At 33.8% G+C, this 72,089-nt stretch overlaps 3 protein-coding genes and 2 pseudogenes across 3 annotated transcripts; 2 read left to right on the top strand and 3 right to left on the bottom strand.

The window, feature by feature from the left end:
• Positions 1-23,942: 23,942 nt before the first annotated feature.
• On the top strand, positions 23,943-28,583 carry LOC115962091 (probable LRR receptor-like serine/threonine-protein kinase At3g47570). Its single transcript, XM_031080963.1, has 3 exons — positions 23,943-26,750; positions 27,422-27,898; positions 28,307-28,583. The coding sequence occupies exons 1-2, from the start codon at positions 24,059-24,061 to the stop codon at positions 27,895-27,897; spliced, it is 3,168 nt and encodes a 1,055-aa protein (XP_030936823.1). The 5' UTR covers positions 23,943-24,058; the 3' UTR covers position 27,898; positions 28,307-28,583.
• Positions 28,584-31,113: 2,530 nt separating this feature from the next.
• LOC115958969 lies at positions 31,114-47,359 on the bottom strand (annotated as a pseudogene).
• On the bottom strand, positions 46,076-51,006 carry LOC115961923 (annotated as a pseudogene).
• Positions 50,695-52,517, bottom strand: LOC115958970 (F-box/kelch-repeat protein SKIP6-like). The gene is made up of 3 exons (XM_031077254.1): positions 51,189-52,517; positions 50,845-50,986; positions 50,695-50,739 (listed from the first exon to the last, which is right to left on the bottom strand). The coding sequence occupies exon 1, from the start codon at positions 52,395-52,397 to the stop codon at positions 51,345-51,347; it is 1,053 nt and encodes a 350-aa protein (XP_030933114.1). The 5' UTR covers positions 52,398-52,517; the 3' UTR covers positions 50,695-50,739; positions 50,845-50,986; positions 51,189-51,344.
• A 7,288-nt stretch (positions 52,518-59,805) lies between these two features.
• Positions 59,806-70,883, top strand: LOC115960050 (probable xyloglucan glycosyltransferase 6). The gene is made up of 5 exons (XM_031078744.1): positions 59,806-60,792; positions 66,967-67,275; positions 69,001-69,291; positions 69,375-69,488; positions 69,826-70,883. Exons 1-5 carry the CDS (start codon positions 60,064-60,066, stop codon positions 70,459-70,461), a joined length of 2,079 nt encoding a protein of 692 aa, XP_030934604.1. The 5' UTR covers positions 59,806-60,063; the 3' UTR covers positions 70,462-70,883.
• The last annotated feature ends 1,206 nt before the right edge of the window (positions 70,884-72,089 follow it).

Here is a 72,089-nt window from a genome sequence, read left to right as displayed (position 1 = left end):
AAAGTCGAGTTTATGGCCAAAAAAAAAAAAAATGCCCAAAATTTTGAAACTTTGACAGAGTCAAGAGATTGAGGGGGAAAAGATTAGCAGAGGGATTGAGACGTTGTGGATTATTTTTGTGTGTTGTTTTGAATAAATTTAAAATATGTGACCCACTACTTTGAGTTAAAGTGTAGTGAGAAATATGCATTTTATATAAACTTTGAAATGTTGTGATATGGAAAAATTGAATTTTAATTATTGTAAAAACCACACGCGTCCTAAGTCAAATTTTAAGTTCTCTTATTTATCTATATCTATTCTATTATTTAAGGGGCTTCTCCTATTTGGAATCCTCATTTTTTTTTTGTTCAAAAATGTCCCTACATCCATATGTTTAAGTATAGACAAAACTAAAGGACAATCCGGTAAAAATACAACTTCAACTCCCACTAAAACATTGCCTAAAAAATAAGACTACTCTTCTATAGATTTTCAAATTTCTTTATCCACTTAGAAATTAAATTCTTAAAATAAAAATTATATACATAAAATAAAAACGTAGATTTTTTTTTTTTTTTTTTTTGCTACAAAATAGGACCACTTGAAAAAAAAAAAAAAAAAAAAAAAAAAAAAAACCTTCATCGCATGCACGAAGCTCGTGTGATGGGGCTAGTTACTATTTAAAGGAATTCCCCTGTTTGGGATCTTCATTTTTTTTTTTTTTCAATAATACTCCTAGACTCCTATGTTTTAGCAGAGATAAAACTAAAAGACAATGAGAAAAAAAATACAATTTTAACTCTCACTAAAACATTGCCTACAAAATAGAGTCACTTTCCTAAAGATTTTCAAATTTCTTTATTCATGTATAAATTAGATTCTCAAACAAAATATATATATATATATATAAAGCAACAGTTTTTTTTTTTTTTTTTTTTTGGCTACAAAATAGGACCACTAAGCCCAATGTTTTTTTTTTTTTTTTTCATTCTCTTTTTTACCCCTTTATCAAGACTTAAACATTTTTATTTTTATTTTTGGGTTTCCTTTCTTCTAAATTCCAATCTCATGTTTTTTTTTTTTTTTTTCTCAAAGCTTTTATTCTTTATTTTGAATTAAAAAAAAAAAAAAAACACTCCTACTAAAACTTCTCATCCATATCTATAAATTTGGGAATATGCTTATTTTTTATGAATGGCAAACCAATTGCAAAAATAAAACAAAAATAAAAACATAAATACAGTAAATATTTAAACTAAAAGACAATTTGATAAAAATACAACTCCAACTCCTAAACAACCCCAATAGAGAATAACTTCCAGCTTACTGTTTATCAAAAAAAAAATGCTACAATTGCTTGCTCATATTAAAACACGGTAACTTACTTTTTTTTTTTTTTTTTCCCTTTAAATCTCTTTTACAAGATAGAGACCTACTTAAAATTTTTTTTCTCAACTTCTTAAGAAAAAAAAAATTAACGTTAAACTTTTTTTTTTTTTTTTTTCTAGAATCAAAAACCACGTTAACTTAGATTTTAAGAATGACTTAGAGTTTAAAAAAAAAATAAAAAGCCCTTATCCTTATCCCATCATCCCATGTATTTTTTTATTTTATTTTTAATGAGATTATCCCATATAGGTAAAAGAAGATCCAGTTATTCACCTATCTTTTTCATTTATCTAAGCAAAGACAAAATTGGATGCCAGTAAAATACATGCCTACAAAATTGGACTACTCTCTTACTAACCCACCCATATATTCAACACAATCTAGTTATATATCAAAAGCCAAGCCACCATTTACTACTATAAAAGATAAAATTCTTTGGTAATTTGAACACACTCAAGACAGAAAAGAAGAGAAGCTTTAAAAGTTGCAGCACAACCCGGCTTGAAAAGCTCCTCTCTTGCCATCTATTTTGTTAACAAATTTTTTTTTTTTAATTTTTTTGAGAACAACAAAAATTTTAAATTATGTATATATTTTCAATGGCCCTTTCATATAATTCATCAACTTTTTGAGCATCTAAAGCATATTTTATTTTTTCTAACCATTCATTTTAACTAATCTTGCAAATCTTTCATTACCATCAGTTTTGGTTGTTAGGATTGTTAACATTGAGGAATCGAGTTTGTACATTGATTTGATTACTCCCTTTATCTAACTGAAATTAAATGAGAAGTGTATGTTTTTCAATGTCCAACTTATATTCTTATGTCTTTCAATTCTCTTTAAATTTAGGTATCTTTTTACCATTAATATTTATTTATTTATTTTTTTGAGATGAAAGATACATACCATCAATAGTTTTGAAAGTTAAGGTTTATGTGGTGCCTTATTAAAAAAAAAGGCTCATTGCACGTGCAAAGCACGTGTGATAAGGCTACTTATGTTATACTTATCTCTCTCTCTCTCTCTCTCTCTCTCTCTGAGAATTGGATTCCACGACATGAATTGAGAAAAAGTGAGTTACAATCTAAGATATGTTGTCAATACTATACTCAATACTCCATTATTTTACAATGTCTTATTAGGTGTTTATTTTATTTTATTTTATTTTTCTAAGTTGGTCACAAGACGAGAGTGAATTACCGTTCTTTTTTTTTTTTTTCTAGAAAATAAGTCATTTTCTAAAAAAATATTTCTATAAAACTATCTAATTTTCCTATGTTTGGTAGCAACCTTAGATGAGTTAAAAAAAAATTTTCTTAACTTCCCTTATTTAGCGTACTATGAGATAAAATTGTTTTCCAAAAGTTTTAGTGGAAAACAATCTTTAAAAATAAGCCATACTTTTTATGTTGATCAAAAATATTTTTCTTTTGACTCATTTTTTCTGATACTACCATATACTTAAAAACATGAAAACTATCTTTATACAAGGTTTTCTATTGAAAAAAAAAAAAAAAAAAAAAAAAAAAAAACTGTGTATGTATATTGAGATACTATACCTAGGGGCGGAGCTAGGGGGGTTGAGGGCCCAAGGCCCCCCCCCCCCCCCCCTAAAAAAAAAACCTTTAGTTATTATACCTAATACTTATTAAATACTTTTGGCTACTTTTTGTTTTTGGGTTTATTAAATGTCACTCTGTTTCTTTGGTCATGAAATAGAGCACAGGTTCTAAACGAACGATTAAGGAACCTTAAGTCCTCCACTAGCATGCTTTGTACTGAATATTTTAGTTTGTCTCTACCATATTATAATTTGAACTTTTTATGGGTTCACATTGACCAAAATAATAGAAATTCACATATATTACACTCAATATTTATCTAACAACTAATATTTTCATTCATAACTTGAGTTTTGGCTCTAAAAAAAAAATTAATAATAGATCATTCATGTGAAAAATATCTCAATAGATAAATATTATAAATAAGCATTTTTTTTTGTAGATTTTTTTTTTGGGTATAATTACATTAAATATCACTTAGTATTTAAATGAATAGTTTTTAATTTTTCAAATTGGTCTCAAATATTATATATTCACATAATGTGTGTAAGTGACTGTATCATATATAAAATCCCCCCCCCCCTCCCCTCAACTCAAATCTTAGCTTCGCCACTGACTATACCTCCTCCTAAGATAGGAGGGTATCATTACACTTATGACTTATCTTTAGAGGCAAATTAGTCTAAAGTATCCGACAAGGCTAACTAATCTACATTTTATCCTATTTTATGGGAGTTTTTGGTGAGGTCAGAGGGGCAATTGGCCCCCTCACTCCCCCTTGGCTTGACCTCTGTCTAATGGAACTGTTAGTTGGTCTTAATTACCAATAAATTACTATTTTCTTAAAAAAATATAAAGAATAATAATAGAGGGGAAGAAAATAAATATTAGGCAAAGAACAAAGTTTGGAAACATGTTTGCACCAATGAATTAAATTTTCTTCTTGATCCTTCATGTTTGAAAATTTTTCAAAAAATCAAAGATTAATAATTATATCATTAATCAAATATTTAAATTTAAGTTTTTGTAATCTAAAATTATACATAAAAAATAAGTTTATAGATTGAATGGTAAATTACATCCGATTGCAATTCATTTTAATTTTTTTAGTGAGAGTTGTAGCATTAGGCTACAACTTGTTCTTAGGCAAATTCTCTCTCTCTCTCTCTCTCTCTCTCTCTCTCTCTCTCTCTCTCTCTCTCTCAATAATCTAATGCAAGACTACAACTAGGGGTCCTATCTATTCCTACATATCTTATTAGTTGTGATAGTATTACTATTTACCAGGCAAGCATCTTTATACGAATTGCGAAAAGTAAAAAAGAGAAAAGAAAAAAGAAAATAAAAGAAAGAAAGAGACGCCAACTGCATTGGTAATTTGGTATGCTTCTCAGTTTTCAATGACATTGGCATCTTCCTTCAATGCTATGGTGTGAGGTGTGACAATGTCTCTACTCTGGAAATTGCCTGATCAAATCCAGTCTTTCACACTCGCACTAAGCGTACTAAAGTTGATTATCATTTTATTCGCGAGCTTGACCTTTAAATTCAGCTCACAAATATTTTTACAAAACCTATCATCCCCTCGAATTTTGGAGCTTCAATCCAAACTCATGGGGCTGCTCCCTATTACTTTGTAAGAGAGAAGGGTGGTGGCGTTAATAGTGGAGAACAAGATTCAACCAAGCCAAAAGCATTGTCTGCAACAAGTTATTTAAGCTCAAGAGTGAAAGAACCTGTTGCTAAATGACACACCGTTTTGGAAATGATTTTCTCAATTGAATGTCGTTTTTATGTTGAGGCAATAATGATTGTGTCGTCCACAACTTGCTATGTATTGGTTTAATTTTCCTTATAAAATAACCCAAGTTTAAGATAGAAAAAATAAATAAATAAAATCAAATACCATGATTAGTAAAGTATAAATTAGAACACAAAAGTGAGACATAAGATTTGTATTTCTTAGGGACATGGCAATCTAAGATTCAGCACTAGAGATTACATTTTCTCCCTCTCCCTCTATTCCTAATCTACCCAAAACCTTGCCATCCAAATGCCTTAACTGCTTTCATCACAACAACGGCATGACTACCACCATCCACAACTCCAACCACCATATAGGCAACCCAAAAAATAAAATAAAAAACACTGAAGCAAGAGCAAAAACAATGAAAGGAAAGGCAAAAGAAAGGGAAAAAGACAAAATCAGAGAGCCAAAGGGTAAGATCCAAACCATTTTCCTATCTTTAAGTAATGTACCTTGAACACAAATGACACACTCCCAGGTACGAAGATAAGTACACTACACACAGGTGAGACCCAAAAACCAAAACCAGCATTAGCAAACCCATCTCAACGACCAAGTGAGGCCGTGGGCCGTGAGGGGGTCGAATGAACAAAATTATATTGGGAAAATAGAACAAAATAAATAAAGAGATTCTTAATTTGAATACAATCTCGGGTTGAGTCTAACCTGATCTGGTTCACTAAACCCATTAAAACAAGAGACAATGCCCTACTAAAATCCAGCAAGCTAATTTTAAATAGTCAATAATCATTTTCATTTGAACCCAATCTATATCCACTATTAAGTCCATTGTAGACCAAGTAATTGTTTCCCTCAAAAAAAAGAAAAAGTCCACTGTAAATACATGATTTTTTAGTGAAGTTTATGGTATACTTTTGTGTTAAAACATCTTTTTCTCCCTCTTGTGTGTATTTGTTTCTTAATTTTTTTTTTTAAAAAGTCCACTATAAAATAAAATCCCAAACATAACATATAGTTCATCATTTCCACACTTTCTAAAATTTCACTTGAATTTCACACGAAACGTAAATTACACATTGATCTCTCAATTAACATAATTTTCGCTTGGCCCCCATCCTAGGCACAAATTATACTTTGATCCTACATTTTGCATAATTTATAAGTTTGCTCCCATACTTTCGCATAATTACAATTGTAATCTCACAACAAAAAAAAACCCTCTAAGAGACACACTTTAAGGCGAGTTTGGTTCAGCTTTTTCAAACTATGTTTTTTGAAAAAGTGGTAATTTTCAAAAGTGTGGTATAAAGTTGAGCTTTTTGAAAAAGTAGAGCTTTCGGTAAAAGCTGTCAAAAATTGTTTTTTGAAAAAACTGTGTTTGGCTAGCACTTATAAAAACTATAGTTTGAGTTATAAATTACCAAAAAGTATACACACACACGGAGTATTAGTATTAATAAAAGGATTCTTTTTTCAAGTTTCATTATTTTGCGTAGTAAAATATTCTCATACAAATTATTAAATTCTAAAAAATAACCCTATTTTTTAGTTAAACAATTTTAAATTTAAAAACACAAACCGGTTAAAAGAGTAATTTACTTTTTTCTTTTCTTTTTAGTTCCTAAATTTTAGGCTTTCAAACTTTTATCAACTCAAATATCTTAAAAATTAGGACACTATTTTTATCTCACTTTTAAATATTATTTCACTAAACCCAGAATAAAAAATAAAAAATAGTTTCACTGCACGTGCAAAGCGTGTGTGATGAGTCTAGTATATCTATATCTATATTATATATAAGACGATTCTCCTCTTTCAACTGGACCTTTTTTGTGGTTAAAAAATACCCTCATTAATGAAGGGTGACTTCATTTAGAAATAGGGTCATAAATATTAAATAATAAATTTCATTTTGAATTCAAAAGGAGAACTCCTAAAATTTGGGATTTTTTTTTCTCTTCATGTACAAAAAAGAAATTACAGTTACTACTTATGTCTAAAGTTTATCTTTTTTAAATAAAAAAATTCTAAATTATAATAGATCCAAATTATTAACCTTTACCTCAAAAAAATATAAAAGTCTCTGAGCACGCATGTTTGGAGACTAGTTATATACAAGAGGATTCCTTTCTTTCAACTGGACTTTTATGTGGTTCAAAAATACCCTCACTAAGGAAGGGAAACTTCATTTAGAAATAGAGTCATAAATGTTAAATAACAAATTTTATTTTGAATTAAAAAAAAACCTCCTAAAATTTAGGATTTTTTTTCCCTTCACTTTCAAAAAAGAAATTACAATTACTATTTATCTCTAAGTTTATCCTTGCTATTTGTTTGAAAAATAAAAATATATATTTCTAAATTATAATATATGCAAATTATTAACCTTTACTAAAAAATATAAGAGCCTCTAAGCACGCGCTCATATATATCATTTTTTGTTCAGATTGCCTTAATAATAATAATAATAATAATTATTATTATTATTATTATTGACTTCTCAATAGTAAATGACTCCTTTAATTTTTGTTAAAATGGAATACACTATCATTATCTTAAAACTTAATAATTTTAGTTGTATAAATCCTTTTTTTTTTTTGGGAGAAAAAGATGTACAAATCCTTGCAATAAGTTTTTGTTGAGACTTATATTTTTCTTTTTGTAATTATTATACTCATTAATTATTAATAGTAATGACTATTTTCAAATTATTTTTTCTCTTAATATATAAATTGATAGGCCAAGAATGTAGTGACTCCTTGTGATGAATTAATCAATTAATTAGCCAAATTAATTAATTAATCTGATTAACATACAATACGCGTGGTAGTATAAACAAATCACTAACTAAACTAATATGCAACGGAAAATAAAGTTGACACGGTGATTTGTTTACAAATGGGGAAAACCTCCAAGGTAAACACCTCACTGGGTGATTTTAAGATCACCACTCCTAAGAATCCACTATTATCACAATAAGCGGTTACAAGTAAAGAAATCTCAGTACCTTATACCAATCTACAATTGAACTCTTACCCTAATACCCAATTGGACTTGTTCTGTAGTGACAATCTCTCATTTTCAATGCATGGCTCCCGGTACATGACTAACCAATCGATGCACGACTCTCAGTATGTGACTAACCACCAACTTGAGAAGAATGTTGGCTGTAAAGTTCTTCAGTTCATCAACATGATAAAGATCACGAAACTCCTTGGTTACAAAACCCTACAGAGTATAAACACAACAACTTCTTCAAAAGAAAGATGAACTAGGGCAAATTGTCTCCGGTCACAATATACTTGTGAAAAACCTTTGCGTCAAGTTACACTCACTTGCATCATCTGTGACGGCCCTTAAAATAATCTTTATATATGTTTAGGGTTGTGAGAAAAGAAAGCCTAAATAACTATACACGGATTTGTGTGAAATTAGATTTGAAAAACTGATTTTTGTAAATCTCTATAGATAGGTCATCTATTGAGCAACTATCGAGCATCGGGCTAAGTTTGCCTTTTAAACCTCGATAGATGCTATCTGTCGAACTTTAAAATGCAGCACTTCTTCACTTGATTCTTGGACAGGTTTGCATGGCTTTAACACTTGGACTTGAACTCTTGTTCCTTAAAGCATTAAACTCATCCTAGATCTACCCAATTACAAATAAAGTGTGTTTTGTTAAAAGATTAGCCAATTCTAGATTGACATATATTCCTAACACACACACACATACACAGATATATATATATATATATATAGCCAAAACTCAAAGAAAATCAAATTAGATTTTCAATTTTGTGCCACGTGTCCCATTTAATTTTTAATTTTGTGCTAATTAAATTATTGAGTGTAAAAATTGAAGAGTCTAAATTCAATTAGATTCTAAATTGAATTTCAATTGGAGTCCAATTTTCCACCATGTGTCCATTTTTTTTTTTTAATTTTTGTGGCAAGTGAATTATTGGGTGAAAAAACCGAAGAGTATAAATCTAATTAAATTTTAAATTATATATATAATGAGAAACCATTATATATTCTAGAAATGTATGATTTTTTTAAAAAAATGTAAGCTAATACTATGTATAATTTGAATCTCTTCTTAAAAAAAAGTATAATTGTGATTATTTTAAATTGTAATCGTGCATATGCACAAGGCTACACACTAGTCTATATATCTATATATATAAATTAATAGGTGAAGCTGAAAGAATTAGAGTTTTAATTTTGCGCCATATGTCTTAAATTATTTATTCTTAAAGAGTTTTGTTTCTTAATTTTAGAATCAAATGTGGGATCACATCATAAATATTCATCAAAATGAGTTATTAAGTACAAAAACCAAAGAGTCTATAATAAATGAACCGTAAAAAATAAAAAAGTGTTTCACAATAATTAAAAAAAATTGATAATTTACATTTTATACCTAATAATATCCTTATAAATTTTTTTAAAGAGTTAATAAAATATAAAAATGATTATCTGTAGTATTTAAATTATATATATTAGAGGTATCCACGGGTTGGTTTGGGTTGGGTTTGTGCCGTTGACCGCAAAAACCAACGGGTCAGGTTGGATCGGATTTGTTTGATCGATGGTTGGATCGGTTGAAGTCATCGAAGATGCAGCTAGAGGTTCTTTTCGGCGGCAATCTGTATTTTTCACCGGATCTTTGTTGAATTTGTGCAAAACTCACTAGATCTCAGCAAAAAAACACCAAATCGTCACCAGATTTGTCCAAAACTCACGAGATCTAAGCAAAAAAAAATCAAATTGTCGCTGGATTTGAGCAAAACCCATTGGAGTTTCACCCGATTTGAGCAAAACCCATTAGATTTTCAGCGGATCTAAACCATATTTGAGCAAAACCCACTAGATTGTAACTGGATCTAAGCGAAAACGACGAGATCTCGCCAAATCTAGTGGAGATTTCATGGATCTAGCTGAGATCTCGTGGGATCTAAAAAATCTCGCTAGAAAATGCTATGTATCTTGGTCGGTTCGGGTTTCTTCAGGTTTTGGGGAGAAGATTCGAGACCGAACTGGCCAAATCGGATTCTGGAGAAAAAGACCTGCCATCGACCGCTGGAGTAGTTGGGTCGGCCGGCGGTCGGCCCAAGTCCGGTCGGGTTTATCAGGTGGGTTGGGCCACCGATTGAGTTGAATACCCCTAATATATATAGAATTATATTATGCATCTTGTTGTATATCTTTAAATGTATCCATGCGTGTGCATGGGGTTACAAGCTAGTATATATTAATAGTCAAAACTGAGAGAAAATCCAATTATATTTCAAATTGGAATTCAATTAAAGTCTAATTTTGCGTCATATGTCTCATCTAGTCTAAGCTTTTAAATTTTTGTGGCAAGTGAGTTTATTTAGTATAAAAATTGGATTTCAATTAGTTTAATTTTTCGCCATATGTCCCATTTAATCTAAATTTTTAAAATTTTTGTGCCGAGTAAGTTAATTCAGTGTGAAAAATGAGGTATACAATATAAATAAACCTAAATAATATATATAGGTTGGGTTCAAGTTACACCTAGTTTAACTTTAAGTAATGTTAAACTACTCAATATTTTGTAATTAAATGCGAATCTTAACAAATCAACCTTTGGATTATATTATTTTCGTGCATTCTCCATGCTTGCAAAATTTTAAGATGATTAAATATTAATAGTCATGTCATCAATCAATTATTTAAATTCAAGTTTTTGTAGTTTAAAATAATGCATAAAAAATAAATTTATGGATTGAATAGTAAATAACAACTGATTAGCATGAATATCATAATATTGATATATATGTTAAAAACATATTGAACATGTAATCCATTGATAGAATTTTTAAAATATGAATTCAACAACAAGTTATTAGATGGTGTATATATATATATATATATATATATATGTATAACCAAAGCTTTGAGAAACTTTGATTAGAATCAAAATTACATTTTGCATTTGTTAGCTTTTCCTACAAATTAAATTGTTTAGATTTTTGTTGTTATTTTTTAAAAAAAACTAATGAGTATATATTTTTTATATTGTTTCAACTGATTAGCATGAATATCAGAATATTGGTATACATGTTTAAAATATATTGAACATGTAATCCATTGATAGAATTTTAAAATATGAATTCAACAACAAGTTATTGGATGGTGTGTGTGTATATATATATATATATATATATATATAAAACCAAAGCTTTGAGAAACTTTGATTAGAATCAAAATTATATTTTGCCTATGTTAGCTTTTCGTACAAATTAAATTGTTTAGATTTTTGTTCTTATTTTTTTTTTTTTGAACTAATGAGTATATATTTTTTATGCTGTTTCTGTTTAGATATTTCGTATATGAAGATTTTGAATGTAATAAACTATAATTGAGCTAAACAATTCCATGCATTTATTCCCATTCAATTTAGGAAATACTATTGAACCAATTTATTCTTTTATTTTTTGTTGTATTTAGTAGAATTTCATGAACAATGATAGTGAATTGATATAGTATATGTAGTGTCTAATAGTGATTTTCAAAATTATATAGATAACAACAGTATAATAAGAAATTTGGCGTAACCAATATCATTAAAATTATAAGGAAAAATCATTTTAGTACCTCCAAATTTCCTGGCCGAACTATTGTTCTATATATTTAATAACCCAAATTAACATCAATAATATGACTACAATTTGTCATTCATGTGCATAAGCACTGGTTATATACTAGTGAAAGTTATGAACACAACAGTTTCACAAAAATCACAATAGAGAGTGACAAGTTGTTTTTGATATATATGTGACAAATTGTTAAGGGTAATGCTACAGTCACAAACTATTTTATAACATTCTTACAAATTATTAATATAGCTAACTTCTTATTGATTTTCACCGACCCACCTTCAATATCACCTTTTCAATTACTTTATTTTGATAGCCATGACTTAAGGGATATCTTGCTTGTTTAACACGCAAAACAAGGCGGTCAAAACAGGGTATCAACGTATGAATTAAGGATTACCTTGTCGCCATATTTATTCATGTTGTGTGCTGAGGGATTCACTGCATTGCTGGACCAAGCAGAATCAGAAGGAAGGATCAAAGGAGTATCCATTTGTAGAGGGGCACCTAAAGTCACTAATCTCATGTTTGTAGATGATTCCTTGTTTTTTTGCTAGGCAACTCAGGCTGAGTGTGAGACTATAGCACAAATCCTCCAAACTTATGAAAGAGCTTCAGGGCAAAGTATAAATTTAGAAAAGTCTTTAGCTTACTTTAGTAGCAATACTTCAGATAGCCAAAAACAACTGATTTTGGGGATTTTGGGAGTTAGGGAGGTGAATAGAATTGAAAATTATCTTGGCTTACCAGCCTTGGTAAGGTGGGCCAAGTATCACACATTTTCTTATTTGAAGGACAGAATATGGAAGAAGCTTCAAGGGTGGAAGGGCTTGGTTTTGTCAAAAGCTAGTAAAGAAATTCTAATCAAGGCTGTGGCACAATCCATACCCACATATACGATGAGTGTGTTTCAACTCCCATTGAAATTATGTGATGAACTGGATGCTTTGTGTGCAAAGTATTGGTGGGGTCAGGTGGGGTGTGAACGAAAGATTCATTGGCAGAGTTGGAATAAACTGACAGCTTCAAAGAAGGAGGGAGGAATGGGCTTTTGAGATCTAAGAGCTTTTAACCTTGCCATGTTAGCTAAGCAGGAATGGAGACTGATTCAATGTAATGATTCTTTGCTTTATCAATACTTCAAAGCAAGGTATTTTCCCCGGTCTTCTTTCCTTGAAGCTAAAGTTTCGCCAAACTGCTCATATGTTTGGAGAAGTTTGATGGTTGCACAACCCATACTATTATTTGGACATTGTTGGTGGGTAGGAAATGGCCTTTCAATTAATGTTCTCAAAGATAGGTGGATTCCTACGTATCCATCTAATGGCATATTACATCCGGTTCATGAAGACATGGAGGGTATGAGGGTGGCTGATTTGATTAATCCAGATTTGCATATTTGGAGGAATGAAGAAATCATGGCTAAGTTTCACAGGGAGGAGGCAGAAGCTATTTGTCAAATTCCACTGAGCTGTAGAAACGTTAATGATACTATCATTTGGCTGCACAATTCTAAGGGAGAGTTCAGTGTTAAATCCACATATCATGTGGCTAGGAATCTGGGGGATTGGACAGGAACTTCAGGAGGCTGTGCTGAATGGAAGGTATGGGCTGCGATTTGGAAACTAAAACTTCCAAAAAAAATTAAAATCTTCGGATGGCAGGCTTGTAATGAAATATTACCGACAACTGGGAATTTATTCAGGAGGAAAGTTGTTCAGGAAAATAAATGCCATTTATATACAAGGGAGGCGGAAACAACAGTCCATGCCTTATGGGACTGTGTAGCGGTCCAGGATATTTGGTATGGCAGCATCCAAAAGTTGCAAAAGACCAGACACGGGCAGCAAGACATGAAGCAACTGATGGTGGATTTATTGGAGCGATTAATGTCGGATGAGATGGACTTGTTCTGGGCACAGACATGGTTTATCTAGAATCAAAGGAATTGTGTAGTTCATGGAGGTAGAATGAAGGATCCGAGTAGCCTGAACAAAAGAGCTGAGGAGTATGTTGCTGAAGTTATACAGGTCTGAAATAATCTCTCTATTCTGACTCAGCAGCAACAGAGTGAAGACGTTTGGCAACGTCCCTCACATTCGGAGCACAAACTGAACTTTGATGCAGCGATCTTTTCAGGCTTGGACAGATCAGGTTTTGGTGCTATAATTAGGAACGACAAGGGTGAAGTGATGGCTGCTATGTCTGTGAGTGGTACAAGGGTAAGTACAAGTGATGAGGCTGAATTACTTGCTTGTCGATGAGCTATTGAGTTTGCTATGGATGCTGGGTTCTCTAGGTTGATTATTGGGGGAGATAATAGTAATGTGATCCAATCTATCTCTTCTTCTTCAGAAAACTTTTCACTGCTTGGGAATGTTGTTAGTGATATCAGACACTTGTTGAGGGGACTACAGTGGGCTAGAGTTTGTTATATTAGGAGAGGAGCAAATAAGGTAGCTTATGCATTAGCTCAATATGCTAGAAATTCTTTAGATGCGGATTTGTATTGGATGGAGGATTCTCCCCCACCAGCCTTAGAAGCTTTGTATCATGACTCTTTATCATTATAATTGAATGAACACTTCCCCTTCAAAAAAAAAAAAAAAAGTGGAAATAGGTAAAAAGCAAAGCGACAAACAGAGCGGAAAAATAGAAAAATCTTGGAAGTGTCAAACACGAAAATTTATCATGCTCCAAAAAAAGTTCATCCAAAGTGGAAAACTGGGCAGGAAAATTTTAATATCAAGTCTAGTGTCAAACACGGTGGTAAAAATTATCTAGTCCAAACATCCATTGTGGAAGTGGAAGTACCATCAATCACAGTCCAAGCATCCAAGTTGGAATGTGAAATTATTAATATCATTAACTAAGAGCCCACTCATTTTCTTCTAATTGATAATCATAAATTGAGTAGTTAATAGACTACTATATTAAAACATATATCTTTTTTTCTTTTTCTTTTTTGGCATTTATTTTTTAAACACTAGAGGCATGTTATTGTGATGATAGCTTGTAATCACCTCACCTGTATCAAATATGGTATAAATGGCCTTAAAACAAAGCTGTGCTGTTAGTTTCAGTTAGATTAATTGGTAGTCTTTTGTCAATCAAATAATGAATGATAAAAAAGTAATCAGCATATAGTAGATTGTAAGGACACGATTCGTGGCGGACCGTAACAGTGTTGGGTTCGCACATAAAAATGCCCAAACAACATCATTTGTAGAGCGTGGGTTTGAAAGGTTAGGCCTTAGTCGCCAAACGGTGGGTTTTACGTGATATGCATACATGGTTAGGTCGTCTTCGCCTTAGGAGTCTTTCTCCTGGAGGCGGGCTGGGAGGCTCTGGTTTTTGGCCATTTTTCCCAGCCAGCCTTCTAGATTACTCACCTTTCCTTTTATACTAGCCTGCGTTCACTGTCCTTCGTCCACGGCTCTGTCAGGTGCAGAGTATTGAATGGCAGTAAGGGCAACTTTCCCTGGATATTTTAGATTTTCTTTCAAATTTAGTCCTATACCGTTTTTGCCCCTCTTTCTGGTGGGACTTTGGGTCTGCCGAGGACTGAACTGTTCTCGGCTGTATCCCAAGGCTATCTTGTGCTTTATATTGTTGAGCTTGGGCCATAGCCCTCCTCGGCTTGGGCTTTTAGACTCCCCATGAGTAAATGGGCCTGGCCCGTTAACTATTGGGCCCCACATAGATAATATAGGTTTTTAATCCTATTATATTTATCCAAATTTAAAATAATAAAAAAAAAAAAAGACCCGTGGTATAATTTTGTATTTTTTATGTGTCTGATACTAAATAAGTTACAGTACATAATACTTATAAAACCCTCCAAATCTAGTAGTATTTATGTACTCAAGCTCTCCAAATTTCTGCTTGCAACCGACCTTGCTAGTTCTTTCTCTAATCTAACGTCCAGATCTGCAATTGTGCTCTAATCGCAACTTCAAGCCACTATGGACTGTTGTTTGAAGGGAATTTAATGACTCATAAATTAATCTTGATTTTATCCCTATTGGACGATTTGATTTCAATTTATTTTGAACCAAGTCTGGGTTGACCAGAGTAAACTTTGGTTAAATTTAAGAAAATAAACTTTCCAAATTATGGATATTGATGGAAAATAATAAGATTTGATGAAAATTCTAACTTTACTTGACTTCAAGTCAACTCAGACTAATTTTGTCTCAAAATGGTATTTTTTTTTTGGTCATTTCACATCGAGATTGCGAAATTGGGTATATGGTCATCCAATTGAAATAAAATAAATGAGATCCCTTTCATCATTCTCATAGTCTTTTGGTGAAAAATGTGGATTTTAATATTTAGAGATAAAATTGATATTTTGCACATAAAACGAGGGTCAACAAAATATGGTATCAACAAATAAGATATCTTTGTTGCATATGGTCGTTGTTGGAGTCTAAAGACTCTAAACAACATTTTTTAGATATAGTAAAAGGGGAAAATGGGCAAATGCCCTTTTCACGCAAATTATGTAGCATTTTTCCCTCTTTCCCAAACTAATTAGGGAAATGCCTCTCTTTTGAAACTCGATTTGAGATAAATTGAGTTAGACCCTATAGTAGCGTTTTCAAAGAGTCTATAGTGACGTTTTAAGGACCTATAGTGGAGTTTTGTAACTCGACCTCCATGAACTCGAGTTATAGGTAAAAAAAAATTAAAAAAATTGTTTATAACTCGAGTTCATGGAGGTCGAGTTACAAAACGCCACTATAGGCTCCATAAAACGCCACTATAGGGCTCCAGAAATTTTTTTTTTTTTTTAAATTCGATTTATCTCAAATCAAGTTACAAAAGAGAGATATTTTCCTAATTAGTTTGGGAAATGGGGCAAAACACTACAATTTTTTCCTATAATAAAAGGATTAAACCTATTGCACACAAAGCGTTTTACACTGTTTTACACAACCCCAATAAACAACTCAAATCATGATTTCAAGTCATGATTTTTGAATGGAAATCATGATTTCAATTGCTTTTGAAGGTGTGTAAAATAGTTTGCATGCAATAAAAACTACTCATAATAGAATATATTGATAGTGACTTAGTGACATGGTGCAACAGGATATATTGTATAGATGTTCTTTTCCGGAAATAAATCAATCTGTTGTTTGTGAGTGAACAACATCTTAATGAAAAAATAGTTTCAGTGTAGACATGAATTAAGGATATGGCTCATACATTCAATGTGGATATAGGCGGAAAAAATTCGCCTTTGCCTTTTAAAAAAAAACAATCCAGCATTTTGCCCCATTTCCCAAACTAATTAGGGAAATGCCCTCTTTTAAAACTTGATTTTCTCAAAATCGAGTTAAGCTCTATAGTGGCGTTTTTAAGGAGCCTATAGTGACGTTTAAAGGACATATAGTGGCGTTTTGAAACTCGAGCTCCTTGAACTCGAGTTATAGGTAAAAAAAAGAAAAAAATTTGCATGTAACTCGACTTCATGGAGATCAAGTTACAAAACGCCACTATAGGTCCTTAAAACGTCACTATAGGCTCCTTAAAATGCCACTATAGAACTCCAGAATTTTTTTTTTTTATAACTCAAGTTCAAGGAGCTCGAGTTTTAAGGAATATATTAATAGTCATAACTGAGAGAAAATCCAATTAGATTTCAAATTGGAATTCAATTATAGTCTAATTTTGCATCATATGTCTCATCTAACTTAAGCTTTTAAATTTTTGTGCCAAGTAAGTTTATTTAGTATAAAAATTGAATTTCAATTAGAGTTTAATTTTATGCCATGTGTCCCATCTAATCTAAATTTTTTAAATTTTTATGCCAAGTGAGTTAATTCAGTGTAAAAAACGAGGTATATAATATAAATAAACCTAAATAATATATACAGGTTGGGTTCAAGTTACACTTGATGTAACTTTAAGCAACATTACACTACTCAATATTTTGTAATTAAATGCGAATTTTAACAAATCAACCATTGGATTATATTACTTTCATGCATTCTCCATGCTTGCAAAATTTTAAGATAATTAAATATTAATAGTCATATCATCAATCAATTATTTAAATTCAAGTTTTGTAATTTAAAATAATGCATAAAAAATAAATTTATGGATTGAATAGTAAATAACAACTGATATGCATGAATATCATAATATTGATATATATGTTAAAAATATATTGAACATGTAATCCATTGGTAGAATTTTTAAAATATGAATTCAACAACAAGTTATTGGATGGTGTATATATATATATATATATATATATAAATAAGCAAAGTTTTGAGAAACTTTGATTAGAATCAAAATTATATTTTGCCTTTGTTAGCTTTTCATACAAATTAAATTGTTTAGATTTTTGTTGTTATTATTATTTTTTTTTTAACTAATAAGTATATATTTTTTATATTGTTTCTATTTAGATATTTTGTATATGAAGATCTTGAACATAATAAACTATAATTGAGCTAAACAATTCCATGCATTTATTCATTTAATTTAGGAAATACTATTGAACCAATTTATTCTTTTATTTTGTGTTGTATTTAGTAGAATTTCATGAACAATGATAGTGAATTGATATAGTATATGTAGTGTCTAATAATGATTTTCAAAATTATATAGATAACAACAGTATAATGAGAAATTTGGCGTAACCAATATTATTAAAATTACAAGGAAAAATCATTTTAGTACCTCCAAATTTCCTAATCGAACTAATGTTCTATATATTTAATAACCCAAATTAACATCAATAGTATGACTACAATTTATCATTCCTGTGCATAAGCACTAGTTACATAGTAGTGAAAGTTATGAACACAACAGTTTCACAAAAATCACATTAGAGTCTATGTGACAAGTTGTTAAGAGTAATGCTACAGTCACAAATTATTTTATAATATTCTTACAAATTATTAATATAACTAACTTTTTATTGGTTTTCACCGACCTACCTTTAATATTACTTTTTCATTTCCGCAATTCTGACAGCCATGACTTAAAGGGATATCTTGCTTGTTTAGCACGTAAAACAAGGCGATCAAAACAGGGTATCAACGTATGAATTAAGGATATGACCCGTACATTCAATGTGGAAATAGGTAAAAAGCATAGTGACAAACAGAGCGGAAAAATAGAAAAATCTTTGAGTGTCAAACACGATGGAAATTTATCATGCTCCAAAAAAGGTTCATCCAAAGTGGAAAACCAGGAAAGTGGAAAACTGGGCAGGAAAATTTTGATATCAAGTGAAGTGTCAAACACGGTGGAAAAAATTATCTGGTCCAAACATCCAATGTGGAAGTGGAAGTACCATCAATCACAGTCCAAGCATCCAAGTTGGAATGTGAAATTATTAATATCATTAACTAATGTGGAAGTGGAATTATTAGTATCATTTACTGTAAGAGCCCTCCCGTGAAAGAGTGATACACAGACACCCATTTTCTATTAATTGACTAATTCAAAGCAAACTGAACCATTTAACACGATTGAAGCCCAAACTAATCATAAATTGAGTAGTTGATAGACTAATATATTGAAACACTATATCTTTTTCTTTTCTTTTTTTTTGGCATTTATTTTCTAAATACTGGAGCCTGGAGGCATGTTTGTGATGATATCTTGTAATCACTTGTATCAAATATGGTAAAGGTGGCCTTAAAACAAAGTTGTGTTGTAGGTTTTAGTTAGATTAATTGCTAAAGTATTTTGTCTATCAAATAATGAATGATAATAAATAATCATTGTAGTAGATAACATAGGTTTAAAATCCTATTATATTTATCCAAATTTAAAAGAAGAAAAACACCAGTGGTTTAATTTTGTATTTCTTATGTGTGTAAACACAAGTTACATTTTAGTGAAAGTTATGAACACAATAGTTTCACAAAAATCACAATAAAGTCTATGTGAAAAGTTGTTAAGAGTAATGCTACAGTTACAAACTATTTTATAACATTTTTATAAATTGTTGATATAACTAACTTTTTATTGATTTTCATCGGTTTACCTTTAATATCACTTTTCCATTTACCCTATTTGACAGCCATGACTTAAGGGATATCTTGCTTGCTTGTTTTAACACGTATAACAAGACGGTCAGAAAATAGGGTATCAACGTATGAATTAAGGATATGACCCGTACATTCAATGTGGAAATAGGTAAAAAGCAAAGTGACAAACAGAGCGGAAAAATAGAAAAATCTTGCAGTGTCAAACACGATGGAAATTTATCATGCTCCAAAAAAAGTTCATCCAATGTGGAAAACCAGGAAAGTGGAAAACTGGATATGACCCGTACATTCAATGTGGAAATAGGTAAAAAGCAAAGTGACAAACAGAGCGCAAAAATAGAAAAATCTTGCAGTGTCAAACACGATGGAAATTTATCATGCTCCAAAAAAAGTTCAACCAATGTGGAAAACCAGGAAAGTGGAAAACTGGGTAGGAAAATTTTAATATGAAGTGAAGTGTCAAACACGGTGGAAAAAATTATCTGGTCCAAACATCCAATGTGGAAGTGGAAGTACCATCAATCACAGTCCAAGCATCCAAGTTGGAATGTGAAATTACTAATATCATTAACTAAGAGCCCACTCATTTTCTTCTAATTGATAATCATAAATTGAGTAGTTGATAGACTACTATATTAAAACACTATATCTTTTTCTTTTTTCTTTTTGGCATTTATTTTTTAAACACTAGAGGCATGTTATTGTGATGATAGCTTGTAATCACCTCCCATGCATCAAATATGATATAAATGGCCTTAAAACAAAGCTGTGCTTTAAGTTTCAGTTAGATTAATCGGTAGTCTTTTGTCAATCAAATAATGAATAATAAAAAATAATCAGCATGTAGTAGATAATATGGGTTTTAAATCCTATTATACTTATCCAAATTTGAAATTTTACTACATAAAACATACAAAAACTAATGTAGCAATGAATGTGATTGGTTTAAAATTTTGGTTTATAACAAAATTCTAGAGTTTGAATCTGAAATTTCAAGAGAGAGAGAGAGAGAGAGAGAGAGGGAAAAAAAAGACATTGGAAGCTTTAGGGTTTTAGTACCATTCAAGGACATTACGAAGGTTTTTATTATTATTTTTAAATAACAGTAATTTGTGTAAAAAATATAAAACCCATCAATTGAATGTTGTGACTATAAATAAAAAATGGAGTGAAAAAATATAAAAGAAGAAACACAAAAGTGCCGTGAGCGTGACTTTGTTTCTTTTTTAAACAGGTGACTAGAACTAAAAAGAAGGCATGATTCCGTGAATAGCGTGAAAAAGATAAAACACAAGGCTTTTGACTCTAGTGTTGCGTTTTACTGTGTTAGGAAATCTTTTTTTTTTTTCCCTATTATTCGGTGTCAAGAAAGTCTTATACAGATAGAGAAGGTTTTTTCGTTTTTTAGTTCTTACCATGGCAGGGGGGCAAAACGTTTATGGTTCCTAAATATTAGCAACTATAAGGTCTTTTAGGAGGAGTTAGGGGGGCAATTGCCCCCTCTCAACCCCCTGGCTCCACCCGAGTTAGATTAATTGGTAGCCTTTTGTAAATTAAATAATGAATGATAAAAATAGTCAGCATGTAGTAGATAATATGGGTTTTAAATCCTATTTTATATATATATATATATATATATATATCCAAATTTGAAATTAAAAAAAAAAAAAAAAAAAACTGTGTTATAATTTTGTATTTTTCGTGCGTCCTGTACTAAATAAGTTACAGCACAGAATACTTATAAAACCCTCCAAATCTAGTAGTATTTATGTACTCAAGCCCTCCAAGTTAGAGTACTCCACCAGTTCTTTCTCTAATCTAACATCCGGATCTGCAATTGTGCTCTAATTGCAACTTCAAGCCACCATGGATTGTTGTTTGAAGGGAATTTAATGACTCATAAATTAATCTCGATTTTATTCCTATCGGAGGTTTGATTTCAATTTATTTTGAACCAAGTCTAGGTTGACCAGAGTAAAATTTGGTTAAATTTAAGAAAAAACTTTCGAAATTATGGATATTGATGGAACCTAATAAAATTTGATGAAAATTCTAACTTTACTTGACTTCAATTCAACTCAGACTAATCTTGTCTCAAAATGGTATTTTTTTTGGTCATTTCACATTGAGATTGCGAAATTGGGTATTTGGTCATCCAATCTATATATATAATAATAGGTAAAACAGAAAGAAAATCCAATTAAATTTCAAATTGAAATTTAATTAGAGTCTAATTTTACGTCACGTGTCTCATCTAATCTAAATTTTAGAATTTTTTGCCAAGAAAGTTAATTTAGTGTAAGAATTGAATTTTAATTAAAGTTTAATTTTGAGCCACTTGTCTCATCTAATCTAAATTTTTAAATTTTTGTGCCAAATTAGTTGATTTAGGTGCGGTTTGGATAGAACTGAAATGGTGTTTGCGTTTTAAGTCTGCGTTTTCTCCCTTTTTTTCTTTTTTTCTTTTTTTTTTTTTTTGCTTCAGCCGCAGTTGTTGACCAAGTCAGTAGTGAACAGTGCATCTGTGCACTGTTCACGGGTCCCACAAACATCAATTTTCAACAATTTTTTCATTAAAAATGGATCCCACGATACTATTCACACATTTAAAAATTATTTTGCTACAGTGTTTTCAGTTTTCAATTTTCAGTTTCAGCAAAATAAGTTCTATCTAAACAGACCCTTAGTGTAGAAAACAAGAAGTCCAATATAATAAATCATAAAAAACATAATCATTAACTAAAAAAAAATTCAAATTTATAAGTCATCTATATATATATATATATATTAATAGGTAAAATTTAGAGAAAGTTGAATTAGAATTTGAAATTATAATCTAATTTTGCACGTGTCTAAATTTATATAGAGACTACACCATAATTATCATTTAAGCATGTGCCATGTGTCTACTTAAGTTTTTTAATTTTTGTGTCAAGTGAGTTAATGAGTGCAAAATACTAAGAATATAATATTAATGAACTATAAAAAATTTTAAAAAAAATTACATATATTCAATAAAAATCACCACATGTTTCTCAAAAAATAAATAAAATAAAAATCATCACACGTTCTATCTTATTAAAAATTAGAAAAAAATTATCATAAGTAGTATTAAATTTAGATAAGAATTTTAATATATGACTAATTATATTTACTTTAAAAAAATAGTTTGACTAATTATCTATATTTTATGATAAAAATTGTGTTTAATTTTAAATGTATCTACACGTATGCATGAATACATGTGTTACATGTTTTTTTTTAAAATAATAATTTGACTAATTATTTATATTTTTATAATAAAAATTTTGTTTAATTTTCAATGTATTCATGTGTTTGCATGGAGTTACATGCTAATTGAAATAAAATAAACTAAATGAGATCACATTCATCATTCTCATAGCCTTTTGGTGACAAATGTGGATTTTGATATTTAGAGATAAAATTGATATTTTGCACATAAAACGTGGGTGAACAAAATACGGTATTAACAAATAGGATATCTTTGTTGGATATGGTCATTGTAGGAATCTAATCAACGTTTCAGATATGATAGAAGGATTAAACCTGTTACACACAAAGTGATTTACACTGTTTTACACAACCCCAAAAAAAAACTCAAATCATGATTTCAAGTAATGATTTCTGCATGAAAATCTTGATTTCGATTGCTTTTGGGGGTGTGTAAAATAGTTTTTGTGCAATAAAAAACTTGACATGGTGAAACATGATATATTGTATAGATGTTCTTTGCTGGAAATAAATCAATCCGGTGTTTGTAAGTGACCAACATCTTAAAGAAAAAATAGTTTCATTGTAGACATGAGTTAAGGATATGGCTTGTACATTCAACGTGGAATAGGCAAAAAGCAAATTGACAAACAGAGCGGAAGAATAAAAGAATCTTTCTGAGTGTCACAGTTCATCCAATGTGGAAAACCAGGAAAAGGCAAAGTGCGAAACGGGGCTGGAAAAAAGAAAAATATTATACGAAGTGTCAAACACGGTGGAATAACCTTACTATAGAACTTGATGCTTTAAAATAACCTTACTATAGAACTTGATGCTTTAAGTGTTGTTACTCTCATGAACAATGACTGAAAATTTGTTGATGGAACCCCTTCTAACTGATTGCAGGAACCTATTGAAGGCAATCTCAAATAAACGGATAACTCACACCTACCGCGAAGCCAACCAATATGCAAACGCGTCGGCAAAGCTAGGAGCTAACTCATTATCATCTTTTGTTGTCTTTTGTAATCCACCGCCTGTGGTGGAGAGTATTCTGGCTTTTGATAAAGCAAATATGCATTGTAATGGACTTGTTAATTCCTAGTGTATGAATATATCTTGTTTTACCAAAAAAAAAAGAAAAAAAAAACACGGTGGAAAGAATTATCTGGTCCAAACAGCCAATGTGTATCACTCTTTCACGGGCTGATTGGAACTTTGGACCACTTCCACTTCCACATTAGCCACAGAAAATGGAAACTCATCCAACTTGTCATGCTGATATATGAATAGGGATATATTGGTGACTGCCATTTGTTGATGTGTGTGTATATATATCCCCATCAAGTTTGCTTGTGTAGCAAATACATCATGTTTGATCACTTGTGAACTCACCAACCACTCCCAAGTCCAAGGGTGAGTGAGCCAACATTCCACACACAACACCTAATATTTCACCAGCTTCCTATTCCAAACCAAATGCCGCCTCACCAAACGAATTTGTGTGCATCATCTTGTTCTATATACCTTCATGTGATTCTTCTCTTTTCCATATGGCTACTTTGCTTGCAACCCACCATTACCACCACTGCTCCAACAAACGAGACTGATCATTTGGCTTTGCTCAAATTCAAAGAATCAGTAACTCATGATCCATATAAAATATTGAGCTCATGGAATAATTCTATGCACTTCTGTAATTGGCTTGGAATCACATGTGGCCGCAGGCATCAAAGAGTCACTCGCTTGGATCTACAAAGCTACAACTTACATGGATCCATATCACCTTATATTGGAAACCTCACCTTTTTAAGGTTCATCCAACTCTATAATAACAGCTTCTATGGTGAAATTCCACAGAAAATCAGTCATTTGTTCCGATTGCAACAACTGCGTCTTAGCAGTAACATGTTGGAAGGGGAAATACCATCTAGCTTGTTCTACTGCTCCAACCTTATGGTCATAAAAATGGCTTCAAATAAGCTTAAAGGGAGGATTCCATCGGAGCTAGGCTATTTGATGAAACTGGAAGAGCTTGTGCTTCACGGAAACAATTTGACAGGAGGGATCCCACCATCTCTAGGAAATCTTTCGTCGGTCACATATCTTGCTATTGGGCAAAATAATTTGGGGGGAAATATTCCAGATGCCATAGGCCAATTAAAAAGCTTAATAGTGTTCGCAATTTCGGTGAATAAATTGTCAGGTACGATCCCTTCCTCTCTTTATAATGTGTCATCTCTCCAAATCGTTGCAGTTTCAGTAAACCAACTTAATGGCACACTTCCAGCCAACATGGGCATCACTCTTCCTCATCTCCAAACACTTCTATTTTTTGGAAATGAGATATCTGGGCCAATCCCTACTTCATTATGCAATGCAACTCAACTTCAAGAAATTGATTTAGGTGAGAACTATATTTTGGGATCAGTTCCAACCACTTTGGGAAATCTATTGGATCTTAACTTTCTAAGTTTAAGTGCCAATAATTTAGGAAGGAGCTTGAAATTCTTAACATATTTGACAAATTGTAGCAAACTGGACCATATGGATTTAACTAGTAACCGATTTGGAGGTGTTTTGCCCAATTCTATAGCCAACTTGTCAAACCAACTCACTGAATTATTTTTGGGAGAAAATGAAATCTCTGGAACTATTCCTGCATCATTAGCGAACCTTGACAAATTAATTGTCTTGGGCTTAGATTATAATTACTTCACAGGAATCATTCCAGCTAGTTTCGGGAGATTTCAAAAGATGCAAGGATTGGCTTTAACAGGAAACAGTCTATCCGGAGAAATTCCGACCTTTATAGGCAACCTTACTGAGATGTTCAAACTCTATTTTGATGAAAACCTATTTGAAGGAACCATACCTCCAAGTATTGTAAATTGCCAACTTTTGCAGTTCTTAGACATTGCATTAAATAAACTAAATGGATCCATAACTCAGCATACTGGTCTTTCTTCCCTTCCACTAGTATTCCTAAATTTGGCACATAACTCGCTTACTGGCAAACTTCCATTTGAAGTTGCTAATCTGAAAAATATTAATGAACTGGATGTCTCTAACAATCATTTGTCTGGTGAAATTCCAACATCTATAGGAAATTGTTTGATCTTGGAACATCTTTACTTGCAAGGGAACTCCTTCAAAGGAGCCATACCATCATCTTTGGCTTCTTTGAGAGGTCTTCGACATCTAGATGTTTCACAAAATAACCTATCAGGACCCATTCCAAAGGGTTTAGAGATGCTTCCTTTTTTAGAATTTTTGAATCTTTCATTCAATAATTTTGAGGGTGAGGTACCAACTGAAGGGATTTTCAAAAACACAAGTGCTATATCATTAATTGGAAATAAAAACCTTTGTGGTGGTATACCACAATTGCAGTTGCCAAAATGCCCTATAAAAGTCACGAAACCAAGAAGTTCCATTCGATTGAAACTAGCAATTGTAATTACTTCCCTTGTACTATCTTTCATTTTGTTTTCATTCCTTTTTGTTCTTTATTGGATGAAAAAATCAAAAAAGAAATCATGTTCTATGGTTCCAACAATAGACCTCCTTCTAAATGTGTCATACAAAGAACTCTATCAAGCAACTAGTGGATTTTCTCCAAATAATTTAATTGGGTCGGGTAGTTTTGGATCTGTATATAGAGGAGCACTTGATCAACAAGAAAGACTAGTTGCTATAAAGGTCCTTAACCTTCAACACAAGGGAGCTTCCAAAAGTTTCATGGCTGAATGTAATGCATTACGAAATATCAGGCATCGAAATCTTGTTAAGATATTAACATGTTGCTCTAGCATGGATTATGGTGGAAATCAATTCAAAGCACTAGTCTTTGAATTCATGACAAATGGGAGCTTAGATATTTGGCTGCATCCCGAGATACCCAACAAACATCAATCGAGGAACTTAAGCCTTCTTCAAAGACTAAATGTTGCAATCGATGTGGCTTCTGCAATAGATTATCTTCACAATCATTCTGCACAACCTATCATTCATTGTGATTTAAAGCCAAGCAATGTTCTTCTTGACCATGACATGGTTGCTCATGTAAGCGATTTTGGTTTAGCGAGACTCCTCTCAATTACTAATGGTTCTTCTGCAAAGCAAACTAGTTCAATTGGGATAAAGGGGTCAATTGGTTATGCAGCTCCAGGTAATATGTTTCCAATTCTTCTAGCTATACCCTTAAACATATTTATAGTTATTGTTTTATTTTTGACAATTACCTTACTAGTTACAACTATAAAGGGAGGATATTAAAACTCCCTCTCTCTCTCTCTCTCATTTTTTTTTTTTAAAGTTTTTGGGGCGATTTTTTTTTATCTTGCATCTCTACTTTAGGTTGATTAATTTTTATTTTCTTTAGAATTCTACTTTAGATTAATGTGATTTAGTTTTATGTTGTTGATATGATTTAAATTTGTATTTTTAAGTTGTTATTTTTTTTTCTTTTATTTGATTTCATAGATGTTATCCTATTATATTCTAAAGATAGTATGTACAATAAATTATAAATTACAATAAATTTACGGCAGATTGTAATATGGAAGGAAGCGAGTTTTTATTTTTAAATAGATTTGCTCCACATGAAGAAGTTTACAAACTATTTGGCCCATTTGGGAGGTATATAAAGCAACAGAATCACCAATAAATAATAGAGAGAAATGTTGCACTAGAACATGCACACTTTCCCATGATGGTTTCTATCTTCATGTTCTTCTTTACGTTTAATTTCTTAGAATTTGTACTTACATTAAATGCCAATTATCATTGTAAACAACTGCAACATTTCCTTACATATCATAATTAAATTGTTAATTGCAGAGTACGGCATGAGTGGCGAGGTATCGATGGAAGGAGATGTATATAGCTATGGAGTATTACTACTAGAGATGTTTCTAGGAAAGAGACCCACTGACAAAATGTTTAAAAATGATCTCAATCTTCACAATTTTGCTAAGATGGGATTGTCAGAAAGAGTTGTTCAAATTGTGGACCCAATCCTTTTACCAAGAGAAGTTGTCGCAACGCCAATAGCAATCGTGGCAACTAGAGAAGATAATAATGACAATGAAATTCATGTATACGAAGACGCTCAAGGTAGTACTGCAAACTTGTCCCAAATGGATGCCAATATGCATAAGTGCTTAGTCTCAATCCTTGAAATTGGACTTGCATGTTCAATGGAGTCAACAAAAGAAAGAATGAAAATGGAGGAAGTTACCAGAGAACTACATTTGATCAAAAATGCTTATCTTGGTTCTGGCATCCGCAGTGGAATTAGTGAAATCCTAGTTTGAGGTACTTCTAAATATTTTAAATTTTAATTTGCCTAAAAATAAAGTCATCAATGACAATTATCTCATAAAGTGATTGACTCCTATTAATTTTGTATAAACACAAATGGGTAATTATAGGAATACATTGTACAGTCAATGTAAATCTTACATTGTAGACTAAACAAATGTGTACAATGTAAGATTTACAATACCAGTACAATATAAACTAAGAATTTTCCTTATAAAATTAGATTTCTGACTAAAATTTTTCACCTTTTTAGACCCACAACCTTATGAAAGGTTCCTTCATATTTGTTATTTCAAATGGTCTCATGCAGATGCAATGGCATTTCTTGTGTCTACATTCATGGTTTATTCTTATGTAGTCTAGGAAATAAGGAATATAACAAACTTTTTATTTGGTCTGCAGAGCATGAAACTATCAAAAGAGATCATTGAAACCTCTTTCATATCCCTGTTGAGCATTGGCTTGCTAGTTCAATCTTCTTTGTCGAAATGTTCAGGATATGATTTACTCGGGGTATTTTCTTCTTCTGGATATGGCAGTCTTATTTGTGTATCTATATCAGTGATATCACTACTCTTTGACGATAAAAGTATATTGAACACTTCTGCTACAGGTTTTAGTATGGTGTGTATATATTCAGCTTAAATAAATAATAAATAAAAAGAATAGTGTGTTTGTATGGGTTTTGTGTTCTATTGATAATTGAGCTAGTTGCTGAAAGCCTTTTGTATTAAGAATATCAAGGACGATGTTGTTACTTGTTATTAGAATTTTTGTATCAAATGCATGTCATTTATTAAAGTTTCCCCAAAGATAGAGTTTTTTTTTTTTTTTTCCCCCCTCTAAATAGAGCTTATAAATAAAGTTTTTTTTTTTTTTTTCTTTTTAAAATAATTTGATAGTTTACAATACAAAATAAGAGAAAGAGATTTGAACTCTAATTTTCCTCATGCAAGGTAGCAATATAAATATACGACTCTTGGCACTCTAAACATAGTTATTAAGACATTTGAACGAAATGAAAAGAAGAAATTTGAAAGGAACATTTTAGACCATGATAGATTAATTAAATCAACTTTGCACATTAATCAATTGTATGATCAATTCAATTTCGGTTGATTTACGACAGTAAAATATGTTACCAAATAACCAATAAACAATAAAGATTGACATGGGAATTTCAATAACAATGTGAAAAATCATTGGATGCTTCCAGAGGAAGGAAAATAAAACGGGCCTCCAAGTGTTTTATTTATTTATTTATTTATAGAATTTCAACTTATGCATTCACTCTTAAAAGAGAGCCTCTTTTTTTCTAAAAAAAAAAAAAAAAAAAGGGAGGAGCCTCGAGTGAATATCTTATATTGTGTGCGCTATATTAATCAATGCATTAATTTTTTTTTAAATTCAATTGGAATTTTAAGATACTATAATTAAAAAAAAAAAAATTGTATCTAAAATTTACCCCAAAATAAAAAAATTATAAAAAAAAAGGTTTATTCTAATTTATTTTCTTATCAAAATATAACTAACCTTTATATACTAGGAAACCTCCAACATTATGTTTGTTAGAGATTTAACCTACACATAGTAGTGTGCATCAAACCTACCAATTCAATGATACTGACCCAACCCAAAGCCTCAAGTTGGTTTTCATGGGTTGATGGATTGGGTTGGGTTGGGTTGAAATTTTATTTTGAACCTTGGGTCAAATTGGTTTCAGATTGATAGCATTTTTAACTCATGCAATCTAACTCAACCCACCATGTATATAAGTTTATTTTATTACCTTTTAAAAAAAAAATTAGTTTAATTGATTTTGGTATTTTGAGAATTAGTTTTGATGAATTTAGAAATTTGGAATATAATTAAAATATATTATATGAATCGTAATGCTTTATTAAAAAATGTCTAAATAATGTTGTTCTTATGAACATAAATTAATAATAAATTGCATCTAATAATTCATAGAATAATTATTTAGATAATCATATTTCACTAAGATTGTATTTCAACATAAAATTAGAGAATAAATTAAAAGAAATTACCTTGTTAGTTCTTAACTTATTTCGTAACATGAAAAATAATTTTTTACTGTCAATTCCATCAATTTAAAGGTAGTGGAATTAAGGCGCGGACTAGATCCTTTTTTTGAGACAATAAATCCCATCTACGAAATTTTCTAGTGTAATAGACTAATAATTTTGCATGCCACCCTGTGGGCGCAGGCGCCTGTCCATGGGTTTCCTCCCCTTGCTTTGCATGTCATGTACTCCAGAGAATACACCTCAGCCGAGTGGACTAGAGGCAGTTTGTGGGAATCATCATCTAGTTTAGATCTAGAAACCAAACTTTGGGCCCTAGCATAGAGACTTGTATATCCAGTTTGTAGGTTCAAGTTAAAATACAAGGATGCCTAACCACCACCACCACCCCCCCCCCCCCCTCTCAACCCATGGGCTGACCTCCGCTCATTGTATTTCATATCCTAATTCTATTAAAGATTAAAGAAACCTTTAAGAGGCTATCCTAAACATGCACACACACATATACTCTAGTTCTATGTCATACAACATGTTATCTTGTCCTAGCATACATATAAGCATATACTCACATACATCACAAACATACATCATCTCATCCACATGGCAGAAAACATACAACATATCTTCACATGGCAACAAGCATACATCATATTATCATATACACATTTCATAGTAACATAATTTATCATGTTCATCTCATCCAAATGTGCATGTGCATGTTCATGTAAAATGCATGAAATACCATTTTTGGACCACCACAGCATCCATGTATAGATGCATGTGCATGTTCATATGTTCGTTTAAGTACACTCAAACCTTAATCATTAATCTAACTAATCTAAGCAATTAAAGCATGCTACCAACTAAACAGAGACCTAGGCATACATTATCTAACTCAAACAGAAGCTAAAACATGGAATTCAACTAAACGAAAGCAAAGAAATGGATGAACAAACAATTCTGGACATTCTGGGTTAAGCCTGCGTGCATGCAAGCTCATGGAAAAACATTTCAAGTGTTTCTATAATCTTGCATTTTAATCCATTTCTAGGCTTAAAAATGCTTGGATTTTGTTGTGGAAAGGGTTTAGATGAAAACCTTGTGCCTTGGGATGAGTAGAAACATGCTTAAAGTTAATTTTGATCCAACAGGGCCGAAGAACAGCGATAAACACATTCAAGGTTGAGCCTGCATACGCAGGTTTATGTCCCTGCATACGCATGCTTAAGTCTTGCGTCTTTTATTTTTATGATTAAAAAAAAATCTACTTCAAGCTGTTACATAGATATAACTATAATTATACAGCTGAGAAGATATTTTTGCTCAATAAAAGGATAAATATTCAAGGAGAAACATGATATTTTCACTAGTGTTTGCTCAATAAAAAGATACATATTAAAAGAAAGAGGCAATTCAAAAAATAAAAATAAATAAAAATAAAAGAAAAGAAAAGAAAGAGGAAGTCGATTTTTTTTTCTTTTTCTTTTTAATAAATTGTGCTATACAGCCAAGTGGTCCTTAGACTCCGTAGTCCGTACCCATAGCATGTCCAGAGCTGAGTTCAAAATCAAGATCATTTAGCAACTATATCCAGGTCTTAGAAAGGAAGAGCGTCTCTTAAGAGACACAAGCATATACAGGTATCAGCGCTCATGTTAATATACAAAAAAATACCCACTTATAGGTATCTCCCAAAGTCTCAAGTGCAAAGAATGTGGGTTCAGGCCAAGGAATTAATCAATAATATGGATTTTTCACATCTGACTTGAGCTGTTGACGGTAAAATCCAGTTGATTCAGCATGTTGTTTAACACACACACAGAATGCAACCCTGCTCAAGTAAAGTGTAGTATAAACAAAGAGCAAAATTTCTTTAAACAATAGATCTTTTCTGTAATAAGAAAAAAAAAAAAAGGTTTATTTACAGTCTATATCACAAATCCAGATCAGCTATTTGCTTTATCCCCAAGAAGTGCTCAACCTAGAAGATGGACAGAAAATTGCACTTTGTAATCAGTGCAAGCAATACGGAAAGATAGAATAAAATTAAGGATACATAAACCTCAGATGGAATGCTATTAAGCAGAATGCGTGATTCTTAACCTCTTTGTTTTTCATAGGAAAATCAGCAGTGTTGAAAAGGATGCAAATGCATACCTCTAGTGACCTATTCTCTAACTTTTAGAAATGTGAAGAGGTATTTTTAGCTTGTAATATTCACGAATCTACAAGTTGTCTGGATTGATATTAGTAAACTAAGAATTTTTTTTTTTTTTTTTTTTTTTGATAAGTAAAAAAAAAAAAAAACAAGTATTCCCTTTTTTTTTAGTTGGTAAGTTACAACCACACCCAGTAGGTCTTAAAAGTTAAACCTCAACCAAATCCTCCAGCTTGCTCTTACATTGGAAGAAGGTGCCATTTGAGCTAGAGCTAGGGCTCATTAGCAGCATTCTCCTGTTGTACACTGGGCATCTCTTGATTTTTATTTTTGTTTTTTTCCCCATGAAGCAAGTCTCGTGAAATCATTTACTAAAGAAAACTACAACCACCACCACTAAAACCGTACTAACATATGAAACTTAGAAGGCTGGGTACATACTTTTTTATTTTTATGGATATAATAAAATCAAGGATAATATCACAAAAAAGTACTAAGATGTTACTGACCTTTCTATCACCAAGCATTGGTGTCAAGCCCCCAGGGAAGTCCTTCTCAACAGTAGCAAAACCACTTCTAGGATCACTCGTTTGCCTGGTAAAAAAATACACACAAAAAAGAAAGAATAAATAAACCAAGTAAACAGAGGTTAAAAATTAAAAAATGTTATTTAGACCATACAGCTACAGACTACTCATGCTTCACTAATTCAAAGCTTTGATTAAGAAGAAAGCCTTCCTTGGAGCAATGCAAAACATAAGATGTGTTTATCAACCAAATATAAATACGAAAATCTAGATATCCAAAACTTAACCTTATGATGATCTTTTAGCAGGTATTGACACCAAATTGATGCAAGCCAACTTGGGTAAATGATTAAAACCTAACCGTCAAGCTCCCCAACTGCCCCAACAAGAAATTAAGATTCTTTGACATGGCATCAGAACTGTAATGACATTATCATCTGACAGTACCCTCACAACAAAATATGGAAAAAAGCATGAACATCTACCAGCACTCACATAAAAAGGGTAATAAAATGTAAGGTACTATATGCAATACCTGAACATCCAAATAAGCTGCACAATGTTCTAACTAATTATTTAACCTACTACACTGATATTTTGAGGAATAGAATTTTGTATACATATTATTTCCTCACATATTCTAAGGTGTCCAATTGTATCTAAGCAACCACAGATGGTTCATTTGGGGAGAGAGACAGTTATAATTAGTGGTATGATATATAATGCCAGTCCATCTCTTAGCTACTACCCCAATCATAGAGGGAATAAGCTTTTCACCAACTATCTTTCCATATAGTGAAATCCAGCAATCATTGGTCAGAATTATATATGAACATATGACAAAGATGAATGACGCATACCCTGGTTTAACATGGCCACTAAGGACAAGATAGGGCGTCTTTAACTGCATTTGAGCTTCCCTCATCCTCTCCACAGAGTCTGATGGTGTATCTGAATTCTTCATGTTCTTCAACTTCAATTCTTCCAGGTATTGCTTCATTTTGGCAGGACCCTTCCCATGAAACTTATGCGAAATCAGACGAAAGGCTTCCTTCGGAGTCATCTGGTAAAAACATGGACATAAGTCAAAAATACACGCTAACACAAAAAAATAAATAAAAAATAAACAAAATAAACTATAATATAATACTTTGTTTTTTCTAAGAAGCTACAAAATTCAATTATGAACCAAAGAGAGTTGTCTTGATTGTGAAAGAAGCAAACCATTACACTGCTTTGAGGTTTCAGAGAGTCATCAACTAACAACCACAACAAAAACAACCAAGACTTAGTCCCAAAATTTTGGAGCCAATTATGGATTCTCAACAGACTAATAGGGGTTAGCTTTGTTTCCGCCATTCTATTCTAACCAATGCCATACTCTCTATTACCCTCTAACTAATACTCTACTACTCATTAACAACCCCACCCCCCCCCCCCCACCCCAAAAACCCCCGGCTCTTTTCCAAAGCAGAATATCCAAACTATTCTATCCAATTCCGAGATGGATCAAGAGCAGAAAACCTTGATTGTGAGATCTCTGTTTGAGTGGTGTCAGTGCATGGGAGTAATTGATAGGCAGTCACTTGTTCTGTACATGAAATGTCTTTTTTTTTTCCTTCTTTTTCAAATTTAAATAAAGTTATTATTAGGAAAGTACAAGATGAATCATGAAAGATTTTTTCTTAAAATACTGAGAAGAAAAAGCTAATTATAAAAGCAGCAGCAGGGAATGAAAAGCATCATCAAAAGCAGAATTTGACTCCAAGGAGGGACAACTCACTTTTTAAAATCACCCACCAAACTGAATCCACATTGTTATAATATGGGTCATAGAACTCTTTGCCCAAGGATAAAAAAGGTTGTCTCATTTTGTGATTTTCACAAAGATCTGAGTAAGTTCACTTATTCTGCAACACTAGACTGGCACACAGACCAGACAGCATGTTTAGACATGGACATGCAAAAAGAGTCTCAAAGTTCAAAATTCAATGAGATTGTCACTTTTAAACCTTATAGGAGAAGTCGTCAATGCATATTACACCACATCTATTTTGATAACCTAACCCATGTCTATCTTCTCTTTACATATGATCAATAGCAACTATAGCTATCATGACATCACCTGTCTTCAATCATGACTCCAATTCAATAAACAACCACTATAAGTAGTGATGCGGGAGACGCAAGAAAATTATTATTTAGTATTATTTATGTTTGCTAGTCAATTGTATTTTTATGTTTTAGGTCTTATTAGTTTATTGGGTTATTAGTATTTTAATTTAGAAGCAAGGGTATTTTTGTAATAAGGCAATTAGGGTTTCCTAGCCAACAAGGGTATTTTTGTAATAAGGCAATTAGGGTTTCCTAGCCAATTAGAACTAGGGTTTAGTAATCCTTTATAAGCAACCTATTGTACTCCTTGAGGAGATAGTTGATATTTTGATGAATGAAAACAATGGCCGTTTGGTCTTTTTTTGGTCTGGTGCTGACTCCAGGTCTACCCTAGGTGCTGACTCCTAGTGGTTTCCCCGCTTGGTGTTGACTCCAAGCAAGGCCTTGGTGCTGACTCCTAGGTCATATCTTTTATTTTTCCGTTATTTCAATTTTGTTCTAGTTGTCCTGCGTCAAGTAGTTTCAATACATTTTATACGGCATTACTTTTTCTATGGGCTTCATTGTTTTCTAATCAAGTTTTGGCCCCAAGAAAAAGGGGAAGGGGAAATTTGAACTAGTGACATTAGCCTCATGAGATTTTTTTTTTTTTTCAAAATTTTTTGCATGAATACATCTGCTTCATCAAGTGTGGTCCTCATCTGATTGTGCTACCCCTTGGGGTTACTTTTTTATGGGCATTAAATGCATGGACATATTCATAACCATTATAAAAAACCATACTGGCATGGAATCATATGGTGTAAAATAATTCAACTATGTGGTACCCAGTTAGTTTCGTCTCAACTCCACTCAAGGATTTTTTTTTACCAATTAGAGTAATAGGAAGAAGGAAGAAGCAAAAGAGAGATGATCCAATTCCATAAGATGACAAGTCAGAACTTAAGATATGTGATCCAGCCCTCATGTTGTGAGATTTATACAATAAATATATCTAACAGCCCACTTGATTATAACATACATTTTAAAGAACCATTCCCAACTGATTTCACTCAAAAAATTACACTCCATACCATATGTCAATTGTCTCTCTAAATAAGCATAAGTATCATTCACCCGAATAGTCAAATAACATGACAGTATGTATTCTTGGAAGGTTAGAGCACCGCCTAGAATCACATTTTACTTCTACAACAGCAAGCATATAAAGGTTTTGACAATAAATAGATTGAAAAAGCATCAAATAATACTATTGCATTAGTGCTGTATGTATGTCTAAATCAAGTGGAGAGACAACAGATCACCCACTTCTTCACAGTGACATAGCCAGAGAATTGGGGTCATTGATGGTTGATCTATCCGAGGTTTTATGGGCTAAACTTAAAACAGTTGTTCATTTGTCAGCATGTTGGAAGAGACAATTTGGAAGACCTTGTAGTGATGAAATTTGGAAAGTAGTTCCCTTTTGTATCATATGGTACATTTGGAGAGAGAGGAACATGAAGAATTTTGAGGGGTGTGGACTTCCTTGAAGAATTTGAAGTTTCCATTCTTTTAGGTTCTCACTATAATTGGACATCATAAAGTTAGCCTTTGTTTTGGGGTGTTTCTCCTGTATAATTTCTGTGTAGTATGATTGTGCCTTTTTTTTTTTTAATAAGTAGGATTGAACCCTTAATTCACTTTCCTTTTCTGATAATTTACTTATGAAAACATCTATTCTTCTCATTGGAGTTCATCTTTAGAAAGTAATATAAAAAAAATTAAACATCCCTTGGTTTTTTATAAATAAAAGAAGAAAAATCCCTCCTTAAGTGGAATATGAGGACCCCCACATCCAATCTGCCCCAGATGTCATGTTACACCATATAATAGAGAATGTTATTGTACATGTAACTGACATCTGTGTGTGTGTGTGTGAGAGAGAGAGAGAGAGGGGCCATTTGAGCTAAAGAAAAATATGAAATGACTGGATGGTTAAGTGAAGCACTTACAATTCGCCCAAACTCATCTGTCCGCTCAATGCGAATCTCCTTTCTATAATCGATCAAAGAGGATGAATGAGGCTCCTTTAATTCATCATCACCAACGATACCCACGAGTTGGCTCTTTTTCTTATCCATGTTTCTGCCACCCCATTCAATGCTTTCTTTAAGGGTTCCTCGCTCTTTAAGCAGCTTCAGTGCACCTGATAACCCTTTTCCAACAGCAACTTCATGGATAGTTTCATCTGGCACTATCTCCTGCTTGTCCTCGTCAGCAGGGTGCTCATCTTTACCGACATCTTTAACTTCGGTCCATCCACCAGTCTCATCTTTTATTTCTTCACCAGAAGCTTTTGGCTCCTCATCTTCTTGCACAAAAACATCTTCATTTTCAGGCTTACGGGCTTCTGCAAAAGCACAAAAGTACGAGTTATTTCTATCATCAACCATTGGAAGAATACCTGCAGCAAACTAAGTGATGTAGGTTCTTTAAGAATTCAGCACTACAATAGATTTCTTGATGAGCCATTGAAGGGTTCTTGAATAAGGATTGATGCTGAAGGGTTTTAGGTTAAAAAATATATATATATATATATATATATATCTTAATGGCTGTTTGGGGCAGAATCAGGGGATAAAATAGAAAACAAGATAAATAAAATATTAGACAATCACACCTAGGTCTTCCTAAGTAATCACACTTAGGTAGGAGAAGGCAATCACACCCTCAAAACTAAAAATAAGCTACTAGAATATTATTAGAATCAACCTCTATGAATATTATTGACTACAATAAAGCCTTAATATAGGCTGTTGTTATATCCTTTCCTGGAATGACTCAAATTACTAATAACAAACAAAAATGGACTTAATAACTCCTCAACCAAATAGGAAAATGACTCAAAACATAAAATGAGACTCAATTCAACTTTAGAATGACTAAGCAAGCTCCCAAGAAAGCACTCCATCATCTGAAACATCCCAAATAAATGCTTCAGCACTAGGATCAGCTTTCCCTCGCCTCTTATAGGTCTTCAAAGAGGGCTGCCACTTAAATTTGCCATCACTAAGACATGAATTAGTATTTTAATTGGGAGAAGATCTGGCATTTCCAGGTGGTGTAGAAGGTGATGGTTCAAATTCACATTATAATATAATATATCAACTGTGCAATATATGCCCAAAACTTAGCAAACTAGGAAAAGAAAATAAAAAATGTATTAGATTGCTCAGGGGCCAAAAAGAACAAAAAGATCAAGATTTGGGTACAAATGGAAGCTAAAGGAAATTGATAGGAACAAGAGCAGGACAACTTTCAAAGAAAAATGGTCATGATTTAACTTGAATTTTGACCAGATAAAATGATGGATATCAACAAACCACAAGATGGTGAATGGCCAGAAACAGTAAAGCAGTCAAAAAAATTACATATGTAGAAATCTCAATTCAAGCAGGGAGGTAGTAAGGCAGCTCAAGTTTCAATTTTATTCAAACACATGAACAAACATAAAAGAAAAATACCTTCATCAAGCTGGAGACCCCAGACAAACTCCTCCATCTCTGTAAAGACAACCCTTTTTCTTGCGACTCTCCAGTTGTGGGGTTTTGATCTTCTGTAGTTTGACTGCTGTGGGCAGTAGTGGCAAGAAGTGCAACTGCTTGAGGACCAGATGCCGCCTCCTCTTGCTTTTTAAGAGCTAATTTCCTTGTTCTTTCTAAGGATTTATAAAGATCATCATTGTCATCAGCAAAAACAGGATTTTCATCTTCCTCCAATTTAACAGGAAGAGTTTGTTCCATCCACAATGATTATGATGCCTCATCGGCTTTAGCATAAGCTGACTGGTATGCATTGTTTCTCAATTCAGCCTCAGCTCTTTCTTGCTCCTCTCTGATGGCTTGTCTCCTTGCATCATTCCAAGAGCCAAGATCCCCAACTCCCAATCCTGAAGAGAGAGCTTCTGCTTCAAGCGCATCCAAATCCAGCTTCTCTTTCTTCCTCAAGGATTTCTTTTTCTTGGGCTTTTTAAATTGAAGCATTTCTTCTTGAGTATAGTAATCTGATGTGATCTTCCCAATTGCATTGAGATCTTCAAAGTGATTGTTTGTGGAAGTGCCCTCTAACCTTTTACGCAGCTGGCAATTAGGGGGGGGAATCCTTTATAAGTAAGGGGAAAAAAACTAGTGAAGTAATTAAAATGAATTCTAAAACCAAAAGAAGCATAAACTCATTATACATGGGAAATCCTAACACTGCAAATTCAGTACAATAACAGAACAGAAAATAGGAAGAATGGGACTACAACTTGCATAAATAGGAAGTCACCAAAAAAAGAAAAGAAAAAAAGAATAATGCCATTACTGCACAGTATGCAAAGAGTTCCTCATTTTCAAACACAACCAATCTTCTCCTTTATCTTCCGGGTTTAATAAGAATTACCTCTTGGAGTTTTTTCTCTGCTTCGCCGGAGAAACATCCTCTTTCATCCAGAGCTAACCCCTGTAAAGAAGAATGAATATGTACAAAGTTCCATGATCAATCCCCATGCACAACATTCCTTGTAATGAACTGAATAAAAAAGGAAAAGCAACTGGTCAGACTAAAATTTAAAATACAGTGAATGGACAAAACCAAAAATCAAACCTCATCTGCAGTGGGGTCATCATACTGTGGCAGAATTTTCTTCTCTGCACCGGGATCATCATTAAACCTAAAGCATCAGGATGCATGATATGTTAAATCATTTTTTCATATACTTATGGTATAATTATGAGATAATAACAAATTATAGAAGTTTCCATCTTACTTATCATCATAGATCCCTGTTTTCTTCTTTGCAGCCTTGTAAGCCTCATCTCGCTGCTTTTGTTCTCCAAGTTCAACATTCTCAAGCATATCAATCTCTGTCACACCAGACCAAAAACCCTTGTTATATACATGTGTCAACTCATCTTAGAAGGGCCCTGAAAAACGAAAAGTAACACCAAATAGTTTACCTTCATTGATGTCACCATCTGCAAGTATATTCTGATCTTTTAACGTTAAAACAACTGCGCCACCTTCCACTACTTTGTCAATGCCATGAAGAACTTTAACTCCAGCCAGATTATCTATAAAGTATTCAAAATAAAAATCATATCAGTATTGATCAGTGATGAAGGAACCCATCACACAAAACCATTGGCTTACAGATCAGGTTCCAGAAGAACATACTAGTGGGGCATAAATTATGAACAGGTGCAAACTCAAAAGAATAATTAACTACAGTCCTCGCACGCACCCAGGAAATTTCATGACTCCTCAATAGAACTTGAATGAGTTCAGTATTTGAATCAGTCCGATCCAAGCACTCAAAATTCAATATGTCAGAATGGACTGACCCAAAATCATGTGACATAACATCAATTTGATTTTATAAGACAAATCAAAAGGAGTAAGAACCCTTACGAGCAGTACCCTGGCTTGGTTCCTCATCTTCACTGTCTCCTTGACCTACGTTGTCCAGAGAAAATTCACACCATGAGATAAATAAAAGATCCCACATGAAATCAATAGTATTGTGAAAAAGAATACAAAGAAACACTATTGAAACAAAACCTGTTCCTCAAAAATTTTTGAGAGCTGCAATGCTTTTTCCTTTTCAGCATTCCTTTTCTACTCAAGCTTGCGACTCCGACTAAGCCATGAAAAAACCTCAGAAACACCTTCAGAATTTTTGTTCAATCTCTCTTCTCTCTTCCTGAGCAAAAAGGTTAACATATTCACATTACACAAAATGGATTTTCTCAGTTCACCACCAATGTAGAATGCAAAAAACCTAGGAAAGAGATAAATACAATGCAAATGTAAATCAGTTTACAAACTAATCATCATTCAGCTAGTTTAGACACAAAATCCAAGGGAATTATGGAAAGACAAGTAACTTAAAAAACAACACACACAATGCCAAGTACAAAGTAGCTACTGAAAACCAGGATAGCAGGAAAATATGGTCAAGATGGTTTCGTGGATTAAGGTAGGAATTGCAAGAGTGCTTTTGGGCATGAACATAAATTGCTTAACCCATCAAGAGTGCATGCCCTTAGATAACCCAACAACTAGTTCTGGCAGATGGGGTCAGATAGGTTCCCTACGTTATCAAAAGAAAAAAGGGTAGGAATTGCAAGAGTAAAAATTTCAAACACCAACTGTTTGATTTGAAATGACAACATGCAACAAAGAAGGCAGAAATAAAGATTTACTTACTTCAAGATGCGCTCCTCCAGTTCTGACGCTGACAAGTGTGCTCAACCTAATGACCCCCCAGTATTTTCTTCAATCTCAGCATGATGAGATAACCTCCCTTGCTTGGAAGCATACCTATCCCTATTATCTTCATAGTCCAGCTTAGAATTATCGCCCTTGCTCCAATCATCTTCCTCCGGAGTTTAACTGCTCACTCTATCTCTCAATCTCTCTTTATCTTGATCTGCCTCCCGCTCCTTCTCCCTATTCCGATCCTTATGTTTTTCTTTTTCATTTTCCCTTTCCTTTGTTCTTTCTTTATCTCTATCCCTATCCCTATTCTTCTCCTTTACCCTCTCCATGTCCCGTCCTCATTCACTATCCTTCTCTGCATCTCTCTCCCTCTCCCTCTCACGGTCTTTCCCTCAATCTTTTCTATCTTTATCCCTATCACGCTCTTTCTCTCTATATTTTTCCTGATCATACTCTTTCTCCCTCACCTTACCATCTTTACTCCTATCCTTCTCTCTCTCATCTCTATCTTCTTTCCTCCTATCCCCCCTCCCGCTTTCTTTCTCCCTTTCCTTTAGAACATCATCACTACCTCTCTTTGACTGTTCTCGGTCTTTACTCCTATGTTCTTTATCTTCCCCTCGACTACCCTTCTTCATATCCTTGCTCCGGTGCTTACTCAACTTATCAGTCCCATTCTGTTCCAACTCATCCCAATGTTCTCTCATTGGAGAAGTGTCAACATCCCTATCTTCCCGGTATTCATCCTTCAACTCAGACCATTCCATGTCCATCACAACTTAAATTAAAAAAAAAAATTTTAAAAAACCCAGAATCAGAATAATATAATTTTTTTTTTTTTTAACATTATAGTCATTGCCAAGCAAAAACATGAACTCAATAGCATTCGATTCATGTTTTTGAGTGCAAAATCAAACATATAGTGAACAATTAATTAAAAAAATAAAACTAAATATCATTTTTATTGAAATACTTTGTTTTGTTTGGTTCTAAACAACAAGAACAAGATACTCTTCAAACCCTAACTGCAAAGGACTCAAAATTTAAACAGAAGTAAATTATTTATTGAACAAAATAGTAATAAAATGGGTTCAAATAGAAATAATCATGCAAAAATTTAAAGAAGTAAATTACTGGAACGCAAAAAGTTAAGAGAGGAAAACTCACCGTGACTGAGTGTGTGTGTGTGAGAGAGAGAGAGAGAGAGAGAGGCTTGGGGGTTTTGTTAGAGATGAAAGTGAGTGAGCATGAAGATAGAGAAAGAAAACAGGGAGAGTTGTATATATTACAGAGGAGGAGGAAAAAATGCTTACAGGACGCTGGTTTTGTATTTGCCAAAGCCAAACTGTTGTATATGCCGATAGGATAAAAAATTGGTTTTATTTATTGTTACTATTTTTATAAGGCCAAAATGGCCAAGTAACAAGTTCAAAAAAAAAAAATGGCCAAGTAACTTATTTGGAAAAATAAGTACGGATCTACCGTCATTTGTGAAATAAATAGAAATTTATTATTTTTTTTAAACTAGAGTTTGTTGTGTAATTCGAGTTTCACAAACTCGAGTTTCATGGAAAAATTTTTATGGAACTTGAGTTCCATAAAAAATAGCATGACAAATTTGAAGATTATTTTTTCAAAGAATTCGAGTTATACGACAAACTCAAGTTTCACAAAATCGAGTTTCAAAAGGGTGGTAGATTGCTAAATATCTTTTAAATAGTGATATATTACTAAATATTTTACCAGACATTGGTATATGGCCATTTTTATTGATAGGATTGTACAAGGTGTGCATCAAATACCCGATGTATCAGGTTGGTTTTCAGGGGTTGATGAGCTTTGTTGGATTGAAATTATATTTTGAGCTTTAAATTGGGTTAAGTTCGAGTTGATAGTTTGTTTAACACCCAACCTGACACATACACACATATATTATATATAAGTTTATTTTTTGTCATTATTTTAATTTTTAGTTTAATTTATTTTGGTATTTTTTAAGAATTAGTTTAGATGAATTTGAAACTTTTAATATAATTTAGTTATATTATGTGGATCTTAACTTATAAAAAAAAAAATAGTATTACGTGGATTGTAATAATTTATTTGAAAATAATTAGTTAAAATGAAAGTTCAACTTTTTATAAGAAATAAAACATGTAAACACAACCCATCGACTCAATCCATTTGAGTTAGGTTAGGCTAATTTTTACACATGTGATGGGTTGGGTTGGAAATTTATTTACTCGACAAATTCGGCTTGGATTGAAAAACCTCTCCAACTTGACCTATACACACTGTAAGGGCAGGTTTTGGTTCCTTAGCCCAAAAGGTAAAAGGACCCAGGGCCAAAGAGTCTAACACAATGAATTTTTAGAGAGTGGGCTGAAAACTAGGTTTCAATGGATTGGACCATGCTCACAATGGACCAAGGATGGTAAGACGGCAAGAGAAAAAAAATAAAAAAAATAAAGCCTTTGGCAAGGAAATTCTTCCTTGGCAAAGTCCGAGGAAAGTAATTCTTGAATATATTAGTCTAGGACTTGATTACAATTTTAGTTCTTTGTACTACAGTATTTTTTCTACCAATTTTCCCATCCCCCATCTCTGAAGGATTTCTTACATTATATAGTCCCTTTTAGCTGATCTTGGCCCTCTATTTGTTGATCATGCAGGCCACTACTCGAGTACTTGTCCCATCAAACGTCCTTCCAAATCTTCTATGAGTTACGGCAACCAAGACAGCACTGTTCAGGGGGTCTTCTCCACATAAATGCGGCCAAGAGGTTTGGTGGGATGCATTAAATGGAGTGGCAACTACCATCCGTTCAGTCACGTCAGGGTTGACCTCCTCTCTGAAGCTCTTTCTAACCTCTTATGGTAATGCACCATTGACATGGCCATGTCTTGCCCCTTCGACCCTACTGTCCGAGGGTATGGTCTCCTTAGAACTGCATTGGCCTTCTCGGTCTCAATATGACGCGTGGTAATACTACCCTGTTCAATTTCTGTACCCCCACACACACCATTTTTTTTTTTTTTTTTTTAAACAAACCAATTAAGAAAAGTAAGTCTATAAAATCATAGCTTTCCCTTTTTTAATCTATGATTAAGTAGCATTGAGATACCTTTACTCAACTTGGGCTAATTTACCTATATAATAAAGGAATTGAATTTATTTTAATAATAAATATTTTGTGTTTGAGTGATATTGTTGTTGCTTCATATGAAATTATTTTGATGAATCACATAATGTGTTATTTCTTTTTTCTTTTTTTTTTGGATGAAGTCAAAGATGCTTTGATGCTATGTTAAATAAATTGGAGGTGAATGCAAAAGTGGAAGCATAAAAGAAATAACACGTTATGTGATTCAACTTGACGATCTATGTCCACAAAAGAAAACCCCTTGAAAACTACATCTTGATGTATGAGTAAAGTATAAATCCTATGTTACAATAAACCTATTAGGGGTATTTATAACAAGCTAAACCCTAGTTAACAGACTTGCAATACAAGTACAAGACTTGGGCCTAGAATATTAGGGCTTGAACATCTCTAATTACTCCCCCTCCACCCCCACACTTCAAACTCAAGGTGGAAGCTGGATGGAGCTTTAAGTTTGGTTTAAGCTAGAGAATGTCCCTTGAAAATGCCGTCAAGAATGTCTTGAAGATGAAATTGAAGAAGCCACGAAAATGCCTTGAATAAGCCACAAATGAAGCCTCGAGAAAGCTTGAAGAATGACTTTAGGAGGGCTTGGATTGATTAGATGTGGAGCACGTGTTGATATCATATTTTTGTTCACCCTCACCTCGCATGTCAAAATTTCAATTTAAGTAAAAAAAATTGCAAAAATTATAATTATGATCCCAGGATTGAATGAGTGCTAAATTCAATGTAATTTGTCATAATGAGATGTCGAATGTACCAATTTTGTGTGTCAATATTCAAAATAACTAAAATACTATTTGATAATCAAACTTTGATTGAGTTGACTGATGGTCAAAAGAAGTCAAAAATTCACTCCACCACCAAAATTCATCATTTCGCATCAAAATTAAATATTTTCCAATCACTTTTCCTGTAAATGACAAGTTTGACCTTAATTTGACCAAATATCCAACTGTTTGATTGGGATGAATTTGAACCCAAATTGTAAGTAATTGAATTCCCTTCAAAATGACAAGTAATGGGGCCGTGTCAAATTTAAAATGAGCAAGATATCGCAAAAAATAAGAAAAAAACTGTCCAACACTTGTCATTTTTTAGACCAAGTGTAATAAAACTTTATTCTAATTTAAACTCGATTGAATTATAACTAAACAACCTTGGTTTGACCCAAATAAGGAGTTGTCGAAAATGTCTCATTGTGAATTTCAATTTGCTATTCTTGATTGCCGAAAATTCCCTTAAAAATTAAAGAATTTGATAAAATACCAAAATGAGATTTTTGTGCTTAAAATTGAATTTCACACTGCCTTTCAAGGCATCAAATTTACCAAATATGAACATAGGAGCCATAAAGTAAGCATCTTTAGAAAGTAAACATTGCAATCTTTCCAATGGTACTTCACTTGAGCCAAACAAGGTCGGAAATGCCAAGAACTTTGATTACAAAAATAGTACAAAATTATGTAAACTCACAAAAAATTGGTTTTGATACTCACTTTGCAGCCAAATTCTTAATTCCTCTCTTAAGTGTTATCTCCCCAACACACACACACACACACACACACACACACACACATATATATATATATTCTTTTTCTTTTTTCAAATTGCCCTGTAAAACGAAAATAACCAGTTTTTGTAAATTTAAAAAAATAATGTTATTAGTATTAATAAGACAAAATTATACTTTTGACCATCGATTGTTTTCATTTGGTTTCTTAAATTTAGGGTGTTTGATCAAGGGTCATTTTGTCTCTGTCTATGAATATGACTATTAAGAGAGAATTTAAACTAGAAGAACCAATTTATTTTTATTGGTACTTAACTTCCAGATCAATAATAGAAATGAACGAAAGGACCACTTTGAAAATGGAATCAAATTTGATGGACTTAAATGAAAAATTCTCAAGTACTAAGGATCAAAAATGAAATTTAATCTATTAGAAATGATGGGTCTACACTCTAGAGTTTACTCCATAAACCACTGAAGTATTGACGTGTCTAAAGAGGCGTATGCACATTACATTCACATGACCTGCTTCCTACAACTACAAATGATAAGATAAACAAAACATATATAATAGAGCTGCAAGCAAAGACAAAGGCAAAGCAAAACCTCCCCGCTAAAATTGGTGTACTTGTCTAAATTTAGCTTAAGACCTTAAAATTAGCTTCCTCCTCCTCCTACGGATCAAACGCTAACATCATTCCACATTCTTTACTCCAGCAAAAAAAAAAAAAAAGTGCATGGAAATGTGTTTGTGGGCAGCAAAATAGTAAAATTTCCGAAAGATAGAAGATAAGAGAATGGTGTATTTAGATTCTTTAGAAGAGTTGTAGAATGTATGTATGCAGTCTAGGAAAAGAGTATGTTTAAGGCTTAGCTAGGTCCTCTTTAAATGGAACCAAGTATGAAACTAAAATGGAATTAGTTGAAGGCAAAATCAGAAAATAAGGAAAAGTTGGCAAGGTTTTTTAGCCAAAAAAGGGTAATTTCTTTAGTGAGTTTTAGTTTTTATCCAAAAGAGGAAATTCTAAAATTTAAGGTTACTGGAATAGCAGTTCTATCATAGCTATTTTAAGATAGCTGTTGCTTGGAGCTGAAGTAGATGAGATTAATGTGCTGATGTCATGCTAGTGACAAGGTATTCGGCATATTTTTCATTGATTTGGCTTGAAATGGTAAGATTGTTTTTATGCAATTTTGCTATTTTTGGAAGGGCAGCTGACTGCTAGGATTTTGGATTAAAATGGTAAAATCCCTTTTGAGGATGTCTTACTATTTTGGGTATATCATCTAGTTAATTGAGCATTAAAGGTTGATGGTGCCACTTTAGGACATGTGTCAGGTGCTGAACATTACTGGTACTTTGTTGGCTAAATTCTATGTTTTGGAAATTACATTTTTAGTCCATGGTTTTGTTACAATATAATTTTAGTATTTAAAACAAAAGAAGACCTCTAGTTAAAAAGGTATTAGAGGTAAGCCAAACCCTAGTATTTTTACATGTAACTGACATCTGTGTGTGTGTGTGTGTGTGTGTGTGAGAGAGAGAGAGAGAGGGGCCATTTGAGCTAAAGAAAAATATGAAATGACTGGATGGTTAAGTGAAGCACTTACAATTCGCTCAAACTCATCTGTCCGCCCAATGCGAATCTCCTTTCTATAATCGATCAAAGAGGAGGAACGAGGCTCCTTTGATTCTTCGTCACCAACGATACCCACGAGTTGGCTCTTTTTCTTATCCATGTTTCTGCCACCCCATTCAATGCTTTCTTTAAGGGTTCCTCGCTCTTTAAGCAGCTTCAGTGCACCTGATAACCCTTTTCCAACAGCAACTTCATGGATAGTTTCATCTGGCACTATCTCCTCCTTGTCCTCATCAGCAGGGTGCTCATCTTTACTGACATCTTTAACTTCGGTCCATCCACCAGTCTCATCTTTTATTTCTTCACCAGAAGCTTTTGGTTCTTCATCTTCTTGCATAAAAACATCTTCATTTTCAGGCTTACGGGCTTCTGCAAAGCACAAAAGTACGAGTTATTTCTATCATCAACCATTGGAAGAATACCTGCAGCAAACTAAGTGATGTAGGATCTTTAAGAATTCAGCACTACAATAGATTTCTTGATGAGTCATTGAAGGGTTCTTGAATACAGATTGATGCTGAAGGGTTTTAGGTTAGAAAAAAAAAATCTTAATGGCTGTTTGGGGCAGAATCAGGGGATAAAATAGAAAACAAGATAAATAAAATATTAGACAATCACACCTAGGTCTTCCAAAATAATCACACTTAGGTAGGAGAAGGCAATCACACCCTCAAAACTTAAAATAAGCTACTAGAATATTATTAGAATCAACCTCTATGAATATTATTGACTACAATAAAGCCTTAATATAGGCTGTTGTTATATCCTTTCCTAGAATGACTAAAATTACTAATAACAAACAAAAATGGACTTAATAACTCCTCAAGCAAATAGGACAATGACTCAAAACATAAAATGAGACTCAATTCAACTTTAGAATGACTAAGCAAGCTCCCAAGAAAGCTCTCCATCATCTGAAACACCCCAAATAGCACTAGGATCAGCTTTCCTCGCCTCTTATAGGTCTTCAAAGAGGGCTGCTACTTAAATTTGCCATCACTAAGACATGAATTAGTATTTTAATTGGGAGAAGATCTGGCATTTCCAGGTGGTGTAGAAGGTGATGGTTTAAATTCACATTATAATATAATATATCAACTGTGCAATATATGCCCAAAACTTAGCAAACTAGGAAAAGAAAATAAAAAATGTATTAGATTGCTCAGGGGCCAAAAAGAACAAAAAGATCAAGATTTGGGTACAAATGGAAGCTAAAGGAAATTGATAGGAAGAAGAGCAGGACAACTTTCAAAGAAAAATGGTCATGATTTAACTTGAATTTTGACCAGATAAAATGATGGGTATCAACAAACCACAAGATGGTGAATGGCCAGAAACAGTAAAGCAGTCAAAAAAATTACCTATGTAGATCTCAATTCAAGCAGGGAGGTAGTAAGGCAGCTCAAGTTTCAATTTTATTCAAACACATGAACAAACATAAAAGAAAAATACCTTCATCAAGCTGGAGACCCCATACAAACTCCTCCATCTCTGTAAAGACAACCCTTTTTCTTGCGACTCTCCAGTTGTGGGGTTTTGATCTTCTGTAGTTTGACTGCTGTGGGCAGTAGTGGCAAGAAGTGCAACTGCTTGAGGACCAGATGCCGCCTCCTCTTGCTTTTTAAGAGCTAATTTCCTTGTTCTTTCTAAGGATTTATAAAGATCATCATTGTCATCAGCAAAAACAGGATTTTCAATCTTCCTCCAATTTAACAGGAAGAGTTTGTTCCATTCGCAATGATTTTGATGCCTCATCGGCTTTAGCATAAGCTGACCGGTATGCATTGTTTCTCAATTCAGCCTCAGCTCTTTCTTGCTCCTCTCTGATGGCTTGTCTCCTTGCATCATTCCGAGAGCCAAGATCCCCAACTCCCAGCCCTGAAGAGAGAGCTTCTGCTTCAAGCGCATCCAAATCCAGCTTCTCTTTCTTCCTCAAGGATTTCTTTTTCTTGGGCTTTTTAAATTGAAGCATTTGTTCTTGAGTATGGTAATCTGATGTGATCTTCCCAATTGCATTGAGATCTTCAAAGTGATTGTTTGTGGAAGTGCCCTCTAACCTTTTACGCAGCTGGCAATAAAAAAGGGCGGGGGGGGGGGGGTTGGGAATCCTTCATAAGTAAGGGGAAAAAAACTAGTGAAGTAATTAAAATGAATTCTAAAACCAAAAGAAGCATAAACTCATTATACATGGGAAATCCTAACACTGCAAATTCAGTACAATAACAGAACAGAAAATAGGAAGAATGGGACTACAACTTGCATAAATAGGAAGTCACCAAAAAAAGAATAATGCCATTACTGCGCAGTACGCAAAGAGTTCCTCATTTTCAAACACAACCAATCTTCACCTTTATCTTCCGGGTTTAATAAGAATTACCTCTTGGAGTTTTTTCTCTGCTTCGCCGGAGAAACATCCTCTTTCATCCAGAGCTAACCCCTGTAAAGAAGAATGAATAAGTACAAAGTTCCATGATCAATCCCCATGCACAACATTCCTTGTAATAAACTGAACAAAAAAGGAAAAGCAACTGGTCAGACTAAAATTTAAAATACAGTGAATGGACAAAACCAAAAATAACCTCATCTGCAGTGGGGTCATCATACTGTGGCAGAATTTTCTTCTCTGCACCAGGATCATCATTAAACCTAAAGCATCAGGATGCATGATATCTTAAATCATTTTTTCATATACTTATGGTATAATTATGAGATAATAACAAATTATACAAGTTTTCATCTTACTTATCATCATAGATCCCTGTTTTCTTCTTTGCAGCCTTGTAAGCCTCATCTCACTGCTTTTGTTCTCCAAGTTCAACATTCTCAAGCATATCAATCTCTGTCACACCAGACCAAAAACCCTTGTTATATACATGTGTCAACTCATTTTAGAAGGGCCCTGAAAAAGGAAAAGTAACACCAAATAGTTTACCTTCATTGATGTCACCATCTGCAAGTATATTCTGATCTTTTAACGTTAAAACAACTGCGCCACCTTCCACTACTTTGTCAATGCCATGAAGAACTTTAACTCCAGCCAGATTACTATAAAGTATTCAAAATAAAAATCATATCAGTATTGATCAGTGATGAAGGAATCCATCACACAACCATTGGCTTACAGATCAGGTTCCAGAAGAACACACTAGTGGGGCATAAATTATGAACAGGTGCAAACTCAAAAGAATAATTAACTACAGCCCTCACACGCACGCAGGAAATTTCATGACTCCTCAATAGAACTTAAATGAGTTCAGTATTTGAATCAGTCCGATCCAAGCACTCAAAATTCAATATGTTTCAGAATGGACTGACCCAAAATCATGTGACATAACATCAATTTGATTTTATAAGACAAATCAAAAGGAGTAAGAACCCTTACGAGCAGTACCCTGGCTTGGTTCCTCATCTTCACTGTCTCCTTGACCTACGTTGTCCTGAGAAAATTCACACCATGAGATAAATAAAAGATCCCACATGAACTCAATAGTATTGTGAAAAAGAATACAAAGAAACACTATCGAAACAAAACCTGTTCCTCAAAAATTTTTGAGAGCTGCAATGCTTTTTCCTTTTCAGCATTACTTTTCTCCTCAAGCTTGCGACTCCAACTAACCCATGACAAAACCTCAGAAACACCTTCAGAATTTTTGTTCAATCTCTCTTCTCTCTTCCTGAGCAAAAAGGTTAACATATTCACATTACACAAAATGGATTTTCTCAGTTCACCACCAATGTAGAATGCAAAAAACCTAGGAAAGAGATAAATACAATGCAAATGTAAATCAGTTTACAAACTAATCATCATTCAGCTAGTTTAGACACAAAATCCAAGGGAATTCTGGAAAGATAAGTAACTTAAATAACAACACTTACAGTGCCAGGTACAAAGTAGCTACTGAAAACCAGGATAGCAGGAAAATATGGTCAAGATGGTTTCGTGGATTAAGGTAGGAACTGCAAGAGTGCTTTTGGGCATGAACATAAATTGCTTAACCCATCAAGAGTGCATGCCCTTAGATAACCCAACAACTAGTTCTGGCAGATGGGGTCAGATAGGTTCCTCATCCCAATTTGCCCCCACAACTCTCCACTCTCCCTCATCTCCACACCAATCTCTGCACACCAAATTTCCATCTCTCTCTTCCCCTTCTCCTCCCAAAGTACAACCAACTTCCCTCCCAAATTCGCCATCGTGGCACCGCAAAGAAACCTCGGAAGCCCGCCCTCCAACCCCTTTACCTCCCTCCACGCGCCCTCCCGCGCGTGAAACGCACGTATCTTCCCCAAATAATCGTAACAATACAAAACCCCACCCACCACGCACGCTCTCCCCCTCCACCCGAAATCCAATTCCCCCTCCACGCGCCCCCACGCGCTCTCTCTCGCGTCGTACACAATTCCCCCTCTATCCGCCATCGCGTAAACCTTCCCATCCATCACCGCACTCGCGTGCATCCACTTGTCCCGGATCAGAACCGGGCTCTCGACCCGTTCCCATTTCTGGACCTTCGGGTCAAACCGCTCGGCCCAATGGGCCGACTTGGCCCACGAATCAGTAACACACCCACCCATGACGTAGATGTTTTCTTCCACAACACCCGCAGCGGAAAACTCGCGGGCGACCCGCATGTTGGGGCCGGGTCGCCAGGTGTTGAAACGACAATCTAGAATCCAGACATGGGATGTGGGAACATCGTTGGTGGAGCCACCAATTACATAGATAGAGGGGCCCAGTGAGGCGATTGAGGAGCCAACGGTGGAAGTAGAGGGGATAGGTGGGATTGGGAAGAGGGAGTGAGAGGAATTGGAATTGGAGCCGAGGCAGAACCAGAGGAGAGAAGACGAGAGAGAGGAGCGGAGAGAAAGGTAGAGGAGGGGTTGAGAGGAGTGGAGGAGAGATCGAGTGGTGAAGAAGAGAGGAGAGGAGAGGAGGGAGTGGATGGGTTTTGAGACTAAGGACAGTGTTGGGTGGTGGCACCGGGGTATTCGAGCTAGGATGTTCAAGCCCAAGTCGTCTGGGAGAGATGGAATTAACGGTTGTTGTGGTTGTGGTTGTGGTTGGGACTCGGTGGCGGTGGACATGGGTTGTCGGAGAGTCTGTGTGGATGGGAAAAAGGTTGTTGGGGTGGACGTATCTGTGATTCTTCTGTATCTGTTTTGGTATGAGGGACTTTTTGGGCTATTAAGAAAAGAAAAGAAAAGAAAATTGTTTGTTGTGCTAATCTGGACGCTGGTTTTGTATTTGCCAATCTGTTGTATATGACGATAGGATAAAAAAATTGGTGAAAAGAGCCGGTTTATTTATTGTTACTATTTTTATAAGGCCAAAATGGCCAAGTAACAAGTTCAAAAAAAAAAAATGGCCAAGTAACTTATTTGGAAAAATAAGTACGGATCTACCGTCATTTGTGAAATAAATAGAAATTTATTACTTTTTTTTAACTAGAGTTTGTTGTGTAATTCGAGTTTCACAAACTCGAGTTTCATGGAAAATTTTTTATGGAACTTGAGTTCCATAAAAAATAGCATGACAAATTTGAAGATTATTTTTTCAAAGAATTTGAGTTACACGACAAACTCAAGTTTCACAAAATCGAGTTTCAAAAGGGTGGTAGATTGCTAAATATCTTTTAAATAGTGATATATTACTAAATATTTTACCAGACATTGGTATATGGCCATTTTTATTGATAGGATTGTACAAGGTGTGCATCAAATACCCGATGTATCAGGTTGGTTTTCAGGGGTTGATGAGCTTTGTTGGATTGAAATTATATTTTGAGCTTTAAATTGGGTTAAGTTCGAGTTGATAGTTTGTTTAACACCCAACCTGACACATACACACATATATTATATATAAGTTTATTTTTTGTCATTATTTTAATTTTTAGTTTAATTTATTTTGGTATTTTTTAAGAATTAGTTTAGATGAATTTGAAACTTTTAATATAATTTAGTTATATTATGTGGATCTTAACTTATAAAAAAAAAAATAGTATTACGTGGATTGTAATAATTTATTTGAAAATAATTAGTTAAAATGAAAGTTCAACTTTTTATAAGAAATAAAACATGTAAACACAACCCATCGACTCAATCCATTTGAGTTAGGTTAGGCTAATTTTTACACATGTGATGGGTTGGGTTGGAAATTTATTTACTCGACAAATTCGGCTTGGATTGAAAAACCTCTCCAACTTGACCTATACACACTGTAAGGGCAGGTTTTGGTTCCTTAGCCCAAAAGGTAAAAGGACCCAGGGCCAAAGAGTCTAACACAATGAATTTTTAGAGAGTGGGCTGAAAACTAGGTTTCAATGGATTGGACCATGCTCACAATGGACCAAGGATGGTAAGACGGCAAGAGAAAAAAAATAAAAAAAATAAAGCCTTTGGCAAGGAAATTCTTCCTTGGCAAAGTCCGAGGAAAGTAATTCTTGAATATATTAGTCTAGGACTTGATTACAATTTTAGTTCTTTGTACTACAGTATTTTTTCTACCAATTTTCCCATCCCCCATCTCTGAAGGATTTCTTACATTATATAGTCCCTTTTAGCTGATCTTGGCCCTCTATTTGTTGATCATGCAGGCCACTACTCGAGTACTTGTCCCATCAAACGTCCTTCCAAATCTTCTATGAGTTACGGCAACCAAGACAGCACTGTTCAGGGGGTCTTCTCCACATAAATGCGGCCAAGAGGTTTGGTGGGATGCATTAAATGGAGTGGCAACTACCATCCGTTCAGTCACGTCAGGGTTGACCTCCTCTCTGAAGCTCTTTCTAACCTCTTATGGTAATGCACCATTGACATGGCCATGTCTTGCCCCTTCGACCCTACTGTCCGAGGGTATGGTCTCCTCAAAACTGCATTGGCCTTCTCGGTCTCAATATGACGCGTGGTAATACTACCCTGTTCAATTTCTGTACCCCTACACACACCATTTTTTTTTTTTTTTTTGTAAACAAACCAATTAAGAAAAGTAAGTCTATAAAATCATAGCTTTCCCTTTTTTAATCTATGATTAAGTAGCATTGAGATACCTTTACTCAACTTGGGCTAATTTACCTATATAATAAAGGAATTGAATTTATTTTAATAATAAATATTTTGTGTTTGAGTGATATTGTTGTTGCTTCATATGAAATTATTTTGATGAATCACATAATGTGTTATTTCTTTTTTCTTTTTTTTTTGGATGAAGTCAAAGATGCTTTGATGCTATGTTAAATAAATTGGAGGTGAATGCAAAAGTGGAAGCATAAAAGAAATAACACGTTATGTGATTCAACTTGACGATCTATGTCCACAAAAGAAAACCCCTTGAAAACTACATCTTGATGTATGAGTAAAGTATAAATCCTATGTTACAATAAACCTATTAGGGGTATTTATAACAAGCTAAACCCTAGTTAACAGACTTGCAATACAAGTACAAGACTTGGGCCTAGAATATTAGGGCTTGAACATCTCTAATTACTCCCCCTCCACCCCCACACTTCAAACTCAAGGTGGAAGCTGGATGGAGCTTTAAGTTTGGTTTAAGCTAGAGAATGTCCCTTGAAAATGCCGTCAAGAATGTCTTGAAGATGAAATTGAAGAAGCCACGAAAATGCCTTGAATAAGCCACAAATGAAGCCTCGAGAAAGCTTGAAGAATGACTTTAGGAGGGCTTGGATTGATTAGATGTGGAGCACGTGTTGATATCATATTTTTGTTCACCCTCACCTCGCATGTCAAAATTTCAATTTAAGTAAAAAAAATTGCAAAAATTATAATTATGATCCCAGGATTGAATGAGTGCTAAATTCAATGTAATTTGTCATAATGAGATGTCGAATGTACCAATTTTGTGTGTCAATATTCAAAATAACTAAAATACTATTTGATAATCAAACTTTGATTGAGTTGACTGATGGTCAAAAGAAGTCAAAAATTCACTCCACCACCAAAATTCATCATTTCGCATCAAAATTAAATATTTTCCAATCACTTTTCCTGTAAATGACAAGTTTGACCTTAATTTGACCATATATCCAACTGTTTGATCGAGATGAATTTGAACCCATATTGTAAGTAATTGAATTCCCTTCAAAATGACAAGTAATGGGGCCATGTCAAATTTAAAATGAGCAAGATATCGCAAAAAATAAGAAAAAAGTGTCCAACACTTGGTCATTTTTTAGACCAAGTGGAATAAAACTTTATTCTAATTTAAACTCGATTGAATTATAACTAAACAACCTTGGTTTGACCCAAATAAGGAGTTGTCGGAAATGTCTCATTGTGAATTTCAATTTGCTATTCTTGATTGCCGAAAATTCCCTTAAAAATTAAAGAATTTGATAAAATACCAAAATGAGATTTTTGTGCTTAAAATTGAATTTCACACTGCCTTTCAAGGCATCAAATTTATCAAATATGAACATAGGAGCCATAAAGTAAGCATCTTTAGAAAGTAAACATTGCAATCCTTCCAATGGTACTTCACTTGAGCCAAACAACGTCGGAAATGCCAAGAACTTTGATTACAAAAATAGGACAAAATTATGTAAACTCACAAAAAATTGGTTTTGATACTCACTTTGCAGCCAAATTCTTAATTCCTCTCTTAAGTGTTATCTCTCCAACACACACACACACACATATATATATTCTTTTCTTTTTTCAAATTGCCCTGTAAAACGAAAATAACCAGTTTTTGTAAATTTAAAAAAAATTATGTTATTAGTATTAATAAGACAAAATTATACTTTTGACCATCGATTGTTTTCATTTGGTTTCTTAAATTTAGGGTGTTTAATTAAGGGTCATTTTGTCTATGTCTATGAATATGACTATTAAGAGAGAGTTTAAACTAGAAGAACCAATTTATTTTTATTGGTACTTAACTTCCAGATCAATAGTAGAAATGAACGAAAGGACCACTTTGAAAATGGAATCAAATTTGATGGACTTAAATGAAAAACTCTCAAGTATTGAGGATCAAAAATGAAATTTAATCTATTAGAAATGATGGGTCTACACTCTAGAGTTTACTCCATAAACCATTGAAGTATTGACGTGTCTAAAGAGGCACATGCACATCACATTCACATGACCTGCTTCCTACAACTACAAATGATAAGAAAAACAAAACATATATGATAGAGCTGCAAGCAAAGACAAAGACAAAGCAAAACCTCCCCGCTAAAATTGGTGTACTTGTCTAAATTTAGCTTAAGACCTTAAAATTAGCTTCGTCCTCCTCCTACGGATCAAACACTCACATCATTCCACATTCTTTACTCCAGCCAAAAAAAAAGTGCATGGAAATGTGTTAATGGGCAGCAAAATAGTAAAATTTCCGAAAGATAGAAGATGAGAGAATGGTGTATTTAGATTCTTTAGAAGAGTTGTAGAATGTATGTATACAGTGTAGGAAAAGAATATGTTTAAGGCTTAGCTAGGTCCTCTTTAAATGGAACCAAGTATGAAACTAAAATGGAATTAGTTGAAGGCAAAATCAGAAAATAAGGAAAATTTGGAAAGGTTTTTTAGCCAAAAAAGGGTAATTTCGTTAGTGAGTTTTAGTTTTTATCCAAAAGAGGAAATTCTAAAATTTAAGGTTACTGGAATAGCAGTTCTATCATAGCTGTTTTAAGATTTTTTTTTTTTTTTTTTTGAGAAGGAAGCTGTTTTAAGATAGTTGTTGCCTGGAGCTGAAGTAGATGAGATTAACTTGCTGATGTCATGCTAGTGACAAAATATTCAGCATATTTTTCATTGATTTGGCTTGAAATGGTAAGATCTTTTTTATGCAATTTTGCTATTTTTGGAAGGGCAGTTGGCTACTAGGTTTTTGGATTAAAATGGTAAAATCCCTTTTGAGGATGTCTTGCTATTTTGGGTATAGCATCTAGTTACTGGGATTGAGCATTAATGGTTGATAATGCCACTTTAGGACATGTGCCAGGTGCTGAACATTACTAGTGCTTTGTTAGCTAAGTTCTATGTTTTGGAAATTATATTTTTAGTCCATGGTTTCATTACAATATAATTTTAGTAAGTAATAAACTAATTGGTTGATATTTAATGAAGTTTTAAAGATATAGTGACAATCTTTTGGGTTTGGCTTACCTCAAATACCTTTTTAACTAGAATCTCACTTTGTTTTACTGAAAAACTGCCACATCACCCATAACTAAATAAAATGTGGAGATTAAAACTTACTACCATTTGCTATTGTGTATTTAAAACAAAATGAGACCTCCAGTTAAAAAAGTACTGGAGGTAAGCCAAACCCTAGTATTTTTACATTGTGACAAAATCTTGAAGAGCAATAAGAGTATTTAAAGCTGAAATTAGGTAGTTAGAAGGGAATACTTGGGCTGATCTTGCATTTAATGTTGATTACAGTAGTTGGCTTAGATATTAGATATATTTCTTATATATGGAAATTAGAGATAGCCAATAAGGTTTAGCCATGAGTTTGGGCTAGATTTAGTTGAAAATTATAATATAGTTTATATGAAATAATATGGCCAGATTTCAAAATTTGTACCATATAATGAACATTAAGTTTTAGGTAAAGAGTATTGAGAAGTTTTATCATTTTAAGTGTTATATAATATAGGATGCTTACCAAATGTTATCTACTACACATTGTCTTGTCAAACTTCAGGGAGTTGGAGAAGACATGCCAAGTAACAAGCTTCTCTTATCAAATATAGATTGTGGAGATTTACGGAACATACTTTTTGGCCCTTCAAAACCACAGCTCCCAAAGTTTCCTCAATGAGACTCATGAGCTTGGATCATGAGCCCAAAAATATAAGATAATTTGCCATGGGCAAATGACCATAAGCTTTGATGTCATTTTGTGTAAATATGAGTTTTTGTTGGAGAAGTTGTTTCCATAAGTATAAGAGAGATAATATGGATCATAATTCTTCAATCTTTGATTGAGCTTGATCCATATAGTGATGTTGATGATGTTGTGGGTCATGAGCCCAATTGATGAAGAAGGACTATGGACCATGAACCCACCTTATAAGTGAAGATCCAAATTCATGTAGATGAATAAAATATGGGCTCTTTTGTGTTTTGAAAGATATTTATCCAAATATCCATAATAATGTTGATGTGGCACGGGTCACCAATGAAATAATGCCATTTGGTGTGAAAAAAATTGTTTTCAACATAAGGTAGCCAACATATGTAATTAACTTATTTCTATTTCATTTAATTTTATATATCGGCCTTTTTCAACCCCAAAAAAAAAAAAAGAAGAGAAAATGTTTAAAGAGGTTAAAATAGTAAAAGTGCCTTGTAAAATGAAAAAAAAAAAAAAAAAACTAGTTTTTGTAAACTTTAAAAAAATATGATTAGTATTAGAAAGAGAAAATTATACTTTTGACTAGGGTATTTTTCAAACCACTTAAAATGCATGCATGACAACATCTAAACTGACCAAAATCACCTGCAAAATGAAGTAATTGCACCTCACCATATTGTGTGGTGTGGAGTACAATTTTATGATAAAAAAACTGTAAAAAACCGCACTACATCCCTATATTTATTTCTTTTTATATTAGATATATATAATAATTTAATATTATATGAAGTAAGTGATCAACCTAGTGTTAGTGCATTCTAGTTTCACATTAAAATGATTTCGTTTTGGTTAAATACAAAATCAAAAGTTCAAAAAATCATTCACTTCTCCATCTCATGCTCTCAATCTCACAAAATCGAAAGTTCAAAAGTTTAATATTATTATTTTTTGTTTTGTATATACAATATATTTGTTACACTTTTAGTTTACTATCAATCTTAAATGATTTTTTTTTTTTGTCTTGTATATATTTGTTCTACTTTATTTGTTACACACATTATATTTTTTAAAAAAAACTTATTGTCATATTGTCATTATTATTAATAGTAAATTAGAAATTTGCCATGACATCTTGAAAAATATACCATCTTAAAACCAACCAAACCGCACCTTGTATACCGCACTACATTGTACTTGTAACTGCAAAATTTAGGTGTGGTGCGGTTATAGTTTTGGACAAATCACACTGCAAAGTGCGGTGCATAAAATGATCGAAAACCGCACTGAACTGCATCGTGAATGCCCCCTACTTTTGACCCTTGATTACTTTCATTTGGACTCTTAAATTTAAGTTTTTTATTTTAATTTTTATTATTATTAAGGGTCATTTTGTTTATGTCTAAGAATAATATGATTGTTAAGAAAATTTAAACCAAAGGAAATAACTTCTTTCTATTGGTGTTTAACTACCAGATCAATAATAGAAATGAACTTTAAGGACAAAGTGAAATCAAATTTGATTAAATAATCAAAATAAAAACCATCCCAAGTACTAACCACTAAAAAACTATTAGAAATGATGGGTCTATTCTCTAGAGTTTACAACATAAACCATTTAAGTGTTTGATGTGTCTAGACTCCAAAGAGGCACATGCACATCACATTCACATGGGCCTGCTTGCTGCTTCCTACAACTTCAAATGATAAAGAGGCAAAAGCAAAAACCTCCCCGCTAAAATTGGTGGTACTTCTGTCTAAATTTAGCTTAAGACCTTAACAGTATCCAATCCTCCTCCTCCTCCGGATCACACACTCACATTCACATACCATCATTTCCATTCTTCACTTTCAGCAACAAAAATGGAAAACCAAAAAAACCAAAATACACGAGACAGACCGAACCAAAGAGATTAAGGTTTGTCAAAAAAAATTATGACAAGACCTGAGAACTTCGAGTTCCAGGAGTGGTGGAACCAGCAAAGAGACAAAAACAACAACACCAACCACGATCTCCTCCTCGACACTTCTTCCTCTTCTTCTAACAACGACATCCTCACCGTACAGGTCACCACTCCCACCTCAGATCCGACGGTCGAGAAGGGACGGTCGCGTAGCGCTCGCCAGCTCTACTGGCTTTGCCTCTTGAGGTTCCAGCAACTCTTCTCCTTCTTCGCTTTTCTCGCCAATGGCGTCGTTTATCTCCTCCGCATCTCCCACCGTCGGATCTCGTCTTCTTCGTCTTCGTCGTCCTCGTCGTCGCGTCTGTACCGTCTGATCAAGGCTTTTTTGGTTCTGGTTCTGATCTTGCTGTGTTTGGAGCTTGCGGCGTACTTCAAAGGATGGCATTTCAGGCCGCCGGTTGGGTCGGACGAGGTGTTGGGAATGCTGGGGTTTGTGTATTCGAGCTGGATCTCGATTCGGGCGAACTACTTGGCTCCGCCGTTGCAGGCGTTGACGAATGTGTGTATCGTGCTGTTCTTGATTCAGTCGGTTGATCGTGTGGTTTTGATGATTGGGTGTTTTTGGATCAAGTTCCGGAAGCTTAAGCCGGTGGCGACGGTGAGGTACGCGGCGGCGGATGAGGAGAAGGGGAATGTGGGGGCGGTGGAGGAGTATTATCCCATGGTGTTGGTGCAAATCCCAATGTGCAATGAGAGGGAGGTAAGAACATGTAGGTTTCATATCCCCCCCCCTTTTTTTTTTCTATTGTAATTTTTGTGTTTTTGGTTAGTATATGTTTAGAGGAGAAGAAGTAATGTTGCATCAGTAAGGTAAAGGTAAGAGAGAGAGTTGATTCAGGTTGAGGGAACGGAAAAAGGAATGGAAAAAGGTAGAGGAAGATTTAAAATACTAACATTAATAGACGTAGTGAAAAATGAGATGTTGATTAAAGAAGTAATAGTGTATGAGTTAGAAAAGATCACATGTGGCCACCCGACCCAATTTTTATTTTTTGTGATTTTGAACTCTTGGAGGGTCAAGCTTGGACCTTTTATTTTTTTGATAAATAAGAAAGATGTATATTCAAAAAATTAATGCAAAGAAGCACAAAGCATATCAAAGATTACAAAAGAAAAGAAAAGGCAACAAACAGAGAGAAAAGAAACTAATTACAAAGATATAGATAGCTTTATGCAAAGAAGCAAAAAGCATATCAAAAATTACAAAAGCAAAGAAAGAGCAACAAACAGAGAAAAGAAACTAATTACAAAGAAATAGAGAGTTAAGAAATAAAGGGAGAGATTCACTAGATGTGAGTCCCTAAGCCCTAGACCAATCAAAAAGGGAACCAGTAAAAAGAGCAAGCAACTAGTTATTGGATCTATCTAAGTCCTCAAAAGTCCGCTAGTTGCGTTCCCTCCAAATACACCACATCAAACACAACGGAGCTAAATTCCAAATGCTAGATGAATGCTTCCCCAACCAATTCCACCAGCCAAACAAGAAATCTGCAACCGATCTTGAGAGAACCCACGAAATCCCAAAAGTACCAAAGACAAAGTTCCACAAACGATGAGCCTTCCCACAATGTGGCAACAACTAATCCACTGTCTCCCCACAACAACGACACATGATGCACCGGGGTGCCTTAATCTTTCAAATACCTTTTCAAGGAAAAACAATGGAAGAATAATCACGCAACTTTTGATAAAATGAGCGGATATTAAAATCCTCATTCTTTGTCAACTTCCATCTCATATGGTCACCATCATCATTTGAAGGTAAATTGGCTGCCAAGAACCAAAAGAAATCATCCACCAACTTTGCCTCCTAATCATTAGGACCTTTAATTAAACAAACCTCCCAATCTCTCAAGTCCTCTGCTCCTTGCCTTATCAGAGAAGAGTTGAGAGAGACCGCTCTGTTTGTAGCAATATTATATAAGACCAGAAAAGCCAAACAAAGAGGAAGATCCCCATACCACCAATCTGTCCAAAATTTCACTCTATTCCCCAGCCCAACCTTAAACTGGATGTTTTTGCTAAAAGTTTCCCATCAGAATACTTCTTCACAAGCCACACTTGTGAACTCCACTTCCTAGCTTAGAAGTCTCCCCCCCCCCCCCCCCCCCCCCAATTCTTCCCCAAATTTAGTAGCTACAACCCTCCTCGAAAGTCGAGTCTCCTCCACCCCGAAGCACAAAAGCCATTTTCCTAGTAAGGCTTTATAGAAAGTGGTCAGTTTCCTAATCCCTAAATCACCATTGGCAATAGGCATACACACCTTATCCCAACCCAACAAGTGTGTCTTGGAATCACCCCACAAAAAATAACCTTGCAACTTCTCAATTTTGTTAGCCACATGAGTAGGGATGGTGAAAAGAGATAAAAAAATAAGTAGGAAGGCTAGATAACATATTCTTAAGCAAAGTTAGCCTATCACTTGTCAACAAATACAGTTTCTTTCTCCCTAATAACTTTCGTTATATTTTTTCCAATATAGGATTCCTAATAGAGGGGGCCTTATGAGATGCCCCCAACGGCATACCAAGATAAGTCATTGGCAAAGACCCAACCCTACAACCCAAAATCTTTGCCAAAGCATGCGCATTATTCACTTCACCTATAGGAACCGTTTCACTCTAAGACACATTGAGCTTCAATCCTACCACGGCCTAAAAACAAAGAAGTAACAAACGAACATGAAGGAGTTGCTCCACATTTGCATCACAGAATAGAATAGTATCATCCGTAAACAGCAAGTGCAAAACACATTCCCCCCCACCCCTCCTACCATCTGCTCTAAAGCCACGAAGTAACCTGCCCCTCCATTCTCTTCAACATCCTACTAAACATCTCCATCATGACCAAAAATAACATTGGAGATAGCGTATCCCCATGTCTCAAACCCCTTGAACTACCAAAAAATTCAGCTGGAGACCCATTGACCAACACAAAAAACTGAACTGTGGAGATGCAGATATGAATCCATGTACACCATTTGTCCCCAAAGCCCATTCTCTTTAACAAATATAAAAAGCCTCCCTATTCACATGGTCATAAGCTTTCTCAATATCTAGCTTACAAATCACTCCCGAAATCTTACTCTTCACCTGACTTTCAACACACTCATTGGCTATAAGGACTGAATCACGGATTTGTTTGCCTCCCACAAAGCTATCCTGAGATTTAGATATCAACTGATCTAACGCTACTTTCAAACGATTTGCCAGAACCTTAGCCAAGATCTTATAAATACTCCATACCAAGCTAATAGGTCTGAAATCTCAAAAATTAGAGACATCATTCTTCTTAGGAATTAAGGCAATAAAAGTAGCATTGAGAGATTTTTCAAACTTACAATGCTAATAGAACTCTTCAAAGACCGCTAAGCTAAAGCATAAGTGAAATGATGGTTTTGGCTTGAAATTTATCCAAAATAAGTTTGTAGGCATAATTTGCGGACGCATTTAGTAGTTGTGATTGATTAGTGTTGCATGTGTAAGAGGGATGGGGATGGGGAGACTATTGATCATTTACTTATACACAGCCCTATAGCTTGAGATTTGTGGAATATGTTTAAAGGAGAGGGATTAAATGTAGAGCTTTTAAATGTAGCACTAGTGAGAAAGCATAAGTCTTTTTAGGTTGAGGGAACGAAAAATATTAATAGAAGTAGTGAAAAATGACATATCATATAAGGAAGTAATACGGTGAATGAGTTTGAACAAAATACGATATTGGAAAATATTACATGTGGCTGACCTTGATCGATTAATTTGAGGATCCATTGCTGAACCAGTTGTTGGTTTTTCGATTCTAAACTCTTGGATGGCCAATTGTGGACGTTGTTGCACTAGTAAGCTAAAACATAAGTTAAATATGATTCTGGCTTAAAATTTATCAAAATTCAATGGTTATGAAAAAATTCTTGTATTTGTTAGTGTTAGAATAGATTAGGATACATATATTAGGATATTCCCATGAGGTTGATGAAGAATGGAGAACCTAGCTTTGATACCATGTTAAATTTGAGAATGTAATTTTCTATATGATTGAATTGTATACAACTGTACTGAGGAGGTCTTCTTATATAGAGAGGCCATTTAATAGTAACAATATTCAAGTACAATACGTAGTACTCCACAATAGTACAACTTAGATAGTATGCAGTAGGGTAGTAAAGTAGTACAGTTTGGGGCCCACTGATGAGCTAGGGCCTCGTGTACACTAACAGCTACTATTTGCAACCGAGTAGGATTAGCAGCATTCCAGTTTCACGTCCTGGGGCAGAACTAAGATAATAGAACTAAAAGTTCTTCACTTATAAATTGTGACCAACAACAAAAGGTGATTTTAATTAATTTCATCACCGCGTATAAGCTATAATGCTGGCACATTTATGGGAGTCATGTATAATGAAAAGTATTGTGATTCTACCTAAGCCTTATGGAGACCACATGTGAGTTTTACAATAGTTTCCTCTTTGGTGTTTTGCATTCAATTTCTGTGTTGAAGCATGTGGCCAAGAGAAATAGAGATGAAAGACAATGGGTTTATACAATTGACTTCTTATCTCCTTCAGTTTGTACCGTCTCTTGCATAGGGCAACATTTTTGTATCCTTGTTAACTGTAAGTATGCTGCGCCAACTGCCAAGCTTGTCTACCATCTCAAATGATGTTACACCTTCTTTTTTAAAGTGACTCAAGATTAGCATGCATAATTAAGGGATCTTTTGTCAGGACTGTTGGATGCTACTCAATTCACGTCCATACGACTTGGTTTTGGCTTTTATGTCTTCTTTCTTTTTCCATCCTGGTCTACTTAAGGTATAGGCCAGGCCTTCTGCCAAGTCATAAGTCCTCATGTCTTCACTCACTGCTCTCTACCAGTCTGTTATTTGGTCTTTCTCTTGTCCTTTGTGTCTCCAAAGTGAACCAAATACTCCTATTGTGTTTAGAGGTCTTCATCATGTATAACCAAACTATCTCAGATAGCCTTCTCTTGTCTTATCTTTGATTAAAAAGATTGAATGCATGTAGATTTTGTAATTGGGAAGATGCAGATTGTAGAAAATTAAAATTTTTTGTCCAATTTGAATTGATCTTAATGGATCCCTTCTGACTGCCTTGAGGAGAAATAATAGGTAGGAATGATAGGATTGGAAAAATAATATGTAAGTAAACAAAAATAAAAATATAGTACATTTTAGAGTATATTTGGAAAGTAAATGTAAGAGACTCATTCTGTTGCTGCTTAAGTTGCCCAATAGTAACAGATTTAAGTCATTTAATAAGTCATTTAACAATAAATCTTTTAGCAGTGACATAGTTATCCAAAAATGGTGAAAATTTTTCTTTTAGCAATGACAGATCATATTGTATTTGTACCCCCTTAAAGATAGGGGTAGCTCCTATTGATGAAAAGATGATAAAGGGTCGCTTAAGATGGTTGTTATGTTCAGAGGAGAGAGATTAATGCACTTGTAAAAAGGAGTAAGTTGATTTAAGTTAAGGGAATTAAAAAAGATAGAGGAAAACCCAAAATAACATTAGTAGAAGTAATAAAAGGGACTTGTCAATTAAGGAAGTAACATAGAATATGACTTCAGACTGAATAGAAAGGAGGAAAAGAATACATGTAGCTGATCTTAACTAATTTGTTGAGGATCTATAGCCGACCCCAAAAAATTTGGGATTAAGACTTGTTGTTACTGTAGTGACTTATCATATCATAAGCCTTTCGGCAATCATCAATCTGAATGTAAATAAACCAACTATACTTGGGGTTCCAATGATACCCTACGATAATGGTGTCCTTTGTGGTTTGAACCCCACTCTCCCCTCTCCTACTCTATCTATCTATTAAAAAAAAAGATCAACTATACTCAATGGTACTGAATGTTGGGCTATTAAGAAGTAACATATTCATTAAATGAGTGTAATTGAATAAGAATGTTAAGATGGATAAAAAGTAAAATATAAGGAAAGTTAAGATTTGAAATAAGGAAATTCGTTTAAAGATAAGGACAGCCCCTATTGATGAAAAAATAAGGGAGAGTTGCTTGAGATGGTTTGGTTAGTTTAGAAGAGAGCTATTAATGCACTGGTGAGAAAGAGTGAGTTGATTCAAGGAATGGAAAAGGTAAAGGAAGACTAAAATTAACATTACTAGAAGTAGTAAAAAAGGACATGTTAATTAAAGAAGTAATAGAGATTATAACTTTGTATAAAAGAGAATGGCAGAAAAGAATAAATGTAGCCGAGCCTGACTAGTGTGTTGGAGATCCATAGCTAACCCCAAAATTTTGGGATTAAGGTTTGGTGGTTGTTGTCATTGCTGTATGCTCAATGTCAATGAGCGTTGACTCAAATGACACTTTCTCCTTTATAAGAATGGGGTAGCGATTTGGGTCCTGAATTCAAGACCTACAGGCTGTGTGTGTGTTTCTGTGTACTAATAAAAACATTATAACATTTCTTCAAGAACATAAAGTTCAAGGTATAATTACAGAACATAATATGAGAGAGTAAAGGGAGAGAAGAGTGAAGAATGTGTATTGTTCTGTATGATTTTCAGTACCTACTTGGATATGGACGGGAGCTCTCATTTATTTTTATGTAGAAAATCATAATCATTTATTATTATATTGTGTTTGTTTGTATGTTCGTTTGCTGTTTTACGTTCACAAATATTCAATTTTTATTTTAATTTTTTCTTAATTTAATCCATAGTAAATTTGCAATGAATTGACAATGCCAGTTTTTTATTTGCACACACACACACATCTATGTATATATTGTTCTGTTTCAGTTTTTCAGTGTTTTTTGTATTATTTCTTTCCTTTTTTCCTCAGTAAACCTTAACATCTACTGTCCTTGGGTGCTGCACAGGTTTACCAACAATCTATTGCAGCAGTTTGTATCCAGGACTGGCCAAAGGAGAGAATGCTTGTACAGGTTCTTGATGATTCTGATGAATCAGATGTCCAACAACTTATCAAGGCAGAAGTACAGAAATGGCAACAAAGGGGTGTTCGCATATTGTATAGACACCGTCTCATTCGTACTGGCTATAAGGCAGGAAATCTCAAATCTGCAATGAGCTGTGATTATGTAAAAGATTACGAGTTTGTGGCAATCTTTGATGCAGATTTTCAGCCAGGACCAGATTTCTTGAAGAAAACTATTCCTTATTTTAAGGTAACTTTAAAAGATACATTTAATGTACTCTAATGTATCGAGCATGCTTAATGGTTACTGTTATGATATAAAAGCACACTACATAGAATAGCTGTTGTTTAGATTGTCAAGTTATATCCATGCTTATGTCTACAATATATATATATATATATATATATATGTATATATATAAATACTTATTACACGTGCAAATTTCAGCATAAACAACGTCAAAGGATTATTTGTGTTGTGGACAACCTGGACTAGCCTGGTAGTTGATTCTATTAAAATCAATTTCTTTTTTTATGATAACAGACAAAATATGTTAGAAAGAGGAGAAACCTCGGTCTAGATACATTTCTTAGATTGGCAGCTGTGCATGTTGTTCATAGCTTTGCAGAATGATGTGGTTCTTTGTTAAATCATGTATATAGTTTTTATTTCAAACAAGAGGAATAAGATGTTTACTTGTTTAGGTGGTTTACAATCTTCTCAAATGAAGTCGATAGTTGTCTGTCAATATAAATGTCATGCACATACATAAGGATACCAAGATATTCCTATGGATTCCTACATACATATATCCAGATTCCCATTAAAACTTACTTCTTTGGGAATGTCGATCCCCTTCAGAACTGGTAAGTATCCACATTACTATGACTAGGGAATGTTATTTTTATTTTTATTTCATAAAATGACAATAATATCCCATTTAATGTAGCTCCAACTAACCAAATTAAAACTTTCCTCTCTTTACACAAACCCTCTCCTATCTTCTCAATTGTTGCTCAATTCATTGCTTTATCACTACCATGATGTAGGAACCCCTATGGCCAAGGGAAGTTGCGTACTTGTTTTCTAGTCAATTTTTCTATGTAGTGTTCACTACTGCTTCAATTTTCTTTTAATCTCCTTTTCGTCCCCTAGTCATTTGTTCTACGTGGTGCTCACTACTGCTTCAATTTTGTTTTAATCTCCATTTCGTCCTCTTTTTCCTTTTTTTTCTTTCCCTTTTCTGGATCTTTCTTTCCTTTATGGTGTCTCAATGGGTTCCAAACCCAAAAAAAAAAAAAATGTTAGTGGAACTGGATGACTGATGTTTTAGAGTAAAATTAAAATATTGAGGTATTTCAAGCTTATCATGTACAAAGATATTTTTGGAAAAATCAATAATTCCAAAGGATTCCTAGGAATAAACCAATATATGAGGATCTCACATTCGTGGAAATCTTACTGAATTCCTGATCAAACCAAACAGCCATGCTAACATTTCCAAGTTTTTTAGATTTCTAGGGATCACATTCCCAAGAATTTGGATGTTGGAGTTGATCGATTCCTTTAATCAATATGACATTTGTGTTTGGATGCAAATATGAATGTGATTGATAGCACCAATTGTTTTTGAACCAAATGGTGTCTCCTTTCCCAGAAAGGGTGGAGGGGTGAGATCATGAGTTCAATCCTTATGGGTGTGTGAGTTGAATTGCCTATAGAGAGGGAAAAAAGTTAAATATGATTGAAAACTCTTTTTCTACTCTGTTGCGGAAATTGTAGTTTGATGAGGCTATTCTAATTGATGTCAGCATAATTATTCAAGTTTCTTCCTTTTCCCCAAACCCTCAATATTCACCATCTATCCACTTTATTGAGTGCTTTTGTTTAATATGGAAACATTTTGTAGATTATAAAGTAGATATAGGTGACCTTTAAGTTTTGATTTCCTAACTTTCAGATCTTTTTTTGAAGGGGAATGATGAACTGGCATTAGTCCAGACAAGGTGGTCATTTGTGAACAAGGATGAGAACTTGCTTACAAGGTTGCAGAACATAAACTTGTCATTCCACTTTGAGGTTGAGCAACAGGTCAATGGCATGTTTATCAACTTCTTTGGATTCAATGGAACTGCTGGTGTTTGGAGAATTAAAGCCCTTGAAGACTGTGGTGGCTGGTTGGAACGGACAACTGTAGAGGACATGGACATTGCTGTTCGTGCTCATCTTTGTGGGTGGAAGTTCATATATCTGGATGATGTTAGGGTATAATGTATTCCCATTCACAGGGTTTCTTAACTTGTTTTAAGATTAATCATATGCTTTTCTGATCTTACTCCTTCTTGCAGTGCCTTTGTGAACTCCCAGAGTCCTATGAAGCATACAAGAAACAGCAACACAGATGGCATTCAGGTCCAATGCAGTTGCTCCGCTTGTGCTTTGTTGACATACTCCGTTCTAAGGTATGGAAGTCTCATTTATTTATGGTGTTATTTGCAAGACATTGAATATGATGGAAGTTTAAGAAACCTGATAAATGGTCATGAGGAAAGGTGGATTATGAAGTTGACAAATCATTGCACTCTCTTCGATAAACAAACTATGAAAGTTCCATTAAGACTTTCAAACATAAAGATGCACAGTTGTGCAAACAAAATCATTTAAATGTATCCTTCTAAGACATTACTTCAATTAAGTTGTTTAACTCATCATTCTGTGGCTTTGATGTTTGGTATTAAGTACTTCAGCTTTAAGTATGTTTTATATCTCATTCTAATGTTACTTTCTTTGACATTCCAGGTGAGTTTTGCCAAGAAAGCCAATTTGATATTTCTTTTCTTCCTCCTACGAAAGCTCATCCTGCCATTTTATTCGTTCACACTCTTTTGCATCATTCTCCCCCTGACCATGTTCCTGCCAGAAGCTCAGCTACCAGCTTGGGTTGTTTGTTATGTTCCAGGAATCATGTCTATATTGAATATTCTCCCAGCACCACGATCAATCCCATTTATAGTTCCTTACCTTCTTTTTGAGAACACCATGTCTGTGACCAAATTTAATGCCATGATATCTGGATTGTTTCGGTTTGGAAGTTCTTATGAGTGGATAGTTACAAAGAAATTGGGAAGATCATCAGAGAACGACCTAGTTGCATTTGAGAAGGAATCTGATCCCCTAGTGGAAACTACCGGTCTTCTAAGGTCATCCTCAGATTCAGGCCTTGAAGAGCTGAGCAAACTAGAGATATCTAAAAAAATCGGTAAAACTAGAAGAAACCGGTTGTATAGGAAGGAACTTACTCTTGCATTCATTTTGTTAACTGCCTCAGTGAGAAGCTTGTTGTCTGCCCAAGGAATTCACTTCTATTTCCTATTATTTCAAGGGATCACTTTCTTAATTGTTGGTCTTGACTTGATAGGCGAGCAGGTGAGTTGACCTTTAGTATTTTGATTTTTTGAGTAATGTTGGAAGCTATTTCCCCAGGATTTGGACTGGGACTCAGTTTACCATGAGTGGAGCCAATGTGCTGGCTAGAGTATTGGCAGTTCATACCTGCCTTTTGTGTTTCTTGGCCCCTCATTGAACCAATTTCTTCACGCCTGGCACATATTTGTAGTCTATGAGTTTACTTTTTGTGTAAAGGGCTATTGTATCATTGTTGCCGTCAAGTCATATGCCTCAAGTTAACATAAAGTTGTCTCAAGGTTGCAGAGAGATATGACCCTCAAAAATGGTGAAGAGGAAAGGATTCTTATGTCCAATCTGTTTGTTTGTATGCTACCAAGTAAACTTTTTTGCATGTACCAAACAAGACGGGAATTGTTAGATTATTAAAATTCTTTAATCTTTGTTATCAACAGATTTGTGTACAATAAGATATACTTTGGTTGAAATGAAATTTATGTTCTCAAATTTGTGGATGTTGTCTTATTCCTATAGGTATGGTTAGATTAGTATAAGATGAGGTTTGAAGTTGGTATATTTTTCAAATTTTGGGCATTTCCTACCATCCCAAAACTAATTATTCCCTTTTTTTGGCCAAGTTTTAAATTATTTAGCTAGTTCTTTATTTTTGGTTGGCTTTTCTAGTCAACACTTGCTAGGGTTATCAAAATTTTTTTTTTGAAAACTAGGGTTATTAAACTATTAATAATATATTTAATATTAAAAATAAATAAATATATTAGTATATAGACAGGGTGCGGTTTGTGTGGTTTTTTTTATTATAAAACCACACACTGTACCTTGTGGTGCGGTGTATTGTTACTTGCGGTGTGGTGCAGTAATGCTATTTTGCGGGCGGTTTTGGTGCGATTTGTATGGTTTGGTGAACACCCCTAGTTAGATATATGTTTCATGATTGTGTAAAGTTTCTTGTTTCTTTGAGGGTACATCCTCTGGCACTTTAAAATGCCTGATAATGACAAGAAACACTTACAATTTCATTTTTAAATTTTGCAGAGAGATAAAAAAGAATTATAACAGCATCCATATAACCTGTATTATTACTAAGTGATGACCAACGCATTTTTGCTTCAAAATTATTTATACAGTTATTTATGTAGTCTCATGTTACCTTTGTTACAATGTCGCTACTGTGATCACATCCTGAAAATCACATCAAAGAAAGGCAAGGATTGGGAGAAATTTTTATTGTTCAAGTAAGCAGAATGACAAAATACATTGTTTTAAAACTTAGATATAAAGAGGAGAAGATAAAATGAAAATATTGAGAAACAGATGAGACAAGTTAGCAGAAAAATTTAGGGGTTGAAAAGATATAGAGCTGGATAATAAATAGGCACATTTGAAGGACTCCATCACTCTAAATGAGGTTTAAAGTCAAAAGTCTTGTACAATGCCATTATCTGATTTTTTTTCCCAATGAGGAGAATCTGGGTTTAAATCCTCCTCACCTTGCTTGTAAGATTTTATTTTTGGACATAATAAATGGTATTAAGGAGCATTTTTATTTTTAATGTTTAAAAACAAGTTGTGTGATGTAAGAGGCTCTATATTCCACAATCCCTTAAAAGAAGAGGCGATATGCTAGAATCATAGGT

This window comes from Quercus lobata, chromosome 9 (genome assembly GCF_001633185.2).
Source record: "Quercus lobata isolate SW786 chromosome 9, ValleyOak3.0 Primary Assembly, whole genome shotgun sequence".
NCBI classification, from domain to species: Eukaryota; Viridiplantae; Streptophyta; class Magnoliopsida; order Fagales; family Fagaceae; genus Quercus; species Quercus lobata.
This window is presented reverse-complemented; position numbering and strand designations above follow the sequence as displayed.

What these genes read in the sequence shown, in the direction of transcription:
- LOC115958970 (XM_031077254.1), bottom strand. Translation starts at nt 52,397, where the DNA reads ATGTCCACCGCCACCGAGTCCCAACCACAACCACAACCACAACAACCG.
- LOC115960050 (XM_031078744.1), top strand. Translation starts at nt 60,064, where the DNA reads ATGACAAGACCTGAGAACTTCGAGTTCCAGGAGTGGTGGAACCAGCAA. An exon ending in CAATGTGCAATGAGAGGGAG is followed by an intron (nt 60,793 to 66,966) that starts GTAAGAACATGT and finishes GGTGCTGCACAG; the next exon opens with GTTTACCAACAATCTATTGC. An exon ending in TATATCTGGATGATGTTAGG is followed by an intron (nt 69,292 to 69,374) that starts GTATAATGTATT and finishes TCCTTCTTGCAG; the next exon opens with TGCCTTTGTGAACTCCCAGA.
- LOC115962091 (XM_031080963.1), top strand. Translation starts at nt 24,059, where the DNA reads ATGCCGCCTCACCAAACGAATTTGTGTGCATCATCTTGTTCTATATAC. An exon ending in AATTGGTTATGCAGCTCCAG is followed by an intron (nt 26,751 to 27,421) that starts GTAATATGTTTC and finishes TGTTAATTGCAG; the next exon opens with AGTACGGCATGAGTGGCGAG.